Raw genomic sequence first — 72,089 nt, forward strand, 5'->3', positions numbered from 1 at the left:
TGGGGGTGGTGCCTAGTTCTGAGATGTGGCATTTAATAATCCAACTTGTGTTTTTCTTGATGACACGTTTTTTTGCCTTCTGCAAGCATTTATGCAGTGCTACTAGTATGAGTCTCTGTGTGAAGTACTGAGGGGTATAGAAATTCTCAGGCGGCCCTGAGAATTCACTGCCCATCAGAGCCTGGGGAAGGATGGTGAAGTCCTATACTGCATAGGGTGACCTCTGCCATGGTGTGGGGGGTGAGAAGAATATGAGTGGAATAATAACACAGGACTCCTTCAGGCGTTAGATGAGCTGTCTTAATTTTAGCACCTTCCCCAGTTCTTGACTCCATTTTTTTCTTTAAATTGTTATTGTTATGTTAATCACCATACATTACATCATTAGTTTTTGCTGTAGTGTTCCATGAGTCATTGTTTGTCTTGACTCCATTTTAAAGGTTCTCTAGGAAAATCATTTATTTTAGCAGGTGTAGGCCCCTCCAAGCAAATACTGCTTGTAAAAAGTTTCTCCTTTCAATTATCAGTCCGCTAAATTAGTTAAAACTAGGAGGCTTCCTCGAAGCAACTTCCTAAAGTCTAGTAATAAGTGCAAATGCTGTGTGATTTTTTTTTTCTTATGGGAAGATTACTGTACATGGGTGGCCTAGGCCATGAATGCCCAGCTATATTCCCTTGAATCCTGACTGTAATCTCTGACCCTCTCTCTGAGGCAGCCTACAACAGCAGGATGTATCCAGCGGCTCTTGTGGTTGGTGATACACCTGCTAGAAGCCACGGGTAGACCTGCTGCCTCTTTCCTAAATACGGGTGGCTGGGCCCGTCCCCAAGAATGTGCTCATCCTCCCTACCTCCATCAGCATGCACTGCCTGGGGTGATGAGGCCTGCAGCCCTTATTTCTCCTGGGCTGGGACATGTCCCTCTCTCTGGGTGGTGGCAGCTCATTTCTGTCAAGGCTGTGTTCCTTGTGTGAGAGGCCCTGGCTTGGAGAGGAAAGATCTTATTCTGAATTCCACCACTGGAAATGACAATTTAGTCTTCAGTCAGAGCAAAACACAACTCATAGTAGGCACTTAGTAAGCGTTCACCTCTTTGTAAGTGTAATTTGAGGTTTGGTGGTAATCAGGATAGTAACGGGTTCCTTTTTGCCTATGAAGGGTCAGCTACATAATTTGCAGGCTCAGGGCAAAATAAAAGTATAGGGCCGCTTGGTTTAAAAAGCAGGAAAAAAGTGCCATGAAAGTTACTAAAGTATAACACTATTTTCCTTCTTCTGTAGTTTCTCTGGATTCGGTGTTTTAAATTTAAATTTGCTGTTTAATGACATTCTAAGCAATGAAAAATTAAAACCCTAAATTATTAGCATGAATTTTACCATTTATTATTCCATTGTATAATGCCAATTTTAAATGTAAATGTAAAACTTGTATGCAGAATCAATGTAGTTATATACAATTTGTATTTCATAGCTCATACATGCACATGTGGTTTGTTCTTACTAGAATAGTGGAATCACTTCACAAAGCTAATGCAGCTTTTTAATTTTAGTTCTTTTTTTTAAGATTTTATTTATTTATTTGACAGAGAGAGAGCGAGATCAGGAACACAAGCAGGGGGAGTGGGAGAGGGAGAAGGAGAAGCAGGCTTCCTGCCGAGCAGGGAGCCTGATGTGGGGCTCGATCCCAGGACCTTGGGATCATGACCTGAGCCAAAGGCAGAAGATGCTTAACTGACTGAGCCACCCAGGTGCCCTTAATTTCACTTCCTGATATGTGTACATTCTACCAACATTCTTTTCCTGATTAGTAAGGAAGAACTTAAAGGAAAGGGAGCCGAGGGTTGCCCTACTTTTCCCTTTCCTTCTATGACATCATTTTCAGCATAAGTGGTTGGCTAATCCTGGGAAGTAACATGATTAAGAAAGAATACGACAGTGTCCTTGCGTCATTTGTATTTCTGTCTTCTTTCTACATTCAAAGCAAATTCTGGTTCAAGTGGAAAGAATGGCTTCTCTAAGGTGTTGGGAGATGTAACATGCTCACTTTGTACTCACTTCGAGTCTTCCTGAACTTCCATGCATATAGATTTACCAGAATTCTTTGCTCACAGGGCATCACAAATGCTATATGCAAACACAGCAGCAAGAAACAGCAGGAGAAGTGCATGTTGCATGTGTCTCCTCCATTCATGCTTACGCTCCATTGTTCCATCAGATTTCACTTAAATAACTGAAGTTCAAAGTTAAAATTATTATGAATCAAAAAACTAAATGTGAGACCTAAAGCATGAAACTTCTAGAAGAAAACATAGGCAGAAATCTCTTTGACATTGGCCTTACAGGCGTATTTATAGATCTGTCTCCTTGGGCAAGGGAAATAAAAACTAAGATAAACTAATTTATACTTCACCAAAATAAAAGCTTTTGCACAATGAAGGAAACCATCAACAAAATGAAGAGACAAACTACTGAATGAGATAAGATATTTGCACATGGTATATCCAGTAGGGGATTAATATTAATATCTAAAATATATAAAGAACTTATATAACTCAACACCAAAGAAACAACTAAAAAAATGGGCAGAGGATCTGAATAGATATTTTTCCAAAGGAGACATACAATGGCGAACAAACACACATGAAAAGATGCTCAACTTCCCTAATCATTAGGGAGATGGATATCAAAACCACAGTGGAGGTATCCCATTATACCTGTTAGAATGGCTAGCATCGAAAAGGCAAGTAGTCAGTGCTCACAGGGATTTGGAGAAAAAGGAACCCTTGTGCTCTGTTGGTGAGAATGTGAATTGGTGCAGCTACTGTGGAAAACAGTATAGAGGTGCCTCAAAAAATTAAAGTACTGTATAATCTAGGAATTCTACTACTGGGTATTTACCCAAAGAAAATGAAAACACTGATTCAGAAAGATACATGCACCCTATGTTTATTGCCACATTATTTACAATAGCCCAACTATGAAAGCAGCCCAAGTATCTATCAACAGATAAATGGATGTGTGTACACACACACACACACACTGGAGTATTATTCAAACAGAAAAGAATGACATCTTGTCATTTGCGACAACGTGGATGGACCTAGAGGGTATTATGCTTAAGTGAAATTCCAAAGTCAGAGAAAGACAAGTACCGTATGATTTCACTTTATGTGCAATCTAAAAAGCAAAACAAGCAAAAAAAGCAGAATCAGACCCATAAATACAGAGAATAAACTGGTGTTTGCCTGATGGGAGGAGAGGAGGAGATAGGCAAAATGGGTGAGGTAGGGTGGAAGTTAGGTTTCCAGTTATGGAAGGAATAAATCACGGAGATGGAAGGTACAGCATAGGGAATGTAATCAGTGGCATTATAATAGTGTTGCATGGTGGTGGATGTAGCTACACTGGTGGTGAGCATAGTTGTCAAATCACCAAGCTGTACACCTGAAGCTGATGTAATATTGTGTGTCAACTGCACTTCAATAACAAAAAAAAGAAACTTTTATACACAAGTTTCAAGATGGCAACAGCAGAGCATTAAACCAAGCACAGGGCCCCGTGAAGCAGAGGCCTTGTGCACCTGCATAGGCAGTATACCTGAAGCTTGAGCTTCATTAATTCCTTCTAGACTAGTTCCTTCTGTGTTGGTGGCTGATACCCCAGCCACCCTTCATGCCAGAAGCAGAGTAGGCTGAATGGAAGTTGTGTAACTACATGTTCAAAATAGCAGGGATCCTACAGGAGGGGGTGTGGGACAGGACCCAGCACCAGAACTACCCATGGATGCTGGGCGAAATTGGGACTCAAACAGACCACGTGCAGATATGGTTTTTAAAAAGGTGCAGACAGGCATAGTTGAGCATCCAAAAAAACCCAGGTCAGTTCCATCCACATTTATTGTGCAAGATACAGAAGGACTGAAAGGTAGCCTGTCTCTTCAGAGCAGAGGGTCAGGTCTTCAGGGGGAGCTGGACCAGGGAACAGATTTGAACTTCGTTTTGGGAATGGGGAACCACTGAAAAGCATTAATCGAGGTAACACGGGGTGCTTTCTACTTTTGTAAAGCTGACTTTGGCCACAGGGCATTAGTGGGCGTGGCAGAGACAAGGCCAGGGTGGGGCCATTTGGAAGGCTGTAACAATAGTCCAATACTGAGTAGATCCTGATGGGAGGTCAGCAGGGAGGGCAACACACTGGGGTGGGGGGTGTCCTAAGAGCAAGTGTACGCAGGGAAAAGCACCAGAACCTCTTTCCCTGGCTTGGGACTTTGTGGGCAGGACACTATCCTTTGGGTCGGGGAGTGCCTGGAGAAACGCAGGCCACAGGCAGAACCCTGAAGGAAAGAATTAACTGATATAGGGAGGAGAGCCTGGGGCTTCAGACTCAAGTGGTGTTCAGTAGAAGTGTGGGGTGTGACTGGGAGGACAGCCCATGAGAAGGAGTCACTCAGCAATTCCAGACAGTATGCTGGGGCTACTTAAATGCCTTCTATCCCAATCCATCAGGACTTGGGCATGCACTGAGTCACCAGGTGGAAATACTGTGTTTCCTCTCAGGAGGAACAGAGGAGATGCCAAGCCTGGGAACCAGGCCCAACCACAGTTTATATATAAATCTTTCTAAGAACCAAAAAATTATATTTTTTCTTATCACAAAAATCAGAATTTTCAACAATACGGACAAATGAAATGAAAAGTTGATGCAAGGTATGATTTCACCTGTCCTGGGTCAAGGTTAACATTTGGGGATATGTCCCTTCGGTAATTCGTCTTTGCAGTTTCTCCCCTTAATTTACAAAAATGCGTGTCTTTTATGCTGCATCTAGTTGGGAGGAGTTGTATGTTTTACCTGTTGGAGTTTCACTTTTTTTTTTTATTTAAGATTTTATTTATTTGACAGAGAGAGACACAGCGAGAGAGGGAACACAAGCAGGGGGAGTGGGAGAGGGAGAGGCAGGCTTCCCGCGGAGCAGGGAGCCCGACGCGGGGCTCGATTCCAGGACTCTGGGATCATGACCTGAGCTGAAGGTAGACGCCTAACAACGTTAGGCACCCAGGCACCCCTGGAGTTTCACTTATTTGTGATTACTAAATATTCATATGTGTTTGTTTCAAGTCCCCCTTTCTGGAAGCAGGACCAGGTCTACTGTTTATTTTTCAATTCCCCACAGCATTCTGATTCCTTCTCCAGCCTCTTGGTGAAATAGTAAGGCTTGTTGACTTGAGGACTAATTACCTCAGGAAATGTGCTTGGGGTATGGTTGATCTCTGTTCCTTAGTTGAAAGAAAGATGGCATATGAAATGATTCCATATGTGTTTATTACATACAAAATACACATTAAATATAGTATATTTTATGTCTAGAAAACCTGACATTATGCAGCCCCCACTCACTCCTTCAGTCCCTCTATGTGAACCACAGTTTGAGATCCTATCACCATCCAGACAGAAGAGACTGTGGAGCAATTCAGAATCCCCAAAGATTTTGACACTCTGGGATAATGAATTGCATGAATCAAATCTAAAGAGAGATTTATCCAAGAGAGATAAAGTCATGTATAAGCAACCAAAAATCTAACAAGAACCACAGAAAAAGCACATGACTGTGGAGTGGTGATGAAATGGCAAACCACGGCTTAAGGGGAATGGTTGGAAGAACAGGGTGTTCATCATGGAAGAGTGTGAGTGGGTGATGCTGCTTACTTGTCTGAAGACTTGTGGAAAAAAGGAGGCTTTTCTCTGATAGAATCCCATGAAGATATTAACTTTTGGATAACCACAATGTGCTGTTGATTTGTATTTTACTTCCTGTCTCCAATTCTTTTCACTCTCTCTCCCTTCATCTCCTATAACTACATGCTTCCTTTTTAGTTGTTTGCTTTTTGGCCATGAACATAGGTCTTTATTAGATAAACTCTCTTCAGATCTGGTTCTTGTTTCCAATTTGTCAATCCCAAACTTTTGGGATTCTGATTTGTTCATTGAGCATCTAAGCCAACTCTTCCAGGTATATGCACACTTGATCAGCATACCATTATATTATAATCCTCTATGTAAGGATGAGAAATAAGAGCCTTAAGAGGGATAACTACTTGCCCAAGTCCTTATAGCTAGGGTGTATCAGAGACTGGACTACATCTGGGTCTTCCGATTCTGAGGCCAATTTTTTTTTCATGGCACCATATCCTCTCAAGACAATTTTGAATTTATGGTAGAACTTAGGGTTAGAAGCCCTAGACAAAATGTAACAGAGATTTGCCCTTTGAGTAATGCTTACACAAGGAGATTGCAAACAGTTCTTCTAGTAACCCTAGAGTTGGTATTGTTGCTCTCATTTTATGGAGGAGAGGCCAGGAAGGTTATTTTTACTTAAGATCAGAGAGTAAACTGGACTCTGTGTATCACGTACTGCAGAGAACAATTAAGTTTGATAGATGTCTTTTCTTCCTGAGATTCTTAAAACACCTTTGGGAATACTTCTTTAGAAGACCTAGAAGAGTAGCTGAACAACCCATCAGGAATTGTTCAAGTGGGAGGACCTCAAGGTCTGCTTCATGATACTAGAGAAATGTACAAAAATCCAAAGTTGAAACCAATTTCCAAAGAGATGCATAGCAAGGAAGGGGGTAAACACCATTTGGGATCTGATTAGAATTCCAAGTCTAGTCCTTTACATTGAGAAATAGATTGGAGAGAATTTTCAGGAAAAAAAGATAATATTCTTTTGGGCATTGTTTGCTCTGTTTAATTAAGACTTTGTTAGCATAAACAAGATTCTGATATTTTTAACTGAAGTGTTTGAGGAGGTCTCTTAACACCAAACAAAATTAACTGCCTTATGCAAGTATAAACCAGCAAGTTTGTAGAGATCACCTCCACTTTAAATTAGAATAGAATTTGAGAACAGAGGAGTCCCTAAAAATCTGTTCTAGTACAGGCTTCCATCTTTTTCTTTCTAAAGATGAGGAGCCATGTTTCAGAAACACGAAGTAGCTTAGTCCAGGTCATCCTTCAGGTTTGGACCAGTGCTTGCCTTAGAATTGGGGTCTTGTGGACACCTAACCTAATGTTCTTTCTGTTCTCTGACTCGTGATGCTCTGTTGCCTCCTGGTTGGGAGCGCTCACTAGTTCGGGCTTCTCAGGGGATGACTTAGATATTTTCTTTGGAGATATTGAGACCATCAGAAGAAGTCCCTTTTAAAATGGAAGAAAAAAAGCACGACCTAAAAGAAATACCACCTAAAGCCAGATAGAAATGATTTTAGGATTATTCACTATTTGAGAGTAATCATGCCATGTGATGCTTTCAATGACATGAATAAACAAGAATTGACTGTGGTTGACTTGAGCTCCCTAAGAGGAAGCATCATGCAGTAGAAAGTTCATTGGCTTTGGAATTACACTGGGGTATGACTTCTGGGTTTGACACATTCTCCTTTGTAGCAGTGGCCACGCCGCACAGACCTCTCTGAGCTTCATTTTCCTCACTGTAAATTTAAGATAATAATATTTTCCTTGGTGTATTAATATGTCACTTCTTTCTTCCATTTTAGAATTTACTGCTTCAAACATATTCTCTCCGTTGAATGTCTATAGTCTCTTTGTTGGGTGTGGAGGGTAAAGGGGTGAACAGTAGGCACAGTATCTGCCCTCGTAGAGAACATCTTTTAGTGGGGAAGATAGTAGTTATGATTGAGTGTGATGAGTGCTTAGGGAAGGACATTCAGGGTGCTCAGTTCAGATTGAACAGAGAGAGCTAGTCTAGGGGATAAAGGCCTCCAGGAGGAGGTGGTATTTAAGTTAAATCTGAACAGATGTGTTAGATTGAGCCAGATGAGATGGAATGAAGGTGGAGAGGGAAGTCACAGTTATTTCTAAGAGGAACAGTGATCAAGGGTGAAAATACTGAAGGGGGAGAGTTCAAGAAACGCAAAGTGAGGGGGAGAGTGACAGTTGAGAGGTAGGCAGGAGATAGATCTTTAGGGGTTTACAAGCCATGGTTATGATTTTGGAAGTTAATTTTAAGGGCAGAGGAGAATCATTGGAGAGCTTTGAATTTGGAGTGATATGATTTTTGTCATCAAAATTAGAAGGCTGTAGGTATTAGCTTTTTGGAAAGGTGTACATAAAGGCCACTGTCCCAAATGGGCTGATAAGGTTGCTCCAGAAACTGCCTTCATCCTTTGTTCGTGGAATTCAGGGACGTCCTTCTACTGGAGAAGTGGCAGGACTTAGCCATTGTGCTCCACCACAAGAGGGAGCTAGTGGCCTTCCATGGTCGTGTAATTTTCTGTTGGCTCACTGTCTAATGACAACATGGTAGCACTGGCAGTTGGTTCAACAGTTGGCCATTTTCCAGACACAGGGCCGTTATGGCAGTTGGTGGTTGGTAAATTCAGTCCCTGCTCTCTGTGCTCAACCATATGTCCAAACCCTACTGGCAGTCTTACTGCTGGAGTCTCCAGCCAGCTCAGAACAAAGACTTAGTCTGAAAAGGCCTCTCCCTGTCACCATCGCAATCACTTGAGCATTTATGCTCAAAACAGCTCTGACAGGAAAACGTTTGTGTTCCTCCGGAATGTGAAGGAAGGTTCATGGTTTTTAAAATTCATGAATTGTGTGGAATGGAACGTTCCTTCTCCGAGTACAGGAAAGAAACAGAGGGGCTGTGTCTTCATGACACCCAAACTATGGGTCATCTCAGGCAGGAAAAAATCTAGTCAAACCAATTATTTGGCATGGTATAGACCCCTTTCCCTCCCATCCCAAGAAAAGGTTGTAAGTTTTTTTCGCTTTTCGACTTGTTGCCCTGGATTCACTTGAGAGTATTTAGGTTTAGGCAACCAGTAGGAGAAATTCAGTGTTTCTTTTTTCTATTTTAAATTATTGGAAGATAATGACTTGGGCTGGCTATATGATCAGAGTAATCCATCTAAAAGATTCAAGTGGTCTGATTTTCTTTGGTTGGCTAAATACCACATAAAGATAGGACAGAGCCTCTGGAAATTGTGAAGTTTATCTTTAACCAGACTCATCACCCTTTCTATGTTCTCAGCTGCCCCTTTGGCCTATTTTTTCTTGTCTTTGGGGTGCCCAGGACTCTCCGACCCAAGATCAGATTCTCCTAGGACCTCTTCTGCCTGCCAGTTTTCTCTCCTATACTTTTGAATGGAATCTGAGAGCTTCTGAGTTTGAAACAAAGAAATTTGATTAAACTGACTTACCGTGAGATCGTAATAGACTCTAATGTGTGAATGTGGGAGCACCCAGCACTTTCTAGCTCCTTGACCCTGGTGGAGGGGGTTGGGGGTGGCATACTAGATGAAGATTTTGATAACTCAAATGAATACACGGTGGTGGCATTTTAATTGTTCAAAAAAAGAAGCACAGAGTGATTTCCCCCCTGTATTTTGGAAAAGAAATACTTTGGCAGTTGGAGTGGGGTGAGCTGGAGCAGGACTCAGCACGGCGGGTAGGTTAGTTGTCTACCTTTGATGCTGTTTTTGGCGTCTCAGCTTTTGTCCCTCCACGTGCACAAGTCAGGGTGATGAGAGGCCGCACAGGTTTTCATTACGTGTGATTATGGGCTTCTGTACATGCTTAAACCATCTCTCTTTTAACTGCCTCCCCTGCCCAGTACACGGCACTCCACAGCCTGCCTGTGGAAACCAGAACTACTTTTTGATGGTAGTGTCTGGGAAGGACCTGCACAGGAACAGTCTTCCAAAGAGGGAAATTTCTCTTTTATAAAGAAATCATCTTGCAAGGACAGGGACCTTTTTTGTAAGTTAAGAACATCTCACTTCTTTTCATCCCAAAACATTATAGTTTTCATATTTTGGAAGCAATACATGATGACAACATAAAGATATAAAATATATATAAAGTGTGATAGGAAATGTAAAGAAGAAAATAAAAAAGAAAAGCATGATCCCATTTTTAGGGAATAATCACTGTTAAACTATTAGCATTTTGGAATATTTGGAACTTTTCAGTTATTTTTCTGTGCAAACACAGGCATTTTTCAAACAGAAATGAGTGAGGTTGTATTATGGTTATTATTTTGTAACCTGATTTTATTCACTTGATTATGTATTGTGAGCACCATTTATACCATCATTTTAATTGGAAGCACACAATTCTTTTGCCTGAAAGTACGGTCATTTACTTAAGCAATGTAACCAATCTCCCATTAGTGGAACTTCACACTTAAAAATGGCCGAATATCCCACCTGAGGTTTACCCTTTTAGAGGTTATGTTAACTAAAAATACTGTGGTCCTCAGTTTCATCTAGAGTTTCATAATTCACTTCAGAGAGAGACCAAAGGCCTGCAGAGGTTTGGAGAGGGATTGACTGTCCTTTTGGGTACTAGTTCTTCAGTAAACCCAAGGATATCTTAAGATTTACCACTCTCACAAAGAGAGCCCTGAGAATTCCATTCAATTTTCAGCCAAAGTTCAACCTGGGAGGGCCAATTTTATGACTTGACCCTGTATTTTGTGTCAACTATATGTGTTTCCAATATTTAATATGCAGGTCTCTATAGGAATTCTATCTGGACTGCTGTCGAACCAGAGTTACTGAAGGGGAACTTAAGCAAAGGTTTGAGGACTACAGAAACCTTTAGTAATATTGGACTGGGGGTCTTGCTCTGCTCCCTTGTACCTGCTAACACTGTTGGAGCCTCACATGTGGATTGCCACAGGCTGCTGTAACCTAGTTTATTACCTTCACCAGCCATCCTGCCCTTGTGAGATTGTTTTAGCTGGTACAGAGGGTTGATCAACTAGTAGCGTGTTTGTATGTTTGTATTCTTAGAGCAGAAGAATTAGGTGAACCTCCTATGGGTAAAGCCAAGATATAGAAAAAAAACCCAGTATACTTGGAATGAGCACCTGTTTGTCAAGGATGTGACAGAGGTGGAAAGAATCTAGTCTGGATTGAAGAGTGTTGCGGAAGCTGACTGCTGAGGTGCCTTCCGGCGCTAACAGCTCAGACTCTAGGAGACATCTGCGGGACAAGATCGTTGCTGCTGCAGCATGTGGGATTTCTACTCCAGAATTTGTGTTTGACTTCTGTGTGCCTCAGATATGTTTGGGGAAGTTTAGTCACTTTATTATTATTATTACTCTTCATAAAATAATAACTCCATCGTTTATTTTCCAAAGTCGTCACTACTTTTTTGTTCTCAATTGCAGATTTTATCTCGTCCTCTTTTTCAGCATGTATGTGTGTGAGGGGGGCATTCGGTCATAGATTAATAAGAAGATAAGTCAGTGGCTGGATGGGGGCAGGTTGATTTTGGTCATCTGTGCCCTAAAGTTCTCTAGTTACTTGGTGCTAAAGCAGTCGAGTTGTTTAAGACCATCTTATTTGTTGGTTCTTCCTTATTGGTTCTTTATTCCTGGTGGTTTTCTAGATCGAGGCTGTCTCTAGGAATTAATGGAACTGATCTCCACATTACAGAGTAAATAAGATCAGGGTCCACTGCTCTCCTGTCTTCACTCCTCTGCCTTTCCTTTTTCTTTGGCCTTCGTCTTCTTTTTGCAGCACAGTATGTCTCCTTCGCTACCATCTTCTCCCCTCTCCTTTCTTCCTTTAACTTACCCATAGGAGTCTCTGATCCAGTTTCTCAAAAATAGGCATCTTTTAGGTTTTCCCATCATTCTCCAGCATAATATCTCAGTTTTCTGGCAAGCTCTTTAGGTCTCACAGAGTTTACTCTTTTTGTTTAGTGAAGTGATGTACAAAGAGCTGGATCCCTAGTTTTTCTGTGCTTTTGTGCCCATCTGCCTCTGTGCTCAAGCATTACCTGAGGGCCCAACACATGCTTTTCATCAAAGAATAACATTCAGACTTTGCCCCTATGAAGTAAGATCCCTTTCCCATTGGAGTCCTTGAAGGTGCCAAACGCATGACCATGAGCAATTTTAGGGGAAATTCATCATAAAGTGCCTTTTTTGAGTGTTGTTTGAAAAATAAGCTGTTGCTATAGGATTTTAATAAAACTGGCCTCATGCCGAGATGGAAAGCGTGTGGTCATCAACTACAAAGGGAGCTTCAGCTGAGAGGGCTCATTTTGGGATGAAAATTGTCTTCCTGTTTTCTTACTACATCAATGATACAGCAATTTCTTTTATAATTTCCAGTTGTGCACAAGCCAGTCAGCAGAAAAATGAGAGTTTGCTTTCCTTCCTAGCTGAGACAATATTCTTTTTAAAAGAATGAGAGAAAGATAAAAAGAAGGAATAAGGAAAGAAAAAAGTAAGGAAAAAATCCATGATAAAAACACATTTAAAGAATCCTTCACAGGTTTCAGGGAAAAGAGATGAGTTTGATACACAACGAGTTGTCTAAGATTTTGTCTTGGCAGTTGCCCCTCCAGGCACATCGGGTTATTGGGGGTTGGGACTGATGAGTACTTTTTGGTGATTCAGTGTCGTGTAAGTAAATGTACCCTCCTTCACTGACCATTCATCTCTTGCTTATTTCTGCTTTACCAGCGAGAAAGAGAGTATTGGTGGGTCATTGGAATTTCACTTAGATTTTTCTCATTAAACTGCTCACACATTTTATTCCTTTTGGATGGGGAGAAGAGAGGTAACATTCCTAATTGGCAAAAACAAAATAAAAACTTGAAAGATTATATGGTCTTTCCCTTTACCATCAGGATAAGGGCTTCAAATTAGGCTGTAGATTTTCTACTGATACTTAATCAAATTGAAGGTTTTAAGGCATAATAAAATAATCATGTTACAACAAGGTCAGGAAATGTGGTTAGGAGCCTTCACTTACTTTGATGCCAAGTCTTCCCATTACATGTTTGCAAGATCAAGTCAGGACTGCTTTCAGAGTGGCTTGGAATGAATGTGGGGATCTGGAAGCTTGAACTTCCACCCAGGATCTGTCCTAGGATTGATGTTGGCCCCTTAGGTGAGTCATCAAGCAAGGGATGGTTCACACACCGCAGCATTGTAAATCTAAATGTCCTTGCATGTAGAGCCTTGCTGCACTCTACACAGAAGAGGAAGAATCCAAGCATCAGATTTTTTTTTTTTATGAGAACTGTTGTCTTAGATTGGGCTCCCTGGGAAAGGGAACATCACCTTTAAGGAATGAGGGGAGCGGGATAGAGCAGAAGGAGACGGTGGACTGCCACCCAGCTGTGGAGGGACTCCAGCCAATCCCTGGGATTGTCAGAGGGGTCCTTTTTGGAGACGGAGGGCCAGGCCTTGGTACTCCCCTCCATGTACTGGTTAATACATAAAGGCTGCCCCCAGGAAGGGAGGGGTGTCACCTTGGGTGAAGTGGCTCCCTTCCTCAGAGGCTAGTTCCCGAAGAGGGGCAGCTGGGAGCTGTCAGCAGCCCCCATGGCCGGCAGCACCATTCTCAGGAATGAGGGTTTTGTTGTGGCTTGTTTTCGTTTCCAAGACAGGGCCAGTGATAGCGACTTCATGGGGTGAAGGTGAAGAATAAATGAGATAATCCTTGTGAAAGGCCAGAATTGACATGGTAAATGCCAACAGCTTCATGCATGTGATTTAAATGATAGCAATGGAATATTACTAGTAATATTTGCAGGAACCTCCTTAGCCATCAGCCACATTTGTTTGAGCTCCTGAGTGTGTATTTTCTGGGTGCAGGTGCATGTGGACTTGGGGAGAATGACAGGGTCTCTGAGGTGGGTCCTGTTTTTCTTGTAACAACTGAATGTACTCAGTCATGTGCTCTTTTGTTGTCGCTCCTCTTTGCTCATGGAAGACACATTGAGACCCAGAACCCTTAGATGTCAAACCATCTAAAAGCCGGGGCGGGGACCTAGGGGGCAGTCATACTAGGTGACGCCTCTAGTATTTTGAAGCCTGCTGCCTCCTGTGGAGCAAAGAGCACTGTCCGCCTAAGGCAAGTGAGTATGGGTAAGTTGGTGGAGTGGCTTCGTTAGGAGATGGAGGAATTGCTTAGGTGGGCTTTAATTTTTGTAATTTAAGTTTTTGCCAATTCTGGTAATCCTTTAAAATTACATATGTATGCATATATTTTTTCAACATTTGTCTCATCATGGAAAAAGGAATAACACATACATTGGTGCTTGCTTTTACTTAACATCAAGATTAATTATTTTTCAAGGTAAATATTGACTGAGGTGGAGACCAGGGCAGCCTGCACTTTTCAGCTCAATAATTCTTGATGTTAACTTTAGCAGAAATCAATATCTGCTTATTGTACTCCTAAGGGCCAAAGCAGGCAACTCTACCTTTTAAAATAAATTTCAGTCTTAAAATTAAATTAAAATCCAGGTCTTGGCATCTTATGGGTACTATGTACTCCCAAGTTCTTTCTACAAAAAAATAAACCACTCATTGGGTCTGTTGCTCCTGTCACCGGTCAGAAGCTATTATTCCTCTGCAGATGGGAGGGAATCATTATAAGGTGATAAAAGGTGAGCAGTAGCTACTGAAAGGAGTCAACCAGAAAGATTGTAGGGCTAAGTCTCAGTACAGTAGAAATAACAATCAGAAATCTGTCCTGCTCTTCACTGTAAAGGAGAATAAGTAGCTGTTTCTGACTGCCTCGGGCTAGTGGTTCCAAAAGCAGTTCAGGTGAATCTGCAGGGTCAAAGCAGGAAGGAAAATAGAAGGTCTGATGAGCCACATGCCAGTTCCAGCCACTCCAGCAGTGGATCTAGTAAGAGGTTGAGAAGAAGCTGGTGTGCGGGGAGATTCATATGTGTGTCTGTGGGTGTACACAGCTGTGGGCATGCGTGGACACTTGGGGTCTGGTAGATACTGGAACAACTGTAGCACTTGACTTGGAGCTTAGGAGCCAACTTTCAACCTCCAGAGAGTGGTAACTAGGATGACAATCCAGAATGAGGAGGTACTTGTAACTTTCCTTTGGTGAACTGTGCAAGCCTCCTGTCTTTGTAAGCCGCTGTGGTCTTAGCAGATGGAAATGTCAAGGTTGAGACTAGTGACAAGTTTTAAGGACTTAGGCACCCAGTCTTTTAAACTCCAGCCAGCCTGGGATTCAGGACCCGGCTGTGTGCTGAATTGCAGCCATCCTGAAGAGATTTGGAGTGGAGGAGCGGGGGCAGCAGAAGCAGACGTAGCCTACACTGAGTGCCGAAAGATGACTCTGCTTGTTACTAAGATTTTACATGTTACAGGGACCCTTTACACACCTGTCTCATGTGCTCTGAATAGAGACCTCACTGTATAGGCTTGTTGATGTGAATGCCAGCCACACGTAACCCAACCACGTATGTGTACATCCACACATCATGTGCGCACATGCACACCTGTGCCCTCCCTCTAAGAGCATTTGTAGGATGACTGCTTGTATGAGGTATGTTATGACCACATGAATGTGATGCACAGACTGCAACATTTTTGATCTCAGCAGCTAGATTGTAAGAACTATGAAGACAGAGGTTTTTGTCTCAAAAATTTTGGTCACTAATATATCCTCGGCACCTAGAAGAGTGCCAGCACATGGGAGGTGCCTCATAAATATTTATTGAATGAAATTCACAACAGCAACAACAGTGACACTACCAAGAACCAACTATACTAACAAAGTAGAGAATTTCAGTGGACAATGAGCGCTTCACCTTGGGGAGGTATTTAGTGCACTGCTCAGTACATAACCCTGAATTATTGAGTGAATGGATGGACTTTGTATTAGTCTAGTTTTTTTTTTCTTTACAAAAGTAGTACTTGGCCATGGTAAACACATACACCCCCCCAAAAAAGGATATGCAACTACAGCAACTAGTATTAATAGCTAGTATTAATAATAATGGCCTTCCAGAAATTTTCCGTGTGTGTGTGTGTGTGTGTGTGTGTGTGTGTGTGAACATAAACACATATACACACATGTAGGAACATACTCTACATTGTTCTGCCCTTGATTTTCTCGACTTAGACATCTGTCCTTATCAGATCATATAGATAGACTAGATAGACCTTTTTTTCAACAGAGACATCATGTCCATACTGTCATATCATACAGATGTAACATAACTTACTTAATCATCCTCCAGTGGTAGAAATTTTCATTGTTCTGAGTTACTTGCCATTTCAAACAACATAATAGTGAATGTCTTTGTCATGCTTCAGGGGCACCATTGACATAACCTCAATGATAATTGTGCCTCCAAACCTGACATTGTACAACATGGTGGCCCTGATCCTTACACTTAGTTCTTTGCACGCGTGTTCAGGTATTTCTGTAGGGTAAATTCCTAGAAGGATGAGTGCTGGATCAAAGGCTATGCTCAATGTAAATTCTGATATCTAATCCCCAAAATGTTGAATGATGTTAACATGAATCAGTTGATGAAATATTTGAGGGGGTCTGTTTTAGAGATATTTAGAAAAACAGATACATATACATCCTACTGTATATGTATATCCATGTATATACATGGATACACACACATATATATGTGAATACATGTGTATATGTATATACACAAAACTTATACATATGGAGAGGTTTATTATAAGGAATTGGCGCACATGATTGTAGATGGCAAAAATTCCCAAGTTTTGTAGTAGCCAAGCTGAAGACCCAGGAGAACTGATGCTATAGTTTGAGTCCAAAGACCTGACAACCAGAGAACCAAAGGTGTAAGTTCCAGTCCAAGTCTGAGTCCGAAAGTGGGAGCTGGATGTCCCAGCTTGAAGAAAGTCTGGCCGAGAGAGCCTTTTTTTTTTTTTTTAATTTTATTATGTTATATTAATCACCATACATTACATCATTAGTTTTTGATGCAGTGTTCCATGATTCATTGTTTGCATATAACACCCAGTGCTCCATTCAGTACGTGCCCTCCTTAATACCCATCACCAGGCTAACCCATCCCCCCACCCCCCTCCCCTCTAGAACCTTCAGTTTGTTTCTGAGTCCATAGTCTGAGAGAGCCTTTTTTGTTCTATTCAGGCCTTCAGCAGATTGGATGGTGCCCACCCACATCAGGGAGGGCAATCTGCTGTACTCAGTCTACCAGTTCGAATGTTAATCTTATCCAAAAACGTACAGACATCCTCGGAATAATGTTTAATCAAACATCTGAGCACCCTGTGGTCTAATCAAGTTGACACATAAAACTAACCATCACAGGGTTGTTCCCCAAACATTGCAAATGAGAAATAAATGCTATTCTCTTTTTTAAAGCAACTTGAGACTAAAATATGACTTTTATTTCTGTCCTATTTGCATAAGCAAATGCACTAATACTCAATGATTCATACACATTAAATTTTGCTTTTAGATTCTTAGTCTTTGGAAACCATAAGACTTACTGCCAGTGAATATATTCCACCTTTCTAAGCACTCATTAATATGTTATATTAATGGTATAATGCTCGCCCATGAAAGTCCAATTTAACCTTCCTTTTACATATGTAATCTTGAAAATATCGGTGGGCATTTTACATGCAAAGGACTTTGGGATCAAACCTTTAGAGATTTTCTTACTGATGTTTCTCAGCTTTTAGTTAGTTCATCAGCAAATTCCAAATTCATCCTTGATGATTTTATCAATCAATATTTATCACTGTAATAGTCATTCAGTTTCATTTATAAATGAAACAAGTGACCTTTGATCGCATACTCTTTGTAAAGCCTGATGCACTCTATTGAATCTGCTGTGTTCCCTTGTGTTAAAAAAGCAGTAGCCGCACTCGAGACAGCTTGACCTTACCGTGAGAAAGAGCATTTTATCATGAAACTTGGCAGAGCCTTCAATTTCCTCCCGTTTAATATCTGTCAGTCATTCCCATTGTCCAGGAAACATTCTCTCCACTCTCCGTGTGAAAGTTGTTATCTCTGGTGGCAGATACAACTTGTCGGGGCCAGACCATCCTCATCCCAAAGCTCAAACATGCTGCATTGCTGGATCCCTGTGGAAAACCAGTCGTGTTCTTTAAAGTGTGGCTGGAAAGTTAATATGTGGTAGAAAGACACTGGGTTCCCTGCTCATGCCATTGTTACTGCCCAGTCCCCCCAGATTGTATGCCTGTCTCTCTGAGTGTGCCGCTGAGTCCAGTGGGCATGAAATCGTGGCTGAAATGAGGGGAAGAGGTCTTGTTTACCATATCATAGTGTTGATCTGGAAGGCATGTTAGGTTTTGTCTAATTATAACCCTTCATCATAAAGACAAGAAAACTGAGGCCCAGAGGGGGGAACTGACTTGGCCAAGACCACCCAGTTCATTGGTGTCAGAGCTGGGGCTGGAAAGTCTATCTGTGTTTTTAAACTAATTTAACCAAGGTGTATTTGCATGCCATAAAATGCACGGAACTGAAGTATCCAGCTGATGCATTTTGACAAATGTATGTATCTCTGTGACCATAGCCAACACACCAGTCAAGATACAGAACATTTCATTACCCTCAGGAATTTTCCAGTGCTCCTTCCTAGTTTAAAAGTAGGTCTTTGGTTCCTGATCTAGTGTTTTGCTACCACTGACCCCTTTATCAGTGTATATATACACTCATCATTAGAGGAAAAGAGCCCAGGGCTGGAAATAGAATATAGGTTCTAATTCTAGTTCTTGCTCAATTCACTATGATATTAGGCAAACAGTTTCACCGAGTCAGTGTCTCTAACTGTTATAGTGTGGGGTACACACAAAGGACCAGATTATAAAGGTAATAAGGCTTGCTTTTGCTTCTTCCTACCTTTCTGTTCTCAGACCTTTCTTATAGCTCCTGGGTTGTAAAGTGTCACTAGTTCTGTCTAGCTCCCACTTGATTCTGTACTTGGTTTTGAGCTAGCTTAGATACCATTACAAAGTGTCAAGGTATTAATAACTTTGCTCCTGGAAGTGCTTGTATTTAATAGTTGTAGTGACATTTATAGTTTATTGGGATCTGCACTGTATCAGGAATAAGTTTAGTATTCTGGATACATTGCCTAAGTAGATGCTGCCTTCTGTGAACCCTGTAAAGTTCTTGGGTTTTACATAAGGCCAATCTGAAGCTCCAGGAGGTTAAGTATCTGGCCCACAGTCTCACAATTGATAAGTAGCAGAGTTTTTATTGGGACTCAGACCTGCCCAACTCCAAAGTCAGGACACTTTCCACTCTGCTTCACCTCCAAGAACTCTTGGAGATGACAGTGCCTTCAGCCAAAGGAATGGCTCTTTGAAGGTGGAATTGTCACGTATCTTCTTGGAGAGAGAATGACATGTGAGCAGGGAGATCATGGACAACTTGCACATCATCGCAGTGCTGGCCAGTGAAGTTGTTCTCCCGGTCCCAGGACACAGGGAGAGAGGCCTGAGGAGGCCCTGCGAATGGTGCACCACTTTGCATGAGTGCAGCTGTGCTTCACTGTGCAGGGACAGTCCCATGCATTGGGGTGTGGGCTTCAATAAGAGGGGGCAGATGGGTTCTCGAGGGCAAGCGGTGATTATAGGCAATATTGCCTAGAAAAAGCGAGATGTCAGGCCAGATTGTACAACTATGTGTTATATACAGTGAAAGGGAAAGGAATCATCACCTATTCATTCAGGAAAGTGACTCTGGCTAGGCGCCTCCTGCCCGCTAGAGGGGTGCTCTGTCATTTTCCCCACAGCATAAAGAAAGAGAGGTGCCCTGGTTTAAGGGTATAAACTGAATCTTACAAAGAAAATGCTTAGGAAGTTTGGCATTTCAGCCGAGGCACCCAATTTCATTCATATACCTTTGCTTGGCATTGTCTGACTTGCGAGGTTAGCATAATACTCTTTTAGAAAGCCCTCTTAGCTACTCGGAGTTTTCCTGAAGTGGTACAGCCGAGACTGTGAGGAATAAAAACAGCTCAACAGCTACAGGCACCAAATTAAGTACAGCACATATAATTCAGAACATACGTCTCTGTGCAGGGGATCAGCAAGCCTGAGGAGAAACAGCTGAGCACTATTCCGCTGTGCAGTTTAGGGGAGGGGTCAGGTCTGTCTCAGGAGCTTCCCAGACTCCATCCTACCCCAAATTAAGACACGTTTTGGTAACTTCTTGACGTTGGACCTGCTGAAAAACACTCTTTGGTAAGGAATCAGAGGATAGTCCTTAGTTTTGTTGTTAACCACAGATACACGTGCTGCCCTTTGGCCAATGCCCAGAGACAGTTCTGGAAATGCCTTAGTTGTTTCTGAGCTGGGCTAAGTCCAGAGACAAACCCTGGCCCCTGAATTTGAATGTTGAGGCTCATTAGATTCGGTTAGCTTTGGTGCTGGTGAACTCCCACACCTCTCCTCCTCATCTTTTAAAGAAAGTTGCCTGAGGTCATCAGAGGTCTGAGACGTCACAAAAGCAGAGCAGATAGCCAGCAGTTTAACGCACACCAAGACAGTGGAGGCTTTGAGGGGTTGCTTGGGTACAGAAGTCCCCACCCAGCCTGTGGTTTTACCTGATTGGTGGGGCACAGAAGTCTAGTCACCTTTGCCTCAACAGTTTTAGCCTTTAATGGCACAGGGTTGTCAGGCCAGGATGCTTCTCAGAGTCGGAGAAAACAGAGAGATTGGGGCAGGCTGTGTTTGTTCATTCAGGGATCAAAGATAAAACCGAGTCTTGGGAGGTGGCCATCATACCCAGGCTGACATAACTTTCCAAAGAGCTAACTAACCTCCTGACTGAACCAGTGAACCAACAAACCATTAAGGACTGGAGCTCTGAAGGAGTACAGGGACCCCCATATTTCAGCCTGAAGGGTTGTTACTTGCACCTGCTAAATGTGTAGAAAACAGTACTTGTTTTGTGCACCATGGGATATGTTTTTCTTTTAAAGTTCACAAAAGCTTGCTATGGTTCACCAAACAAAGAGTATTCATTTTTGGCCAGTGCTTGAGAACATTCATTTATGGCCAATTTATTCTTTCGACCATTCCATCTGAGTGTTGTTTTCCGGAGTCTCTTGGCACAAAGGCACCAAGGTAAGCTGAACTGCCCAACACCACACCTAGCCCTTCAGGCCTGCCTTGGTCCTGGTCATGTCCCCTCTGGTTGCCTCTGTCCTGCTAATTTCTATGCCCATTAAAGCCTGTGGGTGTCCTCCCTACACAGAGACAGCCTAACCCAGACAGAATTCACTTTAATGGTCATCTATCAGAGGAATGGCTACTTGGTTGCCATTCTGTCCTCTTTAATACTGAAGATGAGGAAATGTTCTTGGTTTTACCCGGAGTATGCCCCACTATGCCTCAGCCATTCATGTTGCCATGCTCTCACGGGCCAAAAGAACCCAAGGTGAATTGCGAGCTATTTTTAATTTGGAGATCAGTGACCAAGGGATCTCACACAAAGAGCCCAGTATAAGTTTACTAATCACAGGCAAACCTAAGGTTTTCCCCTTCTTCCTGAGCTATATCCCTGTATGACCTTGAGAAAATCAGTTAGCCACCCCAAAGAGGGCACTTTGGGTGTTGCCTGAGCTTTACTGATGTTAGCAAAGCTTGATACAATGGCTGCATTTTTTATTTAAAGGAGGAATAGGGTGAACGGAGACAAGCTTCTTTTATAACTACAAAAATCTCCTGCAGTTGTAAATCTGACTTCATGAATGCGATAGTTCAAGCTGAACACTTACTTTATGAAAAGGAGGATATTTTACAAAATGGTCTCACTTATTTATTTTTTAACCAAGAACAGCTATTAACCCTCTGGAGATTAAATCAAACTTCTTATATCTAAAACACAGCTCAAGTAGAAGCACTGTGATTTTTATTTTATTTTTTCCAGATTCAGAATCCTGAATTTTTTTTAAAAGAAAACTGTGCATTCGTTTTCTCTGAAAATGACAACTTTGTGCTCCAGATTTCTAGCTCTGAGATAAAATTGGATTCTTTGAAGAGGCTCAGAAACTAATTTTAAAAACCTAAGGCTCATCAATAAATGACGGAGTCCTTTGGGTACCACTTTCTGCTTTCTACTTCAAGGAACCACAATATTTTGTCCAAAACAAAAGCTTTCATTATCCTCTGATGTCCATCATTAGGCAATGCCGATTACATACTTTTTGCTCTTTTTGCCTGTGAAAACTTCTAATTCTGACCAATTAAGTAGAAAGTTAATTTTCAATCACTGTAAAATCTGAATATTCTTAGAGAAACGTATTTTTGTGTTTTTAAATAAATATTCTAATACTTGTAATAAGTACTAAAGCACTAAATAATATTTTCTGAGATATTTAAAAGATTTCTCCTCACTTCCCTTCCCCCATCTTGATTTATATTTTGTTTAGTTTTTAATTTTTGAAATTTAAAAAATACAGAACAGTATGAAGAGTAGTAAACAACCTGTATATTCAATATTCATTAGCATTTTATTATATTTGCTTTTGGCCTTTTTTAAAAAATAAAAATATAAAACATTTCAGATCAAATTGAAGTCCTTTTTTCCCCATTCTGTTTTGTCCCATTCCAGAGACAGTTAATTTTTAGTTGTATTCTTTTTTTTTAAAGATTATTTATTTATTTATTTATTTATTTATTTGACAGAGAGAGCAGGAGAGCACAGGCAGGGGGAGCAGCAGAGGGAGAGGGAGAAGCAGGCCCCCCGCTGAGCAGGGAGCCCAATGTGGGTCTCAATCCCAGGACCCCAGGAACATGACCTGAGCCGAAAGCAGTCGCTTAACTGAGCCACTCAGGTGCCCCTCTTTTTCTTTTTTTAAAAGATTTTATTTATTTATTTGAGAGAGAGAGAGAGCATGAGCAGGGGGAGGGGCAGAGGGAGAAGCAGACTCCCTGCTGAGCAGGGAACCCGATACAGGACTTGATCCCAGGACCCTGGGATCGTGACCTGAGCGGAAGGCAGCCGATTAACCAGCTGAGCCACCCAGGCGCCCCTAAGTTGTATTCTTAAAATATTTTTCAATACTTATAATGTGCATACTTACATATCAAAGGGCAGTATGTACTAGCATATGTGTGTGTTTGAATATATCATATTCCAGGTGGCTTTTCTCACTCAACATTGACTTACCCGTAAAGATCTCTTTTAGTGAATGAGTTTTATTTGTGGGTATCAGTTATGATATATGACCTATTTGGAATTACTTATACCATTTTAGTTTCTGTTTGCTTTTATTTGCTTTTCCCCCTGTCTTTTCCTCTTTGATGGAGTGGTTGAATTTTCTCTCTTTCCCCTTCTCTCCTACTTTGAAAGTTAACACAGTCTATTTCTAGCCCCTTAGTAGGTACTTTTACAATTTTGTTACACACAACTCACGGTATTTTATTTATTTATTTTTTTATTAACATATAATGTATTATTTGTTTCAGGGGTACAGGTCTGTGATTCATCAGTCTTGCACAATTCAGAGCGCTGACCATAGCACATACCCTCCCCAATGTCTATCACCCAGCCACCCCATCCCTCCCACCCCCCTCCACTCCAGCAACCCTGTTTGTTTCCTGAGATTAAGAGTCTTTTATGGTTTGTCTCCCTCTCTGGTTTCGTCTTGTATCATTTTTTCCTCCCTTCCCCTATGAGCCTCTGTCTTGTTTCTCAAATTCCTTGTATCAGTGAGATCATATGATAAATTGTCTTTCTCTGATCGACTTACTTCGCTTAGTATAATACCCTCTAGTTCCGTCAACATTGTTGCAAATGGCAAGATTTCATTTTTTGATAGCTGCATAATATTCCATTGTGTGTGTGTGTGTGTGTGTGTGTGTGTGTGTGTGTGTGTGTATACACACACCACATCTTCTTTATCCATTCATCTGTCGATGGACACCTGGGCTCTTTCCACAGTTTGGCTATTGTGGACATTGCTGCTATAAATATTGGGGTGCAGGTGCCCCTTTGGATCCCTACATTTGTATATTTGGGGTAAATACCCAGTAGTGCAATTGCTGGATCGTAGAGTAGCTCTATTTTCAACTGTTTGAGGAACCTCCACACTGTTTTCCAGAGTGGCTGCACCCGCTTGCATTCCCACCAACAGTGTAGGAGGGTTCCCCTTTCTCCGCATCCCCGCCAACATCTGTCGTTTCCTGACTTGTTAATTTTAGCCATTCTGACTGGTGTGAGGTGGTATCTCATTGAGGTTTTGATTTGGATTTCCCTGATGCCGAGCGATGTTGAGCACTTTTTCATGTGCCTGTTGGCCATTTGGATGTCTTCTTTGGAAAAATGTCTGTTCATGTCTTCTGCCCATTTCTTGATTGGATTATTTGTTCTTTGGGTGTTGAGTTTGATAAGTTCTTTATAGACTTTGGATACTAGCCCTTTATCTGATACGTCATTTACAAATATCTTCTCCCATTCTGTTGGTTGTCTTTTGGTTTTGTGGACTGTTTCTTTTGCTGTGCAAAAGCTTTTTATCTTGATGAAGTCCCAATAGTTCATTTTTGCCCTGGCTTCCCTTGCCTTTGGCGATGTGTCTAGGAAGAAGTTGCTGTGGCTGAGGTCGAAGAGGTTGCTGCCTGTGTTCTCCTCGAGGGTTTTGATGGACTCCTGTCTCACATTTAGGTCTTTCATCGATTTTGAATCTATTTTTGTGTGCAGTTTAAGGAAATGGTCCAGTTTCATTCTTCTGCATGTGGCTGTCCAATTTTCCCAACACCATTTGTTGAAGAGACTGTCTTTTTTCCATTGGACATTCTTTCCTGCTTTGTCGAAGATTTGTTGACCATAGAGTTGAGGGTCCATTTCTGGGCTCTCTATTCTGTTCCGTTGATCTGTGTGTCTGTTTTTGTGCCAGTACCATACTGTCTTGATGATTGCAGCTTGGTAATAGAGCTTGAAGTCCAGAATTGTGATGCCACCAGCTTTGTTTTTCTTTTTGAACATTCCTCTGGCTATTCAGGGTCTTTTCTGGTTCCATACAAATCTCAGGATTATTTGTTCCATTTCTGTGAAAAAAGTTGATGGTATTTTGATAGGGTTTACATTAAATGTGTAGATTGCTCTAGGTAGCATAGACATTTTCACAATATTTGTTCTTCCAATCCATGAGCATGGAATGTTTTTCCATTTTTTTGTGTCTTCCTCAATTTCTTTCACGAGTATTCGATAGTTTTCTGAGTACAGATCCTTTGCCTCTTTGGTTAGATTTATTCCTAGGTATCTTATGGTTTTGGGTCCAATTGTAAATGTGATTAACTTCTTAATTTCTCTTTCTTTGGTCTTGTTGGTGTATAGAAATGCAACTGATTTCTGTGCATACGGTATTTTAAACTAAATGCTAAAATTAATTTCAGTTCTCCTTCTAAACAGGTGAGGAATTTAGCCTATTTTTTTTTTTTTCCTACCACACACAATGCTCTTCAACCTCCCATGTTATTCTTGTCTGGAGTTTCAGCTGTATCTTGTTCTTAAATACAAAAGAATGGTTATTATTATTAGCATATTCAGTACCAGTTTTCTTTTTCTTTGCTCTTGAATGTCATCTTTCATTCTGGCTTCCTGTTCTTTCTTGCTGGAGTCTCTCTTGCAGTAGTGCTTTTAGTGAGGGTCAGTTAGCTCTCTTGGGCTTGGGATGTATAAAAAATGTACTTATATTACTTGTACTCTTGAATGATCATTTATCTGTGGGTAGAATTCTGTTGTGTTGGTTTTCCCCCTTGAACAATGTGAGGATGGAATTACTCTCTTTTGGCATCTGTTGTTCTGAGAAGTCTGTTGTTAGTCTGTAGCCAGTCTGAACATGTGGTTTTTCATTTTAAGATAATTTGTCTTCTCTGATTTGCAGATTTTCTCTTAATCTGTAGTTTCACTATAATGTGTTTGAAATTGTTCTTATTTATCCTGCTCATGACTTTTTACTTATTTAACCTAATTCTTTTGATTCTGGCAAATTCTTATCAATTGTCTCTTTGTTGCCTGTTTCCAAATTTCTCCATTCCATTCTTCTGGAATTTTGACCAGGAATATACTGAATCATCCCCTTTCTTTCCTTCCTGTCTCTTAGCATCTTGTTCATATTCTTTTTTTTTTTTTTAAGATGTTATTTATTTATTTGACACAGAGAGACAAAGCGAGAAGGGAATGCAAGCAGGGGAGTGGGAGAGGGAGAAGCAGGCTTCCCCGCTGAGCAAGGAGCCTGATGCAGGGCTCGATCCCAGCGCCCTGGGATCATGATCTGAGCTGAAGGCAGACACTTAAAGACTGAGCCACCTAGGTGCCCTCTCTTTTTCCTTTTTTAGAGAGAGAGCGCGAGCGGGGTGGGAGTGTCAGAGGGAAAGGGAGAGGGAGAATATTAAGCAGCTCACACTGGGTGTGGGGGCCAACGTGGGGTTTGGCCACAGCCCTGAGATCACGACCTGAGCCGAAACCAAGAGTCAGACGCTTAACTGACTGAGCCACCAAGGCGCCCCCAGCATCTTGTTCATATTCTTAACTTTCTTTATTTCTCTGTGCTGTGTTTGCTGTTATTTTTAAAGTTCTCAATTCACTAATTCTCTTTTCAGTTTTTTTTTTTTTTTTAATGAGCATGTTTTCATTTTTGGGTTTCTACTCTGTTCTTTTTCAAATCCAGTTGTTCTTGTTTTATAAGCTCCTATTCTTAGATAAGGGATTTGTATTTTTTCCCTTTGTGACAAGAATACTATTTATTTATTATTTATTTATTAGAGAGAGAGAGAGAGAGAAACAGCATGAGAGGGAAGAGGGTCAGAGGGAGAAGGCTCCCTGCTGAGCCGGGAACCCAATGCGGGACTCGATCCCAGGACTCCGGGATCATGACCTGAGTCGAAGGCAGACGCTTAACCAACTGAGCCGCCCAGGCACCCTGACAAGAGTACTATTTAAAAAATATTTTCAGATGTTGTTTTCCTAGCCTGAAAATCTTTTCCCTATACTGCAGTGTGATTGGCAGGGCTTCTAGGAAAGGGGATGGGAAACACCCACTGTTTTCTAAAAAGACATTAATCAGCTTTTGTCATCAAGCTAAATTTTGTTCAGTTCCACAAAAAGAAAGTAGGCTTGAAGTCCAGGCTCCTTTACATCTAGAGAAGTTATTCTAGTCAGCTGTAAGGTCTAAGTGGTAAGCCAGAATCAGAAAGGAGGAAATTACTATGTAGGGAGAATGAAAGCCCCAAAGCCACCACTTCAAGACCTTGGGTAGATGTGGGGCCAGCTCTGGGGCCAGCTGGGTGGGTATGCAGCCTGTGCAGCTGCACAGGGCCCCATCCTTAGAAGGGCCCTGTACTTGGTTTAATGCTCTGCTGTCACCATCTTGAAGTTCCTAATAATTTTTGAACAAGGGACCCTTATTCATTTTGCACTGGGCTCCAAAAATTAGGTGGCTGGTCCTGGTACTAAGGGAAGTCCTGAGAGATAGGAGGAGGAAGTAAAAAGAAGAACTGACCTTTAATGACCCTAGGACATTGTGGGTAGAAGAGGCGGGAGAGACAGTGAGTGAGACACATGGATTCCACCTGCCCTGTGGCCCAGGAAGGAGAATATCATTTGACTTAATGGGAACACCAAAGGTGGGATCCTTCTGTCTCACTTTACACTTTGGACTCTGGAAGGAGAATTTAGTTCCCTACCTCTAAAACTGAGATGATAGGGGCACCTGCGCGGCTCAGTTGGTTAAGTGTCTGCCTTCAGCTCAGGTCATGATCCCAGGGTCCTGGGATCGAGCCCCACATCGAGCCCCGCATCAGGCTCCCTACTCAGAGGGGAGTCTGCTTATCCCTCTCCCTCTCTCCCTGCTTGTGCATGCTCTCTCCATCAAATAAATAAATAAAATCTTTAAAAGTATATATATTTATATAAAATTGAGATGATAAAACAATCTGAAGGAGACTTTAAAATTTTTAAATTTTTCAGAGATACAACATAGTAGGTTTGTAAATTTACTCCCACTGTACTCAGGTGAACAGAGAAAATGTAGTTTAAAGAAATTTTTTATTGAAATTTCATGAATAGTTCCCATCCCTATTAGGAAGAAAAAAAATCTAAATTTTAAGTTTAATCCAGTAAACCTGGTCCAGTGCAATAAGTCCCTTTAAGCTTAATTTTTGTTCTTGATTTAAACGTGGCTGATTGTTCAGATTTCCACCTATTTTCCCTTTGCTCTCCCAGGTGGTGAGAAGGTATCTGGGAGGATGTAGCAAACATGGCTGTGCAGTGGGCCTTGAAGGATGGAAGCCAATTCCTGAGGATGGGAAAACAGGAGCAACTGGCAAGACAGGAGCCTCAGTCGCTGATGACACTACCAAGATGCTGTATCAGCCCAGGATGGCCTCCCTCCCCTGCACTTCTTTTAGGTGAGAAAGAAATACATTTCTGTTTGGTTAAGTGATGATTATTTTAAATGTTCTCTTATATGCAGACACACTTAACTCCAACTCTTACAGATACTTAGGCTGATTCTGATTTTTTTGCTTTTATAAGCTATGCTGCAACTAGTGCACTGGTCTACACGTCTCTGCACATTAGTCTGAGAAATGTTGGAACATAGTCCTAGAAGTGGAATTACCAATGAAAAGATTCATGAACATCTTTTATTATTTTGTGAAGTATCTTCCCTAACTTGGAAAGGCATTATTCTTGAGGATGCTCCTGCGTAATGAACAAATGGGGTAGGAATCCCCATCCTGCCCGTGTGGGACACTGACTAGAGATACAGTGCTGGGAAATGGTGGATGTAACATGGGAGATGTGGATGGAAGCCAGATGTGGCATGTCAAACTGAAACTCTATCATTTCCTTTACTAGAATGGCTAGTGAGTCAAAGTCAAAATTGTAAAAGATAACCCAATATAATAGTTGTGTGTCAAGCCTGTCAGGTATTTAAAGACTTTATTTTTTTTAACGATTTTATTTATTTATTTGAGAGAGAGAGAGCATGTGTACATGTGCACACACAAGCAGGGGAGGGGCGGGGGAGAAGCAAACTCTCTGCTGAACAGGGAGCCCAATGCGGGGCTTGATCCCAGGACCCTGGGATCATGACCTGAGCCAAAGGCAGATGCCTAACTGACTGAGCCACCCAGGCGCCCCAAGACTTTCATTTTAATTAAACCGTAAAACAATAGACTCTCCTCACCTCCCCACCAAAAAAGAGAGCTACTATGCTAAATCCATTTCCTTCCATGATTTTAGTTCACTCTGGATTATTGGGAGATTGTTGGTGGATTATGTAAATCAGTAGTTTTCAAACTGTGGCAAAAAAGCCTGTCAGAAAAATGTAGATTTTTAATTTCTCCACATATTCTGATTCAGTTGGGTAGCAGTGGGGCCCAGGAATATGCATTTTAACTGACACACAACTTTGAGAAGCACTCATCCAGATACTTTAAAGATTTTTTTCAGCAATTGGCTAAAATCCCAGCCATCAGTGAATCTTACTGCCTCGCTGCTCATCAGTCCTTTCAGAGATGCTGACCAAAGATGCACAGATAGGTACAACTGAGATTGGCAGTTCTGGTACTTCCCATCAGTTGATTGACATTTTGTGGCTCCGGATTTAAAGTAATGACCACACTAATGAATAATGGAGATGATATTTTAGGAATTATTTAATGTATTTTTTATTCCCCTTAAATCAAGATGCCATATGGCTCCTCATCCTTTTAATCAATGAATCTCAGTGCTTCAGGGGCAGGGTAGTCACTGGCTAGAACACCAAAGTCATCGCTGAGCTTTGACTGTCAAATGAAGCTTTTTATGTATTGTGTCCCCAGGGGGAAAGTGCTATTGAAAGTTAGGCCCCGTCAAGAGAGAAAAGGAATTTCTGAATTTCTGAAGCTCCTTTTATATATCATTTATTCTTAATCTTACTGGATTCTTAATAGAGAAAGAGATCTATAAAATTCCTGCTTTTCATATTTTCTTGAGGATTTCTTTGCAGTCATGTACATGATTGATATTTATATGTCTTTCATTCAGTGGATGTCAAGTTCTTTAGCAATTAAAACAAGTGAGTTGATTGTACTATTCAGTCTCTCTGTGTCTGTTTATTTCTTGTCTCCTAGATCTCACTGGTTTGAAAAAAAGTATATTAAAACCTCCTACTATTACTGTATTTTACCTGTTTCTTTTAAATTTTTGCAAAATGTACCCTAAAACTTAAAAGACAAAACAGCAAACTCAACAGCATAATTTCTTACTCCTCCCTGTCCCCAAATTCTTACTCCCCAGAGGCAACCACTCAGCTCTGCTTTGTCTTCTGCCACATTACAGAATCACAGGTAACTTTGACTTTTAAATTTTAAATGTTACCTATTGACTTTTTACCTTGGAAAATGAGTTTGGGGAGAAGTGGAGATAAATACCTCTATTCCGTCTGCCACACTTGAAGTCTTTAAGGAGGGGTAAAATGAGGAACAAAGGCAAGTGGTGAGATACGTGGACCCTGGTTCCTCTTCTGCAGGTCAAAACCCCAGTTAGTGGGGTTGGGAGTAGTGAGTATTAGAATTAATAAGATGTAATCAAACTCAACACCCAAAGAACAAATAATCCAATCAAGAAATGGGCAGAAGACATGAACAGACATTTTTCCAAAGAAGACATCCAAATGGCCAACAGGCACATGAAAAAGTGCTCAACATCGCTCGGCATCAGGGAAATCCAAATCAAAACCTCAATGAGATACCACCTCACACCCGTCAGAATGGCTAAAATTAACAAGTCAGGGAACGACAGATGTTGGCGGGGATGCGGAGAAAGGGGAACCCTCCTACACTGTTGTTGGGAATGCAAGCTGGTGCAACCCCTCTGGAAAACAGTATGGAGGTTCCTCAAACAGTTGAAATTAGAGCTACCATTCGATCCAGCAATTGCACTACTGGGTATTTACCCCAAAGATACAAATGTAGGGACCCGAAGGGGTACGTTCACCCCAATGTTTATAGCAGCAATGTCCACCATAGCCAAACTGTGGAAAGAGCCAAGATGTCCATCAACAGATGAATGGATAAAGAAGATGTGGTATATATACACAATGGAATAACATGCAGCCATCAAAAGGAATGAGATCTTGCCATTTGCAACGACGTGGATGGAACTGGAGGGTGTTATGCTGAGTGAAATAAGTCAATCAGAGAAAGACATGTATCATATGACCTCACTGATATGAGGAATTCTTAATCTCAGGAACAAACTGAGGGTTGCTGGAGTGGTCGGGGGTGGGAGGGAATGGGGTGGCTGGGTGATGGACATTGGGGAAGATATGTGCTACGGTGAGCGCTGTGAATTGTGCAAGACTGTTGAATCACAGACCTGTACTTCTGAAACAAATAACGCAACATATTTTAAGAAAAAAGAAAAAGAAGAAGATAGCAGGAGAGGAAGAATGAAGGGGAGTAAGTCAGAGGGGGAGACGAACCAGGAGAGATGATGGACTCTGAAAAACAAACTGAAGTTTCTAGAGGGGAGGAGGGTAGGGCGATGGGTTAGCCTGGTGATGGGTATTAAAGAGGGCACGTTCTGCGTGGAGCACTGGGTGTTATGCACAAACAATGAATCATGGAACGCTACACCAAAACAAATGGTGTAATATATGGTGATTAACATAACAATAAAAAATTAAAAAAAAGAATAAGATGTACTCAAATATTTATTGAGCACCTACTGTTCCAGTAAAACAATATCACAAGCTTACGTTATTTTGAAAGAACCAGATAATAAACAAATATGTAAAATACATGTCCATTGGTTAAAAAAAAAAAGAATGCTATGGAGAAAGCAAAGCAACGAGTTGGATAGCATGAAGAGTGGGGTTGGGGGGGTTTGTAGTTTTTTTTACCAGGGTTATTATTGAAGGCCTGAATGAGAAGGCAGTGTCTGTGTAAGTGCCTGAAGGAGGTGAAGGAACTGGCTAAGGATGTTCTAAGAAGAGCAGAATGGAGGAAGGGCGGAGGTAGGAGATGAGGTCCGTGATGGTGGGGCCCAGTGCAGGAAATGCTGAGACTAGATTGTATGGGACCTTGTAAGCACTTTGGCTTTTACTCTGAGGTGGAAATTTCTGGAGACTTATGAATAGAGCAGCGACTTAATTTGACTTTGGTTTAAAGGAATCATTCTGGTTGTTATATTGAGAATAGACTGAAGGGAGGGAAGTGTGGAAGCAGGAGACCAGCTAGGTGGCTAATGCCATGATCTAAGTACAGATAAGAATGAATTAGATACCACTCGGCATCAGGGAAATCCAAATCAAAACCTCAATGAGATACCACCTCACACCCGTCAGAATGGCTAAAATTAACAAGTCAGGAAACGACAGATGTTGGCGGGGATGCGGAGAAAGGGGAACCCTCCTGCACTGTTGGTGGGAATGCAAGCTGGTGCAACCCCTCTGGAAAACAGTATGGAGGTTCCTCAAACAGTTGAAAATAGAGCTACCATACGATCCAGCAATTGCACTACTGGGTATTTACCCCAAAGATACAAATGTAGGGATCCAGAGGGGCACCTGCACCCCAATATTTATAGCAGCAATGTCCACAATAGCCAAACTATGGAAAGAGCCCAGGTGTCCATCGACAGATGAATGGATAAAGAAGATGTGGTATATATACACAATGGAATATTATGCAGTGATCAAAAAACGAAATCTTGCCATTTGCAACGACGTGGATGGAACTAGAGGGTGTTATGCTGAGCAAAATAAGTCGATCAGAGAAAAACAATTATATGATCTCGCTGATATTTGGAATTTAAGAAACAAAACAGATGAACATAAGGGAAGAGAGAGAAAAATAAAATAAGATGAAATCAGAGAAGATAAACCATAAGAGACTCTGAACTGTAGGAAACAAACTGAGGGTTGCTGGACAGGAAGTGGGGGCAGAGGGAGTAACTGGGGGATGGGTATTAAGGAGGGCGTGTGATGTAATGAGCCCTGGGTGTTATACAAGACTGAGAATCACTGACTTCTCTACCTCTGAAGCTAATAATACTCCATATGCTAATTACTTGAATTTAAATAAAAAGAAATACTTCACCCTTTGAAGTGAAAAAAAAAAAAAAAAGAATGAGACCAGAGTTGCAATGGTGAAGACAGAGAGAAGTGTGAATTCTGGGTATATTTTGAAGGTAGAGCCAAGAAGATTGCTAATGGATGAGCTTTGACAACCTGAGAGGGAGAGAAGAGACAAGGAATTCTGGCCTGAGGGACTGGAAGGAGAGAACCGCTACTTTGTGCATTCAGGAAAATTGTAGAAGGAGCAGGTTTTAGGTGGAAAGATCAGAATTTAGTTGTGGACAGGTCAGGTTTGAGATGCCTGTTGGTTATCCAGATGACACTGTGGGCTAGACAGTTGGATATTGGAATCTAGAGTATGGGGAGAGGTTGAGACTTGCAGTGAAATTTGGGAATCGTTAGCAATAGGTGGCACTTACATCCAGGAGACTAGATGAGGACACCAAGGGAGTGAGTTTAAAGGAGAACTGAAGAAGAGACCTAAGGACTGAGCCCTGGGTCACTCAGTTAGAGGTCAGGGGAGGAGTCAGAGAAGAGTTGATAATGAAGTTAGAGGAAGACCAAGGTTTTTAGGAAGCCAAGTAAAGAAAGTAATTCAAGGAGAAAATAGTCAACTGTCCAATCCTGCTGATACGGGAAATAGAGTGAGAACTAAGAACCGGCCATTAGGTTGGGCAATATGGAGGTCATCAGGGAACTTGAAAAGAGAGTTTCAGTGATGGTGGAGGGGAGGAAGGATGGGGGGAACCGTGGAGGAAATCAGACTGGTACCTGTGGGGTCAGAGGACCCAGCTGGGAAAATCCGTCCCCCCAGGGGGAACACAGAAATGCTCAGGGGGTGAATGGAGCAGAAAATAGAAGAGATCATGAAGCAAGACTTGGCAGCCAGAGGGTGCCTCAAGGACAACAGACTCTGGGTATCAGCACAGTTTCCAAAAGAACTGGGTGGGATCAGGTACCTACAGGGGTCAGCAGGTTCAGGGTCCAGGGAGAAGATCAGCCCAGTGTCCTCATGGATAATGGCAAGGATGTGGAGTTAGTACGTGGGCCATCATTCTATTCCTGCCCTCCTGCCACCACAAGCACACACAAGCTTACCCCTGGGGTCAGGAGACATCTTGGTAAGGAAAATGGGGAGGGAAGATACATTTTGAAAGATGGAGCATTTCTCAGACACGGGTGAGATGAGTTAGAGGATGCATCATACTGGAATTAACCAAGTTGTATTTAATTGATGAATTAAACTCTTTCCCCACCCTTCTAACTTCTACCTGTTGGCAGACTCAAAAGTCAGATAATGTCAGTTGTGGGAAATAAAGGAAAGTGATATAATTTTTTCTCGTTTGATTTGTAGTTAAACTTCTACTTGGGTATAGACATTTTGGATTATTTAGGGATTTAAAACTACATGTTATTCCTGTTCCCCTGTGTTAATTCAAACTTGGCCATTTAAGAAAATACGAAAAAGTAAGAAGAAGTCTGGAGAAAGAGGGAATAAAAAGACCCAGACATTCTAGGGAAGTAATAACTTCACACTAGACCATGCTATGCAGATCCTGTGAATTCAACGCTGAGCAGGAAGCGAAGCCTCTTGTGGACGGCATGTGTTAGATCTTGACGTCTGCCCAATCTTTGTGCCGGTGTCAAAGTGAGAAGTCCGCTCTACCACCAGAAACATACTTTGCTTTTCTTCCTTTTTAAAACAAAACAAAACAAAACAAAACAAAAAAAAAACAAATGAAAAAACTTATCATGGAGCTTTCAGCATCCCATGTGGGCAGACAAGGGCAATGGGGAAGCTTCCTGGTGGAACTGAAGGCACCAGCACCTTGGTGGGTCATCCAGAATCATCTTGGGCCACATCCCCATCTTTACTAAGAGCCCAGTGTATCAGAATGGTCCACCTTAGAATTGGAGCTGTTTCATGTTAGGTGGCATCTGGATTTAGACAAATTTATTATCCCTGCTTTCCTCCCCAAATTCAGTCCTTCCAGGTCACTGTAAGGATCAGTGATAATGTATTTAGAGTAGCAGGCATATCTAGGTGCTGAAGAAATGCTTGCTGTTATTAACAGAAACAGTGAGAATAGCATTAATCTGAGCCAGTAGTTTTCACAGATTTTCTCAGAAGTCCATAGTTAAAAAAGGGAAATTTAATTTAGACCAATGGTTTTCAAATCTGGCTATGCTCAGAATATTCTCTGAGGCTTGTTAAAAACACCCTGGTGTCAGTGCTAAACTTTCCGATTCACTAACTTGGGAGTAGGGAGTGGGCATCCGTGTAGTTTAACAGGTTCCACAGGTGATACTGATGCACAAACCAGTGGGTCTCAGCCCTGGCTGTATTTTAAAATATTAAAATAACTGGGGAGCTATGAAAATTTCAGATACGAGGGCCATACTTTGGACCAACTGAATCAGAATCTCTCACAGGTGGGCACTAGTGTTTAAAAAACTCTCCATGGAGTTTAATGTGCCACTAGAAGTTCTGTACTCCAGGGGCACCAGGGTGGCTCCTCGGGTTAAGCAGCCGACTCTTGGTTTTGGCTCAGGTCATGATCTCAAGGTCGTGGGATAGAGTCCCATATCAGGCTCTGCACTCCACGGGGAGTCTGCTTGTGGATTCTCTTTCTCTCTCTCTTCCTCTGCCCTTCCCCCCCTTAAGTAAATCAATAAATCTTAAAAAAAAAAAAGTTATGCACTTCAGTTTATATCATCAGTGTCTGAGCTATTCGCCCAAAACCCCGGGGCACAGGCTCTCCTGGTGCCATTCTGAGCCAGATTTCTTTGGGTGGAGGCCCAGGAATCTTCACCCTAGCAAACTCCACAGGCTCTTACGCATCAATAGTGTTAAGAACTACAGTTCTAGACCAATAATTCTCAAATTTGGTTGCACATTGGAAGCACCTGGGATAATTTAAAAAGTACTGATAGCTTGGTCTCATCCCCAGATATTCTGATTGAATTGGGATGGGGTGTGACCTGCTCTTTAAAAAATTTTAAAACTCTCTACATGATTCTAATACCCCTGGTGAGAACCAGGGGTCTCTGGATCAGTAGCATCAGCATTAATTTCTGGGAACTTGTAGTAAGAAATGCAGATTCTTGGGCCTCCTCCCAGACCGACTGAGTCAGAAGCTCTGAGAATGGAGCCCAGTAATCTGTATTTTAACAGATGCTCCCGGTGATTATGATGCACACTAAGGTTGGAGAACCAGGGGACTAGACCTTGCTAATTAGCACAAATCAATTAGCAGGGACTAATGGATCAGATTAGCTGGTTGACACTTCGATTCAAGGGTGTTGGCCCAGTCAGTTTCCACTGAGACAGTGGGAAAGGCTGGAAGGGTGCAGGTGCTCTGTATACAGTTGTCCAGAGTACACATGTACCTCCAGGTGCGTGTGGGAAAAGCAAGAGCTCTGAGGTCAGCCCTGCACACACTGGTGCTTCCTCAGTTGAAAAGCCATGCTCTAGCAAAAGAGAGCCCAGCCCACTCAAGGCAACCCATGGGCTTTCAACAGCTGTTCCAAGCTTCGGTGAGAGCTACACTGAGACACCATTTCCAATGGACTGTTAAAATTCAGCTTCCTGGGCCCTACACCAACAGATGTTGCTTCTGTGGATCTGGGATGGGTACCAGGAAACAGCATTTTACACAAGTACCCACAATGATTCTGAAGTAAGTGGTGTGTAAACCAAATGGAAAAACACTGGCTTAATGGGGGTGTTGTCCTGAGTTTTGGTGAAACCAACTTATGAGACCTTCAGATTTTATTTTATTTTATTTTTTTAAGGATTTTATTTATTTGATAGAGAGAGAATGAGAGAGGGAACACACAAGCAGGGGGAGCTGCAGGCAGAAGGAGAAGCAGGCTCTCATGGAGCAGGGACCCTGATGTGGGGCTCGATCCCAGGACCCTGGGATCACGACCTGAGCCGAAGGCAGACGCTTAACTGACTGAGGCACCCGGAGAACTTCAGATTTTAGCCCTGGTTTAGAGTCAGCAGGTTTAGGTTCCTCCATCGATGTATGGATAGCAAAGCCAGGTCACTACGTGTGAGGTCACTGACCAAGCCCAGGGTCTGGTTCCAAAGCTCCACTTCTGATGTCAGTGAGAAGCTTCTTTTGTTCCAGGGCTCCCCAACCCCCATAATGGTGTTGCAGTTGGGCTTTAAAATGTCTTTCTGGTACTCCCTCCCCCCGCTCCTCTGGGGCTTAGGAAGTTTTGCAGTATGAAGAATCCCATTTGCCCCACCTGCCCCTAGCAGCTCACGACTGAGGCACATCACAAGTGGCAGGAGCCAACAGGTCGAAGAAGACTCCCTCTGAAGAGAAATCCCACATGCTGCACGTCATTTGGCCTCTAGGCGGGGCCAGCCGTTGGGAAAACAAGGCTGTTTACGTAACAGATTGGCAGTTTGAGTGGCTGTGTAAATGCCATTCTTTAAAAATAAAGATGAAACTCTCAGTTAACTCAAACAGGAGCAAATTAAAAAGTAGAGTGAAACATCTACTTCGAGAGTACAATTCATCGGCTGTCTCTGGTACTTCAAAATGATACCTTCTTTCCAGCTGGTAACTTGCACCCTCCCACTGGCTTCAGCTAGGCAGTGACGAAACAACAGATCAAGTCACTCACTCCAGTGAAGAAGAAAAATCCAGCCAGTCGGGATAGGCTTCATGTGACTCATACACCTGGAGACCAGATCCTTTCTATGCAACCAGACATAGAAGCCGAGCCGGCTCCTGAAACACGACTGAGGCTTGAAGTTTATCCCCCCACATGTATTGAGGAAGTGGTGTATTGAGAATCTCCATTGTTTTTAAACCCAAAAGATGATGATTTTTTCTTGGGACCTCACCAGGAGGGTCCTTGAAATACCAATTTTCAACCATTTTAAGGGTATGTCTGTAACACATAAAGCCACCTCATTTTGAGGGCTCTGTGTCTCATTTGCTAATGCAGAATCTCAGCCATAGCTTCAAAATAGAATTGCTTGGGAAGCTTTTAAAAATCCCAAGGCTCGGGGCGCCTGGGTGGCTCAGTCAGTTAAGCTCAGGTCATGATCCCAGGGTTCTGGAATCAAGCCCCACATGGGGCTCCCTGCTCAGTGGGGAGTCTGCTTCTCCCTCTGCCTCTGTCCCTGCCCCCCGCTCGTGCCTGCTACCTCTCTCTTTCTCTCTCTCTCTGTCGCTCTCAAATAAATAAAATAAAATCTTAAAAAAAATTTCCAAGGCTCAGGTACATACCCCAAACCAATTAAATAAGGATCTGGAGGTGGGACCTAGTCAACAGTACTTTTTTTTTTTTTATTAAAGATTTTATTTATTTGTCAGAGAGAGAGCACAAGCAGGGGGAGTGGCAGGCAGAGGGAGAAGCAGGCTCCCTGCCGAGCAAGGAGCCGGATGTGGGACTCGATTCCAGGACCCTGGGGATCGTGACCTGAGCTGAAGACAGACGCTTACAGACTGAGCCACCCAGGCACGCTCAGCAGTACTTTTTAAAAGCTCTTTAGGTGATAATGTGAAGCCACCCCTTTGGTTTCTTCACTCTCTGTTTGCACCTCTTTTCTAGAGTTCAGACCCTCGTCCCTCAGGCTGGGTGCAGGGACCATTGTCCAGGACTCACACTGCTTTCTCCCGATTTCTCTCTCTGAGTTTTGCTCATGCAGACTGATTGCCCATCTTTAGTATCTTACACCCATCATCTCAGATCTGTCTGAAATCCAGTGGTGGCTACTGCCCCTTGACCTCAAACTTGGGGCCCCAACCATGCAGTAATTGGTGGATAGGAAAGATACCTCCTAGGTTGTTTAATATGTTGGTTCCAAAATACCAGCCCAGAGACTGATTCTTCTGAATAAGAATAAAATATATGCTAGGCTCAACCCCAGAAAGTCCCATTTAGTAGGTCTGGAGAATGACCTGGAAAGCTGGGTTTTACAAACCAAACTTCCAATACATAGAGGTAGCAGAATTTCAGAAGGGATGTGACTTGTTCAGTGTCTCTTGACTCGTCAGGAAAAGACACAGGCTTAGAATGGAGTGTCCTGACGTCTATGAAAAGAGGTCATGCTATGGATAAATATAATTTTTGTATTTCAAAAATAAAAAAAATCCAATGAATTTTCTTTCCAACCCTTACCAGTCAGACATTAGGAAAATAGTAAAGCATTCTGGAAGGTCCTATCTGGTTTCTAGCCCCTGCTTAGCCACACAGTAACTGTGAGGTTTGGGGCAAGTATTTTCATCTCCCTGAGCCTGTATCTTTATCTTTCAAATAGGGTACTACTTGTCTCATAGGGTTTTGTGAGAATTGAATGATACAGTGTATGTGAAAGAGCTGCTGTAGAACCTGGCACTGAATAAAGACTGGAAACTGGCTGCTACTGTTTCTATTATTATTATTGTATATGTTGTTCGCATCTGTCTGGCTTTGTGATATGAGAGAAAGAGAGCCAAAATGATTGCCCAGGAAGGATCCACCATGTTCTTTTAGTTCGGTGATGCTGGAGACCCTCATCCGTCTCAGCATGTGAGGAAAAAAAAGAGCTGCAGACACCTGAAACTTTGTTAGCTCTATTTTCCTGGTTATAAATGAAATACACATCATTGTAGGAAACACTTGCAATGTTCAGAATCCTTGGCAAATATTGGACCTTCAGTCTTTTAAACTCAAAAGTATTATTTAAACTAAAACAATTTAGTATTTTTATTTTCAAATTAACGATGGTTTCAGCACTTTCCCTGTCATTAGTCTTTTCACTGTATCACTTAAATAGCTGCACAGTATCCAGTCATATGGCTGCATTTCATTAACCATTTTCTGATTTTTAGACTTTGATATTGTTTTGATTTTTACAATAATTAACACTTTGATGGATGTCTTTGTAGGTAAGTCTTTTTTAAAGGTTCTGATGATTTTTTTCAGCATTAAGTCCTACAATGAGAATTTTTGGATTGGAGGATTTGTACTTTTAAAGATAGATAACAGAGGGTGGATGGAGGGAGGTGGGTCAGGGATGGGCTAGATGGGGGATGGACATTAAGGAGGGTGCTTGTTGTGATGAGCACTGGGTGCTGTGTGGAAGTGATGAACCACTGAATTCTACTCCTGAAACCAGTAGTGCACTGTGTGCTAACTAACTAGGATTTAAATAAGACATTTGAAAGAAAAGGAAAAAGTAAAGATTCTTGCTAAGTAATTGCCAGATTACCTTTTGGCAAATTGTACCAGTTTGTGCCCTGGAAGCCAGTGGCACTACCAACTTTGAGTATTTTTCTTTTCTAATTTCACAGGTTAAAAAAAATACCTCATTGTAGTGCATTTAAAGATATTTACTAGTAATACTGGATTTTTGCATATTTGTTAATTATTTGTAGTTTGTCCCCTAAGAATTATCTGTTAACTTGGTCTGTTTTTCTCTTGGAATTAATGTTTTCCTGATCTGTTTGCACAAGTATTTCTATATATAGTTGACATAATTTTGTAAACCTCTTTCCACAGATCTTTTAATGAATCTGTAGTGCAATTTGCATAGACATCTATCTAATGTGCTAAAGGCTTACCCACTAAAGGAAATAATAACATATTGTTTAGGACTTGGGATATTAACTCTGAGCAGCTAGAGCCCCACATTTCCCGTAAGTAGTGGCTTGGGGTAGTGGCACGTGGACCTGGCTGCAAATCCTGGCTTTGCCACTTACAGGTTTTGTGATCTTGGTTTTCCTGTTTAATCTTTCTGAGTCTCATTTTCCTCTTCCATAAAGTGGAAATTATTATATCTGGTTTTCAGGGTGTGTGTGAGGATCCAGAGAAATGGTGCTTCTGTGGACACCCTAACGCACACGTCAGGGTCGGGCACCAGTTGTGGAAGGTCCTGACCCAGGACTGTCACCCTGAGTGCTGGTGGCCTGGTACGGCTTGGTGGCTCTGGCCCTGTGGAGCAATGCCAGTTGCACCAGCAGTAGGGGTTTGGTGGATCACCTTGGCCACAGGGAACTCTACAAGGATCCAGAGTCAAAGAGGAGGAAAGCCATGCATGCTACAAGTCAATGGAGAGGACTTACTTTGAGCCTACCTGAGGTCCTGTTTGGAGGCCCCCCAAGCTGGAGCAGGGAGAGGATTTTGCAGTGGGCTAGAGCCAGAGAGGTACTGGTTTCTGTTACTATTGTGACCCCCACTTTAACGTCGTGCTGTGGTCTGTTGATGATAAACATATGGGGAGATGGAGCAGTGACTTGCTCAAGACAGCATGGCCCCTTCCTTTCAGACACAGGTCTCCTGACTCACCGATTACTGCTCTTCTGCATCTTGTAACCAAGGAAATTTTTCTGAGTCAGCAGATTTTTACATTAGGTGGTCACAGTACTGTGTTAACTACTTGAATTTCTTGGCACTAGACACAAACGCCAAGGACAAGATGAGGGGAGGCTCACTCAGTCACTTCACCGTGTCCCCGCACATATGGTCCAGGGGGGTAAGGGTCAGAGAGTGGCCCCGCACGTATGGTCCAGGGGGGTAAGGGTCAGAGAGTGTCCCCGCACGTATGGTCCAGTGGGGTAAGGGTCAGAGAGTGTCCCCGCACGTATGGTCCAGTGGGGTAAGGGTCAGAGAGTGTCCCCGCACGTATGGTCCAGTGGGGTAAGGGTCAGAGAGTGTCCCCGCACGTATGGTCCAGTGGGGTAAGGGTCAGAGAGTGTCCCCGCACGTATGGTCCAGGGGGGTAAGGGTCAGAGAGTGTCCCCGCACGTATGGTCCAGTGGGGTAAGGGTCAGAGAGTGTCCCCGCACGTATGGTCCAGGGGGGTAAGGGTCAGAGAGTGTCCCCGCACGTATGGTCCAGTGGGGTAAGGGTCAGAGAGTGTCCCCGCACGTATGGTCCAGGGGGGTTAGGGTCAGAGAGTGTCCCCGCACGTATGGTCCAGTGGGGTAAGGGTCAGAGAGTGTCCCCGCACGTATGGTCCAGGGGGGTAAGGGTCAGAGAGTGTCCCCGCACGTATGGTCCAGGGGGGTAAGGGTCAGAGAGTGTCCCCGCACGTATGGTCCAGGGGGGTAAGGGTCAGAGAGTGTCCCCGCACGTATGGTCCAGGGGGGTAAGGGTCAGAGAGTGTCCCCGCACGTATGGTCCAGGGGGGTAAGGGTCAGAGAGTGTCCCCGCACGTATGGTCCAGTGGGGTAAGGGTCAGAGAGTGTCCCCGCACGTATGGTCCAGTGGGGTAAGGGTCAGAGAGTGTCCCTGCACGTATGGTCCAGTGGGGTAAGGGTCAGAGAGTGTCCCCGCACGTATGGTCCAGTGGGGTAAGGGAGCGTAGGTCATTTCAGCAAAGGACAAGGGGCCCAGGGAAGGCTTTCTTGACTTCCTCAAGGACAGGTCTGAAGAGATCTTGCTGTTTCTGGGGTCCTGCACGGTAGATGCCAGACACAGGTCTGGGTCAACACCATCCTCTGGCCAGTGGGGTGCCAGTGCCCTAGAATCGTTGATTCCGCCTCTCTGCTAGTCACATTTGAAGGCTTTGTACATACAGGAAGCACATGAAGTTGAGGGGATTCTTCAGACAATTTGAGCAAAAACCCTTTGCTGAGTAGCCTTGTCGGTTATTTTTATTTGCTAAATCTGGCAATCCTGTGAGCAATTAAGGAGTTGCTTTAACTGAATCTTTTCGTTTAGCTCTCTGCATTTAATTGATCCCATTCACAGGTTAGGGCTTCGTTTCACTTTGTGTTATAGACTTTAATCATCACTATCATCATCGAGGTATTTCTTATGCTTCTAATTTATTTTAATTATGGCACTGAGATGTTCAGTAAAAATAGGGGGAAAGGGGATTTTCTTCTGAGAGCTGTTCTCATGTTAGTTGTAGGTTGAAGGGAGCAGGCATACCTGCCCACGGTTGGCCAGGCTTTTGAAGGTCAGAAGTAGAAAAGGCCTGTGGATACCCCTCTCCCTCATACAGATGGCCTTCTGTCGTATCTTTGTGCACAGGGACGGACGCCACCTCTTGCATCGGTGGTGCTATGGGTGAGGGACTGCAGGAGTGAAAGGAGAGGGTGGGCAAGGCAGTGTGGGGACAGCATGCTGCGCCAGACCCATCGCTCCCTGGGCCCGGCCGGGCTGTTTGGTGTTCACCAGGGTAACCTGTTGCCAGGAGGACGACAGTAACTTCCCCATGACAACCCTGGAGCAGGGTCCTGGCATTGCAGACAGGCCCAGAAAAGTCTGGCGCTCCAGTAGGCCTGCTGCTTAATGAGCATGCATTTGCACTGCATTCGTTTCTGAAAGGGTGGACGGGGCAGAGGGCACTCACCAGCTTCCCGGCCTCTCCAGCCATCAGCTCCTTGACAACCCCACCTTTCCTGTCCGTCTGCATACCCCGGAGCTGCCTGTTTTTACACTTGCTTGTTTTGAGCTGGTTCTGTGCTTTCTTTTAATTTGTAGAAGGTCTGAATATTGTATCCAGAAAGCTCCTTTAGAAATAGATTTAGAGCCTGCCTGGGGCTTGCCCTATACAGACTGTCTTTAACTGTCCCCCGAATCACCTGTAAAAGAATCCCCATTTCCCAAATGTGACTGAACCTATATGAGATCACACTGCCGAGTCCCGCTTGCTGTAACTGTTTGTCTTGAGATGCACATTCACCCCCTGAGTTATGAGACAGCATATTGCCTGCCCCACGAACAGGTCACTTTTGTTTCTAAGTGTTTAAGCCTAGGACAGTAAATCTAGTCCTTTCCCCCCACTAACCGGTCAGCAGAGCAGACATGGTAGCAGCGTTCTGGGTGGGATTTAAGGAATTCAGGAAGCTTCCAAAGCAAAATGGTTTCCCTTGGTGTTGCCTGAAATTCCACCTTTTTTGGTAAAGCAGTATTTGGAGATTTATAATCACATAATTTCTTGGGAAGAGATCTCTGATCAGGTGTAATACCTGGAAGTGATGGGGAAACAGCAGATGCAGCGGGTCCTCCTACCTCCTGGTATCACAGTCGTGTCTAGAGCAGCCCTTCGCAGAGTGCTGGGGAGGTGCATAGCATTTCTTGAAAAAAGGGTTTCCTACCCAGGTTCATTTGGGAAACATTTGTGGTTTTTTTTTTGTTTTAAGATTTTACTTATTTGACAGAGAGCGAGCAGGAGAGCACAAGCAGGGGGAGCTACAGAGGGAGAGGGAGAAGCAGGCTCCCTTTGGAACAGGGAGCTTGACGCAGGGTTTGATTCCAGGACCCCGGGATCATGACCTGAGCAGAAGGCAGACGCTTAACGACTGAGCCACCCAGGTGCCCTGGGAAACATTTTTGTTAAATCAAGTTAATCGGGTTTCTTTTCTGCAGGTCTTGTCAGAGACGTTAATATTTAAACGCACAGTATGAATCTCTCTATTATATGGTATTTCTCAAACTTATTTGCCCAAGAAACCGTTTTTTCCCCCCACAGAGCAGAAGGCCTATTGTTCAATGGATCAAACTTGGGAAATTAATTCAGAGCAGTGTTGAGAGGTCATTGAACAAGATCTTTTTTTTTTTTTTTTTAAAGATTTTACTTATTTGACAGAGAGAGACATAGCGAGAGAGGGAACACAAGCAGGGGGAGAGGGAGAAGCAAGCTTCCCGTGGAGGAGGGAGCCCAATGTGGGGCTCGATCCCAGGACCCCGGGATCATGACCTGAGCTGAAGGCAGTCGCTTAACAACTGAGCCACCCAGGCGCCCCCATTGAACAAGATCTTGTTCTGTCACTCTCAACTCAGACAGTGTTAGAAATTTCTTGCTGTCTCTTTTAGATTATATTCTTTGCTGATTCTTAAGGAAATTAAAATCAATTTTTAGAAAAAGGCTTAGTTTTTTAAGTTTGTAAGATGAGAATAACAGTAACTGTTTCATGAAGCTATCCTGGGTATTGAAGGGGCAGCCTCGGGGTGAAGCAGCTACCACAGAACAGATGACCGGTGTCCTAAGGCCCAACACGGAGCTGAAAAGACTAATATTTACCCCAGTTTCCTGCTCTCACAAGAGAGATTGTAAACAAAGAATTATATGCTGCTCATCTCAGAAACAATGATACCACCATGTGTAAGGTGCCAAATCCATAGTGTGAAGCACCTAGTAGATGCTTGATGTATACACAGGTGGATAAACACCTAAATTTGCATCTGTACCAAATGCAATCTGTATCAGTAGGGTCCACATGAGGATGGCTCTTGCAGTCATTACAGTGGCTCAAAGGTTATAGAAATTTCTTTCTATTTCATCTAACAGTCCGGAGGTGGGTGGGCTGTCTAGAGTGAGTAGACTGCTCTCTGCCTCAAGAAATTATCCAGAGACCCAGATGGGCTGGTCTTTTCTGCTCTCCTTAACCTGGGGCTTCTACCTCTGAGCACAGGGCTGGTACGGTTGCCTCTTTCCAGCCAGCAGCGCTGGGGAGGGAGGAAGACCAGAATAAATGGTTTTGTTAAGAAGATTCTGTGGACCAGAACTTAGTCATATAACTAAGCTACGGAGTCACATACATATAAAGAAGACAGTCTGTAGTTGGGCAGCCATGTGCTTAGCTAAACCTTGGTGTGCTTATGTCAGTAAAGAGGAAGACAGTAATGGTGGATATTGAGGTTCAGTTAGCAGTCTTGGCCACAAAGGCCTGCCTCAGCTGTATTCCTAGGTCTGGGAAGGAAAGGTGCCATCAGTAAACATGGATCCTGTGGTGTTGGAGCGTTTTCTTCCATTTGGGGATTTTGTCTGGAGAGATTTAGACAAGCTGGAGTGTATTTGCAGGACTTCAAACAGGATAGTTAGGATTGAGATGGGACTCCAAAGTCTACGAGAAGTCTTTGGAGAAATTAGGTATATTTAACCTGGAAAAGAGAATATTTAAGGACAACAAAGTACTTGTCTTTTTTTTTTAATTTATTTTTTCTTTATTTATTTGACGGAGACAGCGAGAGCAGGAACACAAGCAGGGGGAGTGGGAGAGGGAAAAACGGGCCCCCCACCGAGCAGGGAGCCTGACGCGGGGCTCGATCCCAGGACCCTGGGAACATGACCTGAGCCGAAGGCAGACGCCTAACGACTGAGCCACCCGGGCGCCCCAATGTACTTGTCTTTAAAGAACTAAAAGGACATAAGGGGTCTCTTGAAGAGTGACTAGAACTACTCCATGTCACTTCAAGAGATAGAAGCCGGGGCTCACACTTCCATCCCCCAGGCGCTCTCCTACCCCTACGTACCACTCTGCAGCCCAGCTGTTTTGAGTGTGCATAAGCTCCTGTAATGAATCGTATTTTTCCTCGCTTCTGGGTCTTTGTCCAGGTGTTCCCCCTGTCTGGAACACTCTTCCCCAGTGTCTCTTTTCTCACCCAGATCTTCATGTGACTATTTCCTGCTCATCTTCAGATCTCACCTAAGACCTTCTAAATATTGGGAAGCCTTGCCTCACACCCAAGTCTGTGTTCAGTGCCTGCCTCTACGTTCCCATGGCATCCTGCATTCCTCGTCATAACCCCTCACACGTATCATTACTGTGTAACGGGTGGGATTTATTACTGACCACTCCCACCCACGAGCAGGCTTAGGGGATTTTCCTGCCACTGGATCACTTCTCTGGATCGTCCCTTCTATTTGTCAACAATCCCACCTTCTTTTTCAAGGGACCAATGAGTGTCCTGAGCTGTTGAAAAGGGGAGGGGGTCAGGGAAGTTCAGTGATTGGATTCAGTTCAGTTGTGGATTGAATAGTGTCCCCCCACAATCGATGTATACCTGGAACCTTAGAAGGGGACCCTCTTTGGAAATAGTCTTTACAAGTGTAATTAGTTACCTGAAGATGAGGTCATACTGGATTAGATGAGTCCTAAATCCAATGGCTGTTGTCCTTACAAGAAGAGGAAAGGACACACAGACAGAGAATCAGGCCATGAGAAGATGGAGGCAGAGATTAGGGTTTTGCTACCACAAACCAAGAAATGTCTGGGGCCTCTGGAGGCTGGAAGAGGTAAGGAAGGATCCTTTCTAAGAGTCTTCAGAGGGGGCATCGCCTGCCGGCACCTTGATTTTGGACTTCTAGGCTATAGGATGGCAGGAGAATACATTTTTGTTGTTTTAAGCTGCACTGTTTATGGTAATTTGTCACAGTAGTCCTAGGAAACTAATACAGGTGGTCCGGGCAAGGCAGACTGTCTTAGGGTGTCATGCATGAAGCAGTCAGTAGGGGTCCTAACTGGCCAGCAGTGGGAAGAACCGCCAATAGGACCCTTTGCACAGTGACGTGCTGCACTTGCGCAGATGGCAGCAGCTGATCTGCAGACATCGGCTTAGCTCTTTCCTAGCGACCCTGGTGCTGTTGGTGGGTGATGATGAAAAGCTTTTCCGTGTTGACTCCACTTTCCCCACAGTATCCCCTGAGTCCAGTCCCTCCTCTCAGCAAGCTCTGCCCTTTCCCAGGTGTGAGCCTTCTAGTTCATCCCCATCTTGCTTCCCAGCCCAGGTGGAGGTCATCTAGTTCCTCCTGGACCTGAGCCTGGATCTTTCCCTTTCCGGTCCACTGTCACTGTGGTCCCCGGAGCAACAGAGTCACCTAGAAACGTTTTAATACTCGCCCCGGACCTACAGAATCGGGAACTCAGGGTTGTTGCCTGCACCTGTGTTTTCACAGGCGCTCTAGGCGATTCTCGTGGGCCCCACAGTTGGATCATTCTCCACCTCACTGTCTTGGGGCCCTGACTTAATTTTTAAGGGCCTTTTTTCTTGGCAGAATCCAGACATTTTAAGTCAAAATGATTTGTCTTTGAAAACTGTTGTTTCTGCTCTGGGCTTCAGGAGCCTACTTTGGACATCACAAAAGTGAGTTCTAACATTTCTGTCTGTTAGCATTTCTGCTAGAATAATCCTCATTTTCATTAAGGATATGTGAAAACCTTTGGTTGACTTGGGGAAGGGTGCTGTTGAAGGAAATGGAACAAAGATGAATATTTCAATATAGTATTTCACTGCATTCATTAATTCACCTGTACCTCTGTCTAAAGCATAAACTCTTCCAGTGTAGGGACTGTTTCAATCTGGTTCATTGTTGGATTAGCAGCACCTAGCTGTGGGCCTGGCCACTTGATGAAAAAACTAATAAATTCTAAAGATCGTGAGTTCCCCATTCCTGAAGGTGTTTAAGCACAGGGTAGATGGGATATTGTAGAGGACATTCTTGTATCAGAGAGGTGGTCAGATGAGACAAATTGTAAAGTTGTCTCCCACCCTGGGATGCTATAATTCTAGGGATAGGACGCTGCAGAGAGAGAGAGGGTGGGGCTGTGCAGTACTTGGCACAGTGTCTAGCACGTTTGTACTGATAAATGCTTTATAGCCTTTGACGTCTTTAATGAGGGTGGGGTAGGTGGGGTTACAGTGACTGTTAGGGGCTACCGACCACCACCTAGTTCCAGGACAAATTGTGAGGTGTTAGAAATACCCATGGGGAAGCATCTTATCATTCAGAGTTATCTTTCTTTTAGCTGTCACATTTGTAAATTTAGAGAATTACTTTGACTTTCATATTGAAATGTTGATTAGCAGAAACAAGATAAAAAAGCAAAGACTAAGACCCGCACTGGGAAAAAGGGAACTTCACACACAAGTGCAGAGGTGCCTGGCTGGTTTTAGGTGCTCCTGGGGTCGAGGACCCTTCTAGAATGGTACTTCTGGAAGGGACTTCAGAGAGCTTTTGGTTTACATTCAAGGAAACTGAGGCCTACAGAGATGGAAAACTTCTCAATGCTGCACAGTCGTTCAAGTAGACAATATATTTGGGAAATGAAAAAGGTTCAGACCATTTCTTTAAGTGTTAAAACTGTAGCTTGGCAATAAGGCAGGATTTGAGAATCTTATTCATCATCATAAGCCTTTTGTAGCAAAATTCTGTTGGTGCCTTTCCCATGTGCCCTCGGCACTCACCTCATGAGCTGGGGTTGCTGGAGCTGATGAGAAGCAGGCAGGGAACTCACACAGTCTGCTGCCTACAGCCCGGGAGCAATGTGTCAGACTCCTGTCCTAAAAGAGTAATAGTAGTGGATGCTATTATTGGATGATATTGGGTGCTTACCTCACGCCAGGTACTGATCTAAGGGCTATATGTGTTTCTAACACTTTCCATCCTCACAGTGCCCTGTATGATAGAGACAATCACCATCATCCTCATTTTACAGATGAGAAAACTGAGGCACAGAAGGGTTAAGAACCTCATCCAAGGTCACACAGCTAAAGGTAGGCAGAGCAGGATTCCAGCCAGACATCACAATGACTCTCCTATCAATTACTTCTTAATATACACGATCATGTTTGGCTTTAGGAGTCAGGAGACTTCCTCTTTCTGGGACCCAGGACTTGGCTCCTCTAGGTTTCCCTGCTTCACAGAGGCTGATGTGGCAGTGGATCATGGTTTGGGGCAGAGCCACAGTTTACTTGTCCACAAAAGTGAGCAGTTGGGAGGCCAAATGGCAGGTGAGGATCCCAGATTCCCGCCAGTGCTGTCTGTTCTGCTGTGATGTCCTGAGGTGGGAACACCTTCATCTGCTGTCAGTTAGTGGGTGGAATGGGTTCCTGTCTCGCTGTACTCACCTGGAACCCCAGGTAGAGCTGCGTCCAAGTCATTCTTCAGGGGCCATGGCATCATCTGGGCTGCCTTGGAGTCCCTGGGGCAGGCTTGGAGAGATCTTTGTTTTGTAGCTCTAGCCTTCTCAAGCTGCTAGGGGTGAGTCAGTCTTGGGCTTCCTGTTCATTCTGTGGAACATGACTTGCTGGCACTGAGGCCCTGGAGGAGGAGAGCATCCACGGCTCTTCCCAGCAACAGGTCACGTGACCAGAAAACGGTATGTGCAGGGCTACACGAGCATTATGTTGATAACAGCGATGAGTGGGGAGAGTGTAGACATGCCTCCAACATGAGTCGTGGGTACAAACAGCCTTTCCTCTTCCTACTTTCCTTTTGCCCAGGATCCTTCTGAAAGCCCAGGTTCATCGTGTGATTTCACTGGAATTAACTTGAACAGCTGAACAGGAAACACTTGATTCCACTGGGCTTTGCACACATTGATCATTGATGACAGCCCTCAGGTACGCTAGGAGGAAAATGATCAATAGGGGGAAATGAAGCCCAGGTCAGGGAGCCACATCTTGTCTGTGGGTCACATGTCCCGTGGGGTAGCTGCTTGGGCACAAGTCCAGGGAGCACCACTGACCTTGACTTCAAAGTGGATGGTGCCCTCTGGAGTTGAGCAGTGTGGTGACACCGATCAAGCCTTTAGTTAGTGAGTTCGAAGGCCCCATCCATCCAGCCTCACAAAACACAAAGCTCAGATATATCTGTGACCCTTCCTTCTCTTTCATCCCTCATAGCTCCTGTTAGAGCATCCAATTCCAGTGTGGGTTTTCCCCCCAATAACAAGCAGTTCTCAGGTACCAGCTGGGTGTCCTTCAGGTCAGTTCAATTCTGATACTATCTACTTGGAGATAGAGTCCGATCCCATAGGCTAAGGCCTCAGTCCTGCAACACTGTCCCCCACACACATTTCAGATGCCAGTCAAAGCCCAGGTTGTCACCTGTGCTTCTGATCAACTGGCTGTAGATTGGAGGTTCCCATGACTCACTCCTTGGTTCAATTAGTTTACTAGAGAGTCTCACAGAACTCAGAGAAACATTTTACTTACTAGATTCTAGGTTTATCATAAAAAGATATAACTCAGGAACAAATGGAGGAGATGAAGAGGGCATGGTATGGAGAAGGGGTGAGGAGCTTCCCTGCTCTCTCTGAGCAAGCCAACTCTCCCCAAATCTCCATGTGTGCATCAACCCAGAAGCTCTCTGAACCCCATCCTTTTGGGTTTTCATAGAGGATTCATTACATAGACATGGGTGATGAAATCATTGGCCTTTGCCAGTTGATTCAACCTCCAGCCCCTCTTTCCTCCGCAGAGGTCCAGGAGGGGACTGAAAGTTCCAACCCTCTAATCGCAGGGTTAGATTCTCCTGGCAACCAGCCCCCATCCTTAGGTGTGGTTCAAAAGTCACTTCATTAACACAACAAAAGACACCTTTGTCCCTCTCATCACTAAGGAAATTGCAAGGGCTTGAGGGACTCTGCCAGGAACAGGGATGAAGAGCAAATATGTCTTTTGTTAAAAGATAAGCTGAAGCATATTAAAAGTTTTGAGTTTATTTGAGCAAAAACTGATTCAAATCGGCCATTGTCAAACCAAAAGTAGGTAGGAGTGTTCCACCAATGGGAACTTGGGGAGCATAAGAAAGAAAATTAAGAAAAAAGAAAAGTAAGAAAATTATTGATTGGCTATTGCTTAAAGTTTAGTTAGCTGTTCTTGATTGGTTGTTTTTAGCATTTTGATTTTGTGATTTTTGTAACTTTGAGGCTTAGATTTTGGTTTGCTTATATAGGTTGCCATGGCATTAGAATATTATTGGTCTAATGTCCTCCTTGTTAAATTAATTTAACAGTTCCCCCCTTTTGGTCATCCTCTCATGCATGAGAAATTGACCAAAAAATTGGTATTAGTGCCACTCTCAGTCACTGTGGAATTAAGTCGCTCTTGTCTCATTGTGAAACTCCTAAGTTATGAGGTCCGAATTGGGGAAGAATTGTTTTGCTCTTCATCTTGTTGCTCATCTTGCTTCTCTTTCTCAAAGTGCAGTAAGACCATGTGATGTTCTGCTGATGTTTGTGAACACTCCTAACCCTGTTACACTGGCATTTTTTAGATTGGCAAATTCATGACTATATATATATATATATATAACAATTATGTTTAGATTACCCACGAACTTATTTGACTTTAGTAAACCTAGGTAAAATAAAAGTTTTATATTTAATACTGATAACTCTAAAGATATGCCTGTTTTAATTAAGCCAACAAACTTAAACTAGCTTTTATTTACTGAAGATGGTCCTAGATCATGTGGCCTTGAAAAATATTTGGGTTAATGTTTATATTTCTGAGAACATATTAAATTTATATAGTGCTTTTTTATCTTTAAGCTTGTTTCTCTTTAAGCCAGTTAAATAAAGCTCTTTACAAATTAATTTTGTATATGTGCTGCCGAAGCGAGCACAATTTACAAATTAATTTTGGCAATGCCGTATGGAGGTAGAAAAACATAACACATCTATAACATACATACGTAGATATACATAAATATACAGATATATACAGAGACCTTATAGCCTTTGTTTAAAATTCTAGCCATGAAACAGATATTATAATGTAAAACTCACTAGTTTATAAGAGAATAGTTGGATCTAAAATTGTGTTTCTTGAAGGTGGCATTAAGTTTATCTGCCCTGATGACTTTAATGTTTTTACTAATATATGTGGAGAAGATCTTTAAGATTTTTAATTAACCTGTTTTCCAAATAGCCTCCTCCCCTTTTTCTTTTTCTTTCCCTTCTGGTAAGAATCACCTCCCTGAAGTTTGCATTTCAGAGATGGCCCTCAGTTCCTAGAGAAGGCTAGTAGAACATTTGCTTCTCAAAGACCCCGGGAAAGAATGAAGAAGAACTTCTGTTCCAAAATCAAGAATTTTTACAATACTTACAAGCCTTTGGAGGTGAATAAGGAAGGTTTGGGGATTGGTAAAAATGATAGGGAGGCCTTGAATTCTTTCTAGAGCAGCATTTCTACTTTTGTAAAGACTTGATTTATTAGACAAGTACAGTTGTTTTTACTTCCTTAAAGGATTGGGTTGCAACCCAAATGATATCAAGGCTGACCTATCTGTCCAACTACATTATCTTCAGTTTGTTGCTTTATATCAGGGAGAAGATCTTCAACCAAGAGGGAAATCAAAGGATTCCTGTGTTCTAGATTTAGTGCTGTTTATCTTTGGAATATTTGTCTTTTCTTTGGTTACATAGTTTCATTTCACTTAGGGGAAAAAGCCTTAAGACCCTTCCTATCAGGCTCTGAATAGCAGATTCCAGTTGGCCAACTTCTGACCATAGAGTTACTTTAAACTCTTTTGGGAATCTGTTGTCAGGCTTCCTGGCAGTATTGAACAACCCTCCATAGATGTGAAAGGTATCTCCAAAGAGGTATAGAAGATATAATTCTCCTATGATCCAGAGCCACTCCCAAAGAAAGCCAAAGGAAAAAAAGATTTAGACAATTCCCCTGAGAGCTGGCAGCAATAAGTAAGACCCTACCCACAAATGGAGTGCAACCCACATTTTTGTTCATCCATATTTTTGGGGCTCCCAATCTGACAGTTGCCAGGCCAAGTTCTCAGAACACAAGCAGATGAACAAGAAGGCACTAGCTCTCTCTGGGAGAGAAAGGATCTACAACTAATGCATTCCCAAAGGCAAAGGCATGAGTCACAGTTCAACCATCTTATTCTTACAATTTTTTTTTTTTTTTGCCTGCCAATCTGAATTCAGGAGGGAAGGGACAATGTGAAATTTTACCTTCCCCTGTCAACCAGGCACCACAGATGGTGATCTGGGATAGCTGACTTTGGTGGGAATTCTCACCCTTTGCTGGCTTTTACCAGATTTCCCAGGACCCCATGTGCAGGCTCTGAAGCATGTGGGGGTATCCTGGTGAGTTTCATCCTGGTCACCAGAAACTGTAGAGGAGGATAAATAAATTTTCCTCTACTTTTTGTGGTGAGTCCTTGGCTGGCACCCCTTTTTCTCCAGGGTACCTCCTAAATGGATAAGCTTATCTAGGTTAAAAGTTCTTTACTGTGGTCACTGTAATTCAAAGTTATCTTTGGTTAGGGTAGCTTTTTGTTTAGTAAACACCTGAGTCTTTATACTCGATCCAGTCTGGTTTCCAGGTTGGACCAGTCTGACCCTGGCTCCAGTCCAGTTTCTAAGTCAGACCTGCTCCGACCTCAGATATAATCAATGTCCAAGTCAGACCCAGTCTGACCCTGGACCTAGTCTGACTCCAGCTAGTTTCCAGAACTAGTCCAAGAAAGGAAATGCTCAAAGTCTGAAAGCTCATAGTGCAAAAACTGTGGAGCTAGTATCTAAGAGGGACTTACCCATCACCTCCAGAAGCAGTAAGAAAACTGTGAGCCCAAGGGGCTCAGCAGGTACCTTCACTTGGTTGCTTGTTGTTCCTGGAGGCCATGGAGGTTCTTTTGGTTCCCTCTTCTGACATCAGAACCATCAAAAGATAAACTGAGGCGTATCAACAGAACCACGCCAGAAGTGGTTGGGAGTGCTCCACCAACAGGAGCTTGGGAGTGGGCTTTAATAGAGAAAAGATGGAAGAAAACTAAGGAGATTGTTGATTGGCTATAGCTTAAAGCCTAGTTGGCTGTTTGTGGTTGATGGTCCTGAGCAGTTTTAATTTTGTGACCACGGGCATTTATAGGCTTAGAATTTTTTTTTTTTTTTATGCAGGCAGCCGTGACATTAGAACTGTATCAGTCTAGTGACCTCTTTGTTTAATTAATATAGTGCTTTCTTATTATAAATTACAACATCATGATACCTGATTCATCTCAAATTCTGAGTCCCACTTGGATCTGCCTACTGTCTTCATCTCCCCCAGCGCTTCTGTAGGCCCCCCACGTCTGTGGCCCCTCACTTAGACTACTGAAGCAGCCTCCTGCCTGGTCTCCCCACATCTCTTTTGTGCCTTCTTTCCAGAATGCAGATCCAGTCATGACGCCCCAGCCTTCTCCTACTCTCACATCCCCCCCAGTACTACTCTAATGATTCCTTTTTGCTCTGAGGACAGAGACCACAGGTTTGAACATGGCCCCTGGCCCTGACCTCTGTCCCCTGGCCACCTCCCCAGAGGCACCCTGCTTCCTCTGCTCCCTCAGCCTCACTGCTCTGTCCAGGTCTTGGAAGCCCCGCTGTTCCTGCCTAGGACACACTACCTTCACCTACCTCCCACCGCATCCTAAGCTTCACTCATTCCTCAGTCTCCGCTCATGTACCACTTCCTCGTCTGACCTCCTTGACATGACTCACATTGTGATTTCCATTTATAGAAGTGATTGTTTGTTTTCTGTCTGTCCCCCTTGTGTGACTCTGAGCTGTACATCTTGTTTCGTGCTGTGCCCCCAGTGTCAGCACGGAGAACTCATTACATGTTTGTTGTCATTGAAGGGATTGCTTTGCGCTCTGGTGGGGAGGAGGGAAAACTTTGTCAGCCCTCAGACACGGATCTCCCATGCCCGCGCCAGCCCCTGTGTCTTTCCAGATCAAGCCCCACAGCTCCCACTTTTGCAGGTGCTTCCAGCCTGAGCGTACTCCACATCTCTCCCATCTTTTGTCCTCACTGCAGCTCTAGACTCCATTTTTTCAAAATCGTGGTAAAATAAATGTAACACAAAAATTACCATTTTAACCATTTTTAAGTGTACAGTTAAGTCGCATCAAGTACATTCACACTGTTGTGCAGCCATCACCACCGTCTATCTCTAGAATTTTTCGTCATCCCAAATTGAAACTCCGTACTCATTAAACAAGAACTCCCCACTCCCTGCTTCTGCCTGATGACCGCTGTTCTCCTTCCTGACTCTCTGAGTTTGACGATTCTAGGGACCTCATATAAGTGAACTTATACAGTATGTGTCTTTTTGTGACTGGTGTATTTCATTTAGCATCAGGTCTTCAAGATCCATTCCCGTTGTAGCACATGTCAGAATTTCAGAGTTTCCTTCCTTTTTAAGGCTGAATAATATTCCATTGGGGGTGTGCAATGAACATTGGTATACAAAAAATCTGTTCAGCAGACTCCACTTGTAATGACATGCTGTAATTGTAAGATCAAAGGATGGTCTCTCCCTCATCTTGGTATAATGGAGTCTTGAGCTGTGTGTTTACTTCCTCCCAACAGGTATCTGCTAAGTCTTTCACCGAGCCAGCTCCAAGTTCAACATCCCTCGTCCGAGAAATTAAACAAGCATAGGGGATATCTGTGCCCCAAGGGGCTTCCACTTGGATGGGAAACAGGTTCTGGGGATTGTTGGATGCTATGTTGTATATTCAGACTTCATCAGAACTCAGAGAGATGGGGGGTGATCAGTGTGGACCTGCATGGCTGATAAGATGTATTAGTTTCCTGTTGCTACTGTAACAAATTACCAAACACTTACTGACTTAAAAGAACAGGGATTTGTTCTCTTACAGTTCTGAAGGCCATAGGTCTAACGTCATGGTGCCAGCAGAGCTGGTTCCTTCTGGAGGCTCTGAGGACGGAATCGTTGCCTTGTCTTTTTCAGCTTCTGGCGGTTGTCTGTATTCCTTGGCTTGTGGCCCCTTGCTCCGTCTCCAAAGCACATCAGTCCAGTCTCTGCTTCCATCATTGCATTGCCTTCTGCTCTGAATCCATCTTCTGCTGCCTCCCTCTTACAAGAACCATTGTGACGACATCAGCCCCCCCTGGATGATCTAGGATAAGCTCCCCACCTGAGGATCCCTAACTTAATCACACCAGCAGATGCTCTTTTGCCGTATGGAGTAACATACTCATAGGCCCCCGGGATTAGGACACAGACATATTTGAAGGGGGCATTATTCAGCCCACCCCCGAAGGCTTTCTGTAGAAGCATGTGGGCTGGCCTTAACAGTAGGCTTTGCTGAATCTTTCTGTGTATGACTCAACAAACAGGTACCCAGGGCCCACTGTGAGCGTGGACCCTCCTCATTGTACCTGCTTCACTACTGTGTATTCTTTAAGTGCCCACTAAGTGTTTCTGACCAGTGAGCAATGCCCTGATTGATGGACGCATGGCGGTAGTATGGATCATTGGCAATGAACATTCATGGGTCTTTAAAAAAATCACTCATCATCTACATTTATCTATTTTATTTTTTAAAAAGCTTTTTATTTATTTGACAGAGAGAGCAAGAGAGGGAACACAAGCAGGGGGAGTGGGAGAGGGAGAAGCAGGCTTCCTGCGGAGCAGGGAGCCCGATGCGGGGCTCGATCCCAGGACCCTGGAGATCATGACCCAAGCCAAAGGCAGATGCTTAGCGACTGAGCCACCCAGGTGCCCCATCATCTACATTTATTGAGCACCTCCAAATGCTAGGCATTGCATCAGACTTTGTGGGCATATAACTGACATAGAGCACTCACACCCAGCACATATTTTTCTTTTTTTATGTCTCAAGCTTCATACCGTGAACAGGATTATTTTTTATAGTTGAAAAATAAATGGTATTTATCAAAAAAAATGCAGGAGTTGGGGTGCCTGGGTGGCTCAGTCGTTAAGCATCTGCCTTCGGCTCAGGTCATGATCCCAGGGTCCTGGGATCGAGCCCCGCATCGGGCTCCCCGCTCAGTGGGAAGCCTGCTTCTCCCTCTCCCACTCCCCCTGCTTGTGTTCCCTCTCTCGCTGTCTCTCTGTCAAGTAAATAAATAAAATCTTTTTAAAAAAATACAGGAGTTGTTTCTGGTGCCAACAGTAGGGGAATGTGAATCTACAGTGTGCATGTCTGGTTCCAGTGCAGATGAAGATTAGAAAAGGCAGAAGAGGCATCCTTTGTTCTGGAGGTGGTTGCAGAAACATGTGTTTTCCAGGAAAGGGATCAGTGTCAGGGAATGACAGAAGGCTAAGTGGGGATGGCTTTTGAGGGACTTGAGTTTAGTAAAAATTCCTAGTAGGCTCTGAATGTCCATCACAAATGCTGATTTAAAGATGACCTGTATGTTATTCCTTAAACCTTCCTTTCTTTCAAGTTTGCCCAGATGCTGTACCCTAGCACATTTCTCAGAGTTCAGGTCACCACATTAGGGGGTCCTCTACTCTTTAAAGTGGTTTCACGGGGAACTTGTACTCATCAGGAACACAAAAACAGCCCTAGAATAGGTCCCATTCTGACCTCAAAAGTAAAACATAAAGGAGAAAAAATGTGATTGGGTTTGCAGTTTGGAAGCCCCACACCTATGCGTTCAGAGGGGGAAGTGCACTGAAGAAGATGGCTTTGTGGCCGCTCCAGCCCAGCAGAAGCACTTACCTGCTGGGTGGTGGCACGCTTTGTTTCCTTTCTCACTGATGCCACAGTCTCGTCTATGAAATGGATACAAAAATAGGACGTATAGCATCAGGCTGCTGTCAAGGATTAAAGTATTTAACATATTACCTGGCACACAGTAAGTTCTCAATAATTGTTCATTGCTGTTCAGTGCAGAAAGGTGCTATTTAAGGTTGTAGGGTACATCTTTTTAGTCTTTAAAGCGAGGTAAGAGAAAATGACCAAAGTTAATCCTTTTTTTAAAGAAACTTGTAATAAATCACCCAAAGCTAAAATAAATCAAGTGACTTACAGAAAATGGGGCTTACTGAGTCACTGGCAGCCTTCCTGCTTCCTTTCATTTTCCTTAGCAATTTCTGTGAATCCTGGAATATGTGTTCGTATTGACCTCAGTCTCTTTATGAGACGATCTTTCAGAATCCACATCTGCTCCCAAATGTATGTGAAAGTAGGGGAAAAAGTCTGAAACCCTCAGGGAAGAATATTAATCATTATAATAATTACCATGATACAACTAACATTTGTATTGCCCCTGTAGTTGACAGAGAGTTTTGTCACCTGATCTAGCTTGTACTGTTCTCAAAATAATCCTGTGAGGTGTCTTTGGTTGGTGTCATTATTAATCCTATTTTACTAAGGAAAATATGAGGTTGAAAGAAGTTGAATGAGTTGTCTAAGACAACACAGAAAACAAGTGCAAGGGTCATGACTCCACATTCTTTAGAAAAAGTCAGCATCTGACGCTGTTAACATCACTGTGAAGTGATATCAGTGCTAAATTACAGCCCTTCTGATGTAGCCAGATGAGTGTTGTTTTTTACTGGGGTCACTTTGGGGTGCAGGGAGCTATTTTGGAAATGTGGCTGTTGTGCAAGCATTTTTAGGACACCTTTCCAATTATGAGACACACACGCCCCATTTTTTAATTCCTTTCCATTGTCGATCCTAAGTACCCAGTTATTCACTAGCCTTGGTTCCAAATGACTTTTTGCTATTTTCAAAGCTCACATCTACCCTTTTCAGCTGTGACTCGAGATCAGTGAAGATAGTCCTAAAAAACGCACAGACTCCAATGAGACATCTAAAAGAAGTTAAACTAGAGTTGCCTTATTGGAATATATTGGAATATATGTGTCACTTCCTCTGGAGACTATTTTGAAAGGCATCTCTTATTTGGGTGTGAAAGTTCTGGTGTGTTTGTTTAAACACAAGGGTCATATTACTTCGTGGTTGTGGTTGTACGAAGTCAATAAATAACTCCCTTTCTTCCCCACCCAAGTTCAGTATCAGTTGAGAAATGAGACAGGAAGAGTAGGCAGATGGAGGTCAAAGTATGAGCTTTATCACTGATAAGCTGATTAGAGAACTGGCCTGAGAAGTGTGGCCAAAAGTGTTGCCAACAATCCAGCTCCAAGTTAGAGTTTTACCCCCTAGTCTCAGCCCCCACCCCCACCCCCAGGGTGCAGCCCGTCTCTCTAGGCACCAAGGGGGAATCCTGCGGACAAGCAGATGAGAGCTGGTGAAGGGTGGACAGGCCGGAGGAGGGTGGTGGTGGAGAGATGGCGAGAGAAGGCGGAGGAGGAGGAAGGAGGGTTAGAGGGGAAGGGAGTTAAGCTAGGATGTTCACTTTTTTTTCCTCCTAAATTCTCTAATGTGTTAAATTACTCTTCCTCTTTCCCAGGGGAGAAGTGAGTAAGAGGTGGGGGCTGAAGCCAGAAGTGCTAGACCAGGAAAACACAGGGTAAGTGGGAAGGGGCTTCCTATCTAGCATTTTCCAGGTATTTATCTACTTTAATGTGGCCAACATTTCCAAGAGTTGGATATGATTGCTCCTGTGTAGATAATTTCTGAAGATCATGCAGTAGAAAGGATTTGAAATCAGGTTTGAATACGAAGCCCACGTTTGTTCTAGTACACCAAGAACCCTTGATTGGGTACAAACAAGCACTGTGTGAGGTAGTGGGTGATAATGGCTAGAGATTGAAGAGATCATGCCATCTGGGAAATCAGGGAAATATTTTGGGGGAATATAGCATTTGCAGTGGGCATTGGGTAGAAATTAAATACCCAGAAATGAAGGACTCTCTGGGAACAGGGAGCAGCATAAGCAAAGATAAAGCGATGGGAAATTATCAGGTCAGTTTAGGGAACTGAAAACAGAATATGTAGAAGTCACTTCAGGTTGGAATGGTATCGGGGTAAGTACCCTTTTCAAAGCAGAAGGAGCAAAAATGAGCAAACAATCAAATGTAAGGGATTTAGGGAAAGACCAGAATCAGATCTAATGTCAAAATTTTTAAGCTGGATAAATGAAAGAATGGTAATGGCATTAAAAACATGAAAGTCAGGAAAAGAGATTGTTTTACGTTTATTTATCTCTGAACATGTTTAGTTGGGTGTGCTCGTTAGTAGAGATGAATACTTATGTTCATGATTCATACATTCATTTAGGCAATAGCTTTTATTGAGTCCTTATGATGTCCTAGGAGCTGGGGATCTGATAGCAATCAAACATAGGCATGGTGCCTGTTCCTGAGGAGCTTACAGCCAAGTGGTGGGAGGACAGAGGAAACCAGACAGTTCTACTGTGAAATCACTACTGCAGTACGGGCGGCCGCGGAGACCGACGGGGGGCTTTGAAGGCCTATAATAAATAAGGGGTCCGACCTGGTTGTGCAGGGCAGGAAACATTTGATGAAGTGACACCTGAGCTGAGGGCTGAAGGATAAATAAGAGTTAACTAGTCCAGGAAGACAAAGCATGATGCAGGCAGGGGACATTCACATAGTGAATATTGTACAGCAGTAGCACTCAGCAAGTCTCTTTGCTACCCACGACTGCACGGGTGAGTATTGGTAACATAATGTTGGGTGAAAATAAGCAGGCTCTAGAGACTATATTCTGCATGATACCTTTTTATAAAGCTTAAAAGCAAAAGAACCCTAAACAATGGATTGCTCAGATATACAAATATATGTGATAAAACCAATGAAAAATAAACCCAAAATTTGGAAAGAGTGAAAATTCAGAGGAAGACTGGTGGTGGGGGATGGGGAGGTTCATAAAGGGACACGCAAGTTATCAGTAATGTTCTAGATACTGAGCTCTAAAGAGCTCATGATAATATTTTAAATATATAAATAAAGAGGGCCATGCATCTGCCAATTTAAATAGTGGGATAAACCAAGGATTAAGATTAATTCAATTTTGGGGGATTTTTAAAAAGATTATGCTAAGTATTAGGGGATTAAAGAATATCAGGATGGCTGAAATAGAAAAGCACAGGGAGAGGGGGAAAGATAAGAAATGAGGCTGTGAAGATGGCTGAGCCTCAGACCACGTTAGAGCCTTGCAGGTCCATTTAGGTGGTTTGCCCTTTATCTAAGAGCTGTGGGAGCCATTGAAGGATTTTTAAGCAGGAGGTAGGCTTCAAAATTGGCATTTTGAAAAAGGTCGGCTTGCCTTCAGTGTAGTGACCAGATTGAAGAGAGGCCAGAATGAATGGATGGACCACTTAGGAAGCTTTGTTTAGATGTACGATAGTAGGGGCTTAGAACAGGGTGGAGGTTGTAGTGGCAGTGTTGGTGATGATGATGGCAGTCATAGTGATGGTGGTGGTGGTGGTGGTGGTGGTGGCGATGGTAGTGGTGGTAGTTGTGATGGTGGTGGTGATGGTGATGATGGTGGTGATGGTGGTGATGATAGTGGTGATGGTGGTGATGGTGATGGTTGTGATGGTGGTGATGGTGGTGATGGTGGTGATGATAGTGGTGATGGTGGTGATGATAGTGGTGATGGTGATGGTGGTGATGGTGGTGATGGTGATGGTGGTGATTATAGTGGTGATGGTGGTGATGGTGATGGTGGTGATGGTAGTGGTGATGGTAGTGATGGTCGTGATGGTGGTGGTGATGGTGGTGATGGTGGTGATGGTAATGGTGGTGAAGGTATTGTCAATGGTGGTGAAGGTGATAGTGATGGTGATGATGATGGTGGTGATGGTGATAGTGATGGTGATAATGATGGTGGTAGTGAAGGTGTTGATGATGGTGATGGTGATGGTGTTGATGAGGGTGGTGATGATGGTGGTGATGATTGTGGTGGTGGTAGCATTGGTGATGATGGTGGCTTTGGTCTTGGAAATAGAGCTAAATGACCAGATTTGAGAATATTTAGGAAGTAAAATCCATAGAATTTAGGGATAGATTTGATAGATGTATTGATGGAGAGGAAGACATCAAGGGTAATTCCTAGGTTTTGGCTTGTTCATAAGGTGGGGATGGAGCAGGAAGGAGAAATCAATAATTCAGTTCTGGGCATGCTGATTTGAGATGATTTTCAGGTTCCACTTCTTCCTCAGTTCCTTTCCACAGATGGTGTTCTCACTTTCCTTTTTGTTGCCTAAATGAGAGCTCACAAACTCGAATTCTTTCTGGGGCCAGGCAGTAACTGGAGTGAGTGAAGCTGGCTGGGTCAGGGAGATATTTAGAATGGTGAGAACTTCACTGACCTGTCGAGAGCATGACCCATGGGGGTGGCTGTGGCTTGGCTTAGCGCACTGGGAGGCTGAGTGTTTTTCAAGAGGAGCAAAAAAAATAAACTGAATAAATCACGATTTTTATGTTTATTAGTGAGCAGCTACTTGAGTGCTTGGAAAAAAAATACCTGTAAGGTACAGTCCTGTGGATCAAGCAAAAGTAATCTGGGACCCATGGGTAGCCAGATTAAAATTTTGGTTCTAAATCATTCATTACCAATAATTTACTCATCACATTATTGGTTCAATACATTTCAGTACAATTATTGGGATCAAAGTTTTCTGATAACATAGCATTATTAAGAGCTACTTGCATTTGAATTTTACCAAAATGTACTATATACTCAATTTTAGAACATTTTTTAATTTTTAAAATTTCCATTTTGCAAATTTTTACATCCTCCGGAAGGTGGTTGTACGATAGAATAACGAATATACCTTCACTCAGATTTACCGTTTGTAAAGCATTTCTCCACATTGGCGTTCTCTTCCCCCCACCAGGTGAGCTCCTGCCCCCCGTTTCTGAACCATTCCAGGCTAAATTGCAGACATCATGACCCCTTATACCTCAACATGTAGCCCTGAAGTACAGTGACATTCTTTTACATAACCACAATGCAGTGATCCGACTAAAGATTGATACAACACTGATATCTAATGCACGGTTCATATTCAGTTTTGCAGTTCTTCTCTGATCCAGAATTCGGTGGGATCACTCATCATACTTGGTCACCGTGTATATTTAGTCTCCTTTAATCTGGAACAGTTCCTCATGTCTTTGATAACACTGACATTTTTGAAGAGTACAAGCCAGCCGTTTTAGAGAATGCCCCTCAATTTGAGTTTGCTTGATTGGTTCCTCATGGTTAGACTCAGGTTATGCATTTTTGGCAGCAGTACTGTGTAAGTACTGTGTCCTCAGTGCATCAGGTTGGGAGGCACATGATGTCACTCTGATCCTTTAGCGAAGGATGTATCTGCCAGATTTCCCCACTTCTAGGAACTTATCCCCTTTGTAATCAGCAAGTACTCTGTGGAGAGACAGTTTGAGACTCTGAATAGTCTCTTCACCAACAGATTCTCACCCGGTGGTTTAGAATCCACTGAAAATTGCCATCTAAATCTGTCATTACTATGTAAGTTGTACATCTGTGATTTTTAAAATTTATTTATTTATTTTGAGAGAGAGAGAGTGCACGCACGTGCAGACACACAAGTGGGGGGAGGGGCAGAGAGCGAGAAACCTAATCAGGCTCCACGGTCAGCCCAGAGCCTGACACGGGGCTCGATCTCACGATCCTGAGATCATGACCTGAGCTGAAACCAAGAGTTGGACGATCAACAACTGAGCCCACCCAGGTGCCCTGCAGATCTGTGATTTTTTAAAACCTACATTTCTTCTATGTTTATTAATATTCCACTGTAAGGAAGAGCTTTGTCTTCCCCATTTACTTACTTTTATATCTTTCTGTATTCCATCACAGACCTAGATTCTTTTTGTGTCCGAAGTCTTCTAACCCTTTATTGTTGTTGCTATCATTGCCCACAGTTGGCTAGTGGGAGCGCTTCAAGCTGCTCCTGTGTTCCTTGTCATGTCCTCATTAGTTTCTGAGGATTTACTTTCTGCCACAAGATGCTTATGGCTTTCTTAGTACTTTCCCTGCCCCAGCCCTGGAATCAACCATTTACCCAAGGGCCCCACTTGGGGAATGTATTTAGAAACTAAAATATTTTAGAAACTAAAACTAGATGTGCTCACCATTACTAAAATGTCATTGATTCTAGGTGCTTCCAGGGGACAGAGCTAGGAGGCATGTATTTTTAAACATTTGGAGGTTCATACTGATATTTGTAAATCTAGTCAAACACTAGAGGGCCTTCCTTACTTTCCCTCACTGCATCCATTGGTCTGTCTTCCTTCTCCCACACTGAGTGCCTGGCCCCCCTAACAATATTAATGTATTTGCTCATTTAAAGCATGAATTTTAAAGCAGTAGAGTGTTCTTCTTTGCCTCCCTTCTTTTCTAGCTGCAGAGATCACTTATTTTGGCATTCTTCAGTTTCTAGAGTTTTTTCTCCTTAATTTTCTCATTTACACACATGTTCAGGTTTCTCTAAGCATATTTTTGCAGAGATTTCACCATGTAGAAGTACTGTATTAATATTATTTATCATAAATCAAACAAAGAACCAGTCCCTTGCTTTGAGTGAGGCTGGAATGGGGGTTGTTGCTAATAACTTCCATCTGCTTGGCAGTTTACAGTTTACCAAGTACTCCTTTACATGTGCTACTTTATTCATCATGCTTCGAATTCCTTAGGTCCCAGACGAAATGGACAGTAGGTAAATAAACCCAGAGCTTCATGAATGTTTCACTTAGTAGGACTCCAGTAATACCTGCTGATTTTTAAGAAGATGCATTTAGAATTGATGACTGATGAAAACAGGTATCATATAAAAGCATGGATAATCCTCAGCAACAGATAATCTAAAATTTTTTATATTCATGTAGGCATTGTTTGCTATTGTTATTTTGTAGAATTTTCATATCTTCCTCAGATTGATTTTTTAAGAGAGGGAGAGAGAAAGTGCATGTGAATGAGTGCAGGGGGAGGGGCAGAGGGAGAGGGAGAGAGAGAATCTTAAGCAGACTCCATGTCTGATGAGGAGCCCTATGTGGGACTCGATCTCATGACTCTGAGATCATGACCTGAACCTAAATTAAGAGTCGGACGCTTAACTGACTGAGCCTGATATTTTTGCAGTTCTTTTTTTTTTTTTTTAAGATTTTATTTCTTTATTTGAGAGAGAGAATGAGATCGAGAGAGAGAGCATGAGACGGGGGAGGGTCAGAGGGAGAAGCAGACTCCCTGCTGAGCAGGGAGCCCGATGCGGGACTCGATCCCGGGACTCCAGGATCATGACCTGAGCTGAAGGCAGTCGCTTAACCACCTCAGCCACCCAGGCGCCCTGCAGTTCTTTTCTGATCCAGAATCCAGTGGGATCACTCATTGTATTTGATTGCCGTGTATATTTAGTCTCCTTTAATCTGGAACTGTAGGCACTCCAGATTGATATTTTTAAAGGATATCTGCTTCCTAAACATACACTGAATTACGAATGCCTTCAAAGGCGTGGTTCGGAAACATGACTGTGTGTGGAATTGCTTGGAGAGATGTGAGTGGGCGTGGCACCCTTACTGATTAAATCAGAATCTTTAGGGTAGACATGGTTGTTTTTAAAGCTGTCCAGATTTCAGTGAGCAGCCACTATATGGCTGAGGAAAGGCTATTTTGGAGAGATTGGCTTCAGTCACAGCTAAATACCAGGGACCTTGATTTGGGCCTGATTTCTGATTTAAATACTGATACTTAAAAGTATGCAAGGATATATTTTGAGCTTCACTTAGCAGTTAAAGGCACCGAACATATTCTTTCATTTTTTTTATTAGCCAGCCATGTTCTCTTTATTCTAAGAATTACATGATTTTCACATTTTAATGTTTCTGAAATTATGTTAGGACTTAAAATTAAGGCGTGTGTGTGTGTGTGTGTGTGTGTGTGTGTGTGTGTGTGCGCACGCACATGTACATTGTCACGTTCTAAAGCTGTACCTAGAGCAGGGTTCTTAAAACTCAGTGTTCGTCAGGAATACCGGGAATACTGGTTACTAGTGTGGAATTGTAGGCCAGTTTTGGACCTTCTGGAAGGATCTGTGTTAGCCAACCCCTCAGGTGCTTCTGATCCACCAGGTCCTTGGACTTTGTTCTGAGCAGCCATTTTCAAAGAGCCGTCCCCCCCCACTCCCTCCACAGCAGAGTCAGCGTCACTTAGGAACTACTTAGAAATGCTTGATCTCAGGCCCTCCCCAGACCTACTGAATCAGAAACTGGAAGTGGGGACCAGCAATCTGTATTTTCACTGGCACCCAGAAATTCTGATGCAGAATGAAGTATAAGAACCACTGTTTTCAGAAATGCTGCCAGGGTTCCCATACTTCCTTGATGATAAGAATCACCCAGCATACTTTTAAAAACATAGAAACTGGGTTCTACCTCAAATCTTTTGAATTACAATTCCAAGGGGGAAAATAATTCCAAGGGCACAGGTGGATAATCTGTATTAGTAACAGGCATCCGAGGCGATTCTTGTCTTCAGACAAATTTGGGAAATACTGAGAAGGCAAAGCCAACAATGTGCCAGTTGACAGTCTCACATTCCCTATTTTTTTTAAATTTTATTTTATTATGTTATGTTAATCACCATACATTGCATCATTAGTTTTTGATGTAGTGTTCCATGGTTCATTGTTTGAGTATAACACCCAGTGCTCCATTCAATACATGCCCTCTTTAATACCCATCACCAGGCTAACCCATCCCCCCACCCCCCTCCCTTCTAGAACCCTCAGTTTGTTTCTCAGAGTCCATCGTCTCTCATGGAGAGATTCCTCTCCCCCTCCGATTTCCCCCCCTTCATTTTTCCCTTCCTACTATCTTCTTCTTCTTCTTCTTCTTTTTCTTTTTTTTAACATATATTATTTGGTTCAGAGGTACAGGTCTGTGATTCATCAGTCTTACACAATTCACAGTGCTCATCATAGCACATCATAGCACATAGCACATCCCCAATGTCTGCCAGCAAATTAGATAATCTGGAAGAAATGGATGCATTCCTAGAGATGTATCAACTACCAAAACTGAACCAGGAAGAAATAGAAAACCTGAACAGACCCATTACCACTAAGGAAATTGAAGCAGTCATAAAAAATCTCCCAACAAACAAGAGCCCAGGGCCAGATGGCTTCCCAGGGGAATTCTACCAAACATTTCAAGAAGAATTAATACCTATTCTTCTGAAACTGTTCCAAAAAATAGAAATGGAAGGAAAACTTCCAAACTCATTTTATGAGGCCAGCATTACCTTGATTCCAAAATCAGACAAAGACCCCATCAAAAAGGAGAATAACAGACCAATATCCCTGATGAACATGGATGCAAAAATTCTCACCAAAATACTAGCCAATAGGATCCAATAGTACATTAAAAGGATTACTCACCATGACCAAGTGGGATTTATTCCTGGGGTGCAAGGTTGGTTCAACATCTGCAAATCAATCAATGTGATACAATACATTAATAAAAGAAAGAACAAGAACCATATGATCCTCTCAATAGATGCAGAAAAAGCATTTGACAAAGTACAGCATCCTTTCTTGATCAAAACTCTTCACAGTGTAAGCATAGAGGGTACATACCTCAATGTCGTAAAAGCCATCTATGAAAAACCCACAGCGAATATCATTCTCAATGGGGAAAAGCTGAGAGCTTTCCCTTAAGATCAGGAACACGGCAGGGATGTCCACTCTCACCACTGCTACTCACATTCCCTCTTTAGGGGTGTCATTGGGATTTGTGTCCAGTATCAGATTTACATTTTATAACAGCCTTATGAAGTGGATACTATTTTCAAACCCATTTTACCGATGAAAAAACTGACATTTGGAGAACTTAAAAAACACATCTAGGGTCATAACAATAGTAAACCAAAGAGCTGGGACTCAAGCCAGGAACTTTCTGACACCAAAGTCTTTGTTCTTAAACTGTCCTAAGGTAGCTGCGTGCAAATCCTCATCACTGTTGTTGCCGTAGAGTGCAGCTTTGGAGATAGACGCTTGCCCAGAGTCTCTCCTTGGTTCAGCAGTTCAGAATTGCCAGGTGTAATCCCAGCTGGCTTTGCGTGCTTTCTTCCCACTGCTTCTCAACATGAACAAGGCCATTTTACCCTTCACCCTTGACCTGCCTTTGCTCACTCCTGCCTCTGCTGTTGCACTCACCGCACCTTTACTGATACGATCTCTCCATCATCTCCTCCGGGCCTCTTACTTACTCTCCCCTTCCTTCTCCCCCCAGGAGGACAATTCTTCCTCTTCTCTAACAGTCCAAAACTGAGCCATGCCTCAAGACTCTTAGTCTAGTATCCTCTGCGGAGTCTCCCTGCCCACACAGGCCTCAGTGAGCTCTCCGCTCTGGGACCTGCCATGGTGCTCTTGTCATGCACCCTCTATTTGTCCCCAACACGGAGTGTTCTGCGCAAGCCTCTTCATCTCCTATCTACATTAAGCCACTTGAAGGTGCTCCTGTTTCTGGTTAAATAGTAGGAACTGCTAAAGTATCTTGTTGACCTGTAATAAAGTCAGTCCAGCTAAAGATCCACAGAAAACGGATATGGATTTTAAAAGCAAGAAAGGCAGGTTGTGGAACTTTCTGGAAGAATCTGTCACAGACTTATATTGACGATCACATGCGCGATCACTGGCTTTGCAAGGGTAGATGCATTTCATGATTATCCCTTGGAATTTAGTTTGTGGGACTCCTTCCCTCTCTTCCAAACCCAGAAAAAGCCAGGGAAATCTCTTGGTAGGGATGGAATGACAGTGGCATTGCGGGGGCAGGTGGAGGTGTGGTGTATGCTTCATAAAGGGGAATAGCTTTTGTAAAAACATTTACATTGTGGTCATCATTCCAGATGATAATGTATTTTCCCTTAAAATGTAATGGTTAATGCCTGTTCTGGTTCCCTTCCAGATATTAGGGTGACATAGTGTTTTGGGACAACAGCATCCTGTGTTCTGGAGCCTAGACCTGGAGGAACATGTCCAGGTACCTTCAAGCTAGGGTCAGGACCAACGCTGGGGAAAGGGCGCCACCTACTGACCAGCCATAGTCACACCTTTTCCTACCCGGAACCTGTTTGGTTTGGTTCAGAGGAGGTTTCCAAAGAGGCTGGACCCGAGGCCCAGGAAAGTTCTCTGCTAGTACCCATCACGTTTCATGGGGAAGTACATGAGGACATAGCCACACAAAGTATGGTATTCCAAGTTTATGTCTTCTATGAGTCTCTCTCATGAGAAGAGTTCTCCCTTGAGGAAACATATCATCAGCCTTGGTGCAGAAAATGATAGAACTAGTATTTGGCTGAATGCTGTTATGTAAGTCATGGTTCTGCCACATAGATTTCAAAGACATCTTTGAATGCTCTGTTGTTAAGGGGCTCAGAGGGAAGTGGGGAAGTTAGGACTTAATTCTGTTTTAGAAGGGTTAGAACCTGTTTAAAAGTTTTAAAATAGAAGTTCATTTCATTTAAAAATAAAGCTTTATTCTCTGACACATTAGTGAATGGGGAATTTACATCCGAAAAGTGTCATTACATAGATGGTAGAGTTCTGGAATGTTGACTAAAGTGAGAGACGCTGACAGGACGGCCCGGTCTCGTTTGACGAACCATTCAGCTTCCAGCTCCTCATCTAGGAGATGGTCCTGATCGCCTGTCGTCTCAACACCCTGCCGGTCAGTTTGAAGACCGCACGAGAGGTGATAGGATGCATAGGGCTTGTTTCTTCCGCGAGGAACATGCATATGGGCCACATGATGGTAGGTGTGAGAAAGGCCACTTCCTAAATCAAGTGAGATCCAAAATCAGAGTCTTGGACTTCTCTGGTGGAAGCAGTATCGGAGAGAAAAGACACTTGCACCGAGTGAGTGCACCAGGGAATGGGGGCGAGTGGGAGGACCGTGAGGGAGGGGAAGACGGTGCTCCTCTAGCAGCCAGAGAAGGGCTTGGTAGATTGGCTTTGGGGGCTTCCCACTTTCATCCTAGCAGCACTTAACCCCTGGGGAATTCCAGCCCTCTGGATCCTGATAAACAAAGTCACATGAAACTTAGCTCCCCATTGAGGTGCACTCTCAGGAGGGTTTTACCTAACCTGGAATGAGAGGAAGGGAGTGCTACTTACTCCCAGCCCGCACTGGGTACCAGGCTCTGGGCTAATTGCCTTCCACAGATCAGTTCGTGGTTGCTCCCTACAGCCCAGTGAAGGGAGAATAGCACAGGCTCAGGGATGGAGGATTAGGAGCTTGCCTGCTGTCCCAGAGCTGTAGTGAGAGGACTGAGATCTGAACCCAGGTCTTCCTGGACCCAGAGTCAATGATCTTCTCCGTGTGACATTCTAAACCTGTAATGATGGCATCTCAGAAATTGCTAGTGGGATTATCTTGGAGCTAGAGAAGCTGCAAAGGACCCCACTCACGTCTTCCTCAGATATAAGAGGCTGCCCTGCCCTGTGATTGGCAATGGAGTTTCTTTCTTTCTTTTTCTTTTTCTTTTTTTCTTTCTTTCTTTCTTTCTTTCTTTCTTTCTTTCTTTCTTTCTTTCTTTCTTTCTTTCTTTCTTTCTTTCTTTCTTTCTCTTTCTTTCTTTCTTTCTCTTTCTTTCTTTCTTTCTCTTTCTTTCTTTCTTTCTTTCTTCCTTTCTTTCTTCCTTCCTTCCTTCTTTTCTTTTCTTTTCTTTTTTTTTCTTTTCTTTTCTTTCTTTTCTCTTTCCCTGCTATGTGATTGGCAATGGATTTCTTTCTTTCTTTCTTTCTTTCTTTCTTTCTTTCTTTCTTTCTTTCTTTCTTTCTTTCTTTCTTTCTTTTCTTTCTTTCTTTCTTTTTCTTTTCTTCCTTCCTTCCTTCCTTCCTTTTTTCCTTCCCCTTTTCCTTTTCCTTTCTCTTTCTCTCTCTCTCCCTTCCTTCTTTCCTTCCCTCCCTCCCTTCCTTTCTTTGTGACTAAAGATTTTGTAGCTTCATCAAAGTTCTAGACTACCTTAAATGGAAAAGCAATATTTACCCACCTGTTGACTTGAACGTGTATGTGTGCACGTTGTGCATGTGTGTGTCCACGTGTGCGTGCACATGTGTCTCTCCTGCATGGAGCAGGACATGAACCAATAGTAGGGACCAGTGCCAGAAGATGGGTCAAGGGTCCTCAGTTCTAGTTCTGGCTCTGCCATTGACAACAACAGCAGCAGCAGCTAATAGTTGAATGCTCACAGTGTGCTGGAGACCGGCCCAAACACTTTCTATTATTAATTCACTTAATCCTCGTGACCATTCTATGGGTGAGTACTATTACTATTCTCATTTTACTGGTAAGAAAATTGAGGCACATAGTGGTTAAGTGACTTTCCCCAGGTCACACCAGCTAATAAATGATAGAAAGTTGGCTTAAACATGGGCAGTCTGGCTTACTGTGTTAACTGTTATGTAATACTGTCACTCAGCTAACTGATCTGCAAGTTGTGTCAGTTAATTTTTCCAGGTTTTAGTTTCCCCATTTATAAATTCATGTTTTTAACAAATACAGAGTTCCAAGCTTGTGTAAGGCATTACAGATCAGGTAGAGATGGGAAGGCCATGAGCACAGACTCCTTCCTCACCTCCTGCCACCCCCCTCAACACACACACACACACACACACACACACACACAGTGCAAAATGCAAAGGAGAGGGGGTCCAGGCAAGGCTGCGGGAGAAGCTGGTTTTGGAGCTTGATCCTAAGGCTGGATACTGGTCCAGAGAGGGCCTCACAGGCAGAACTAGAGTTGAAGGCGAGTTTGGAGATGCTTACAGTAACTAGCCCATTTGAGTGAAGAATGGGCTATTGGGCAAGGGACACTGCTAGAGCGAGGGTGTGAGGCCTGAGGTTAAGGAGTCAGGTCCAGGACCATCCCTATTTGAAGTAGTGTGAACGTCACATTTGTGGGGGGCCAGAGTGGAGGCAGGGAGACTAGTGAAGAGAACTGAGGGCCTCAAGTTGTGACGGGGACTGAGCAATGGCCAGATGCCAGCAACGTGGGGCAAGCAGGATGGCGAAGGTGA

This window comes from Eumetopias jubatus, unplaced genomic scaffold (assembly GCF_037043125.1).
Source record: "Eumetopias jubatus isolate StellerSeaLion01/CBP00866 unplaced genomic scaffold, mEumJub1_p1.0 scaffold_15, whole genome shotgun sequence".
NCBI lineage: Eukaryota > Metazoa > Chordata > Mammalia > Carnivora > Otariidae > Eumetopias > Eumetopias jubatus.